The sequence below is a fragment of the Rhinolophus ferrumequinum genome, chromosome X, assembly GCF_004115265.2.
Source record: "Rhinolophus ferrumequinum isolate MPI-CBG mRhiFer1 chromosome X, mRhiFer1_v1.p, whole genome shotgun sequence".
Classification (NCBI taxonomy): domain Eukaryota; kingdom Metazoa; phylum Chordata; class Mammalia; order Chiroptera; family Rhinolophidae; genus Rhinolophus; species Rhinolophus ferrumequinum.
Window position 1 is genome coordinate 123748057 of NC_046284.1, and position 72089 is coordinate 123820145.

The following is a 72089-nucleotide window of genomic DNA, read 5'->3' on the forward strand; positions in this document are numbered from 1 at the left end:
TCATTAGTGCATCGTCAATGCCAGGATTTGAATGCTATCCTAAGTAGATCAGCCCAGCTGTGCAGAGTCACACACAGGACTTTGTAAAGGCTGCCCCCCTGCAAACAGCAGCTGGATCAGGACACCATTGGACACTTTTGAGGACAGGAGCTGAACCAGACTTCTCCCCCGAGGCGTGTCTCGGTTCCCCTGACATGCTGACCTGCATGGACATTGCACACATTCGCTTTCAAAGCAGACGGACACACACGCAGCCCGGCTTTTCCAGTGGGGGCGGGAGAGAAAAATGAAGCGCTGAAGGGAAAAGCAGGGCTCTCAGCCCAGATGAATCGGTGTTTCATGACCGCCCGAACCACCCAGCTGAGGGGAAGAGGGGCCGGCCGAGGTGAAATTTGAAATAATTATTAACTGCTCTGCCCTCGCCAAGACCCGCTCTGCGTCCGGGGTAGAAATACACCGCCGCAGCTTTCAAGCTCGACCTGATTTTGAAAAAGGCTTCCTTTTGTTGTTGCAGTTTGCTTCCGTTCCACGAAAAAGGCAAAAATGGATGAACGTACGTTGGGAGCATTTTATGTAACTACCAAACTTTTTACATCTTCCATTTGAAATCTCTCCGGAGAAAAACTATGGCCTGGTGACAGAGTCCAAAAGTTGTCCTATTTTCACAGTTTTTTTTCCACCCCTTAAGGTTCTGTGATTGTGTGTAATTTATCCAAACACACGCATAGATTAACCCTTATGTGCTACCTGCTCCAAAGCGGCAGGAAAGAATAAAAAGTCACAATTTGCAAAAGGCTTTGAACCCCTCTGATAAATGATGTAAGTGTCCAAGAAAATTAAACATGTACATAGCGGTTGAGAGTTTGAAAATCCCCACGAAAGCTGAACTGAGGCCAAAGCCACATAAAAGGAGACATGAATCTGGATGGTTTGTGCTTTTTTTTCTGACACCTAGAAATGTGTGTATATTAGATGGTGTAAGTTGCATTTCTTACCAGTGGAGAAAACATGGATTACTCAGTAGATGGTTTGGGAAGAACGGGCTTTGCCCATGAGGGAGGACTGTATACAGAAGTTCTTCCTTATTCGTTACAGAAAAACGCACTCCTGGGAATCAAATATTTTAATGTTAAAAAAAAAAAAGGCATAAAAGTGCTCGAAGAAAGTATGAGTTCAAAAAAATAAGTGGCAGTATGGCCGGTGCTTTTCTAAGTATGGCAGAAGTCCCAGACATCCCTAACTAATTTCGCTACCTAAAAATAATAGAAAATCGAATAGGGACTCCACCACTGCAAGCGCCAACGGATAAAGGATAAAGTGGGAACGACTATTTGCTACTTCACAGTCAAATGGTACTACCTTTCATATGGAAAGAGTTCCTGTAAATCAACAAGGAAAAGACCGAGGACACAGATAAAAAATAGTCAGGTGGCTCCCCCAGAAAAGACATGCAGGTGGATTTTGCACAGTCTCCATCTCACTCGTGATCAGAGAAACGCAAGGTAAAATAGTTGATCAGATATTGATTCTCAATAAACAGAGCGGCAGTGATAAGAAAGATTGCAGGGCTGTGAGGAAACACGTCTGAGGCATGGCAGACTCATACAACCACTCTAGGGGATGTCGGGGTGGCGTCCATGCAAATCAAAGATGCACAGACCCGTCTGTCTAACAAACACAATCCCGGGCATTTATGGGACACACACACACACCCCCACAACTGCATGGGTCCACAATAATGTACTTCCAAAGATACTCATTGCAGCATTTTTTTGATAGCAAAAAACTTAACCGCAGCTTAAGTTGGTCGGTTAAATACATTACAACCTAGACTCGTCACAAATCCCTACTGTGTGACTGTCTGCCATCCGCCCTCAAAGAAATGTTTTTTCCTGATTTCAAAACCCTTTGGGCTGTGTTTTCATTGTATTAATTTCCAAAAATGACAAAAGAAAGCAATTTTTTTTGGGCCAAAGTATTTAATGATGCAACGAATCACCTCATTGAAAATCGATTACCCAAAAGGTCCACTTTTGATAAAGTCATATGTATTTCTTTTATGTAAAGGGAAATTAAAAATGAGTCTAGAAACATAAACACACCCCGTCCATAAAAAATAAGCCTACCTCACATATGTCTTAAATGGAGATTTAGGAATGAGTCATAATTTCATATACTTTAAAAAAAAAACCCACTCTTTCACTATTCACTTCTTTATATTAATGAGACCTGCATGCTTATAGTGTAGTTGGGTTGCTTAGAAAAATGCCAGTGTTATTCAGAGAGCAACAAAAGATTCTTATGCGTTTTTAAATCATTATAAAGCAAATCCGTGTGCAGAGTCCTTTGACTGGCGTGGAAGATGGATATTCTCTGCTATCTTTACAGTCCCAGCATCCCTTGCTTGTTAGGGACTCAGGCTTACTGGCGAAACGCAGACAACTGGTCAACCCTGTCGCTTAATGGATGAGAGAAGACGTGTGTGACGTGTCTGTTACATCCACTAGAATCCAGAACGTCATGTCCACTGCTGTACACACCTGGGCCACTCCGTAGGTATTTGGTCTCAGTCATTGTTTTACCCTGTTTCGTATACTCAAAAGCTATCCTAGCGTCGGAGACACAAAAATAACTCAGAGGCAGAAAAAAGAGCCAGACGTCAGTCCCCACTGATATCTTGACAGTGAAGCTCTGAAAGCTGTTAAGACAAGCAAGGGGAGAAGGGACCAGTGAAAGGGTGGGGGACACCACAGATGCCCGCCCACCCCCCAAAATACTGGCAGTGTCTACAAGTTTCAAAGTGCGAAAGACCCAGAAGCAATGGCTGCCACCTCTATCCTCGCCCTCTCCCCAAATCTGGCGATTTGGGATGGCAGCCCACACAGTCTCTCAGCAGGGAGAGACCGGAGTGAAATCTGGCTTTGGTGACAAGCAGTGGCTCTTTTCACTCTTGGTAGTGACACGATTATGTAGTCTCATGAAATCGGCATTGTCTGGCGAAGGGTTCTAAGAGTTTTATGTTAGCATGTCAGTACCGATGGAAGCATATGAAGATATCGTACGTTTTCGGTGGAGGAAGACATCTGGATGGATGAGGTCCACCCCATCTAGACTGTCAGGGCCCTTACATTTTATGAGAAAAACACAAACCTCTACACAAAGGTCTTTCCAAGCTGTTACATAAAAGCATGCAGGTTGGCAGCCTGGCAGTGTGTGAGTTGCCCTAAATGGGGAAATTTTTCCAAATATAGAAAAGCCATCATTTATTGCAAGGAGGAAGGGATACTTTCAGTTCATTCCAAGCTGTTAGAAATTAGTTAAGGGGACTCTGTGCCACAGAGCAGTTTCACCCCTACGTTGCATTGAGCTCTGACATGACAGCAGTTAAAAGATGTTGGAAAGAATGGTGCAAAAAGTTAACAAATTTGTGGTCTTCACCCCCACGGGAGAATAAAGGGGAGTAGCTGAATGCTGACAAGTCCTGTCCCAAAGGTGACGAGACAAGTGAAAGGACAGGGTCAAAGCATGAAAACCTCAGAATTACAAGCAAGCACTTAGATTCACCACTTGTCATACAGCCCCAGAAAAGGGACCACAGGATACGTCCCACCAGTCTCCAGATCCTTCTTTAAAAGTCATTCCATAGCAAAACATCTAACTAAAAAATACATACTTTCTAATTTCTTTTTATTAGTCTGGTGTAAAAATATCCTAACAGACGGAAGGAATTTTGAGGAAACTAATTGCAGGCTTACCTCACTTTGTAAAACTGTCAATGCTAGAGAACTTGACGTGTGATTTGCGAAGGGCCCAAGGTTTCTGAAATTTGAACTTTGTGATGGTGTGAGTTTCACATCACCTGGGAACGCCTACAGCCCTGGCTTGGAGAGAGATGAGTGTAATTACCCCTCTGGATGCAAAACTCATTGTTAGTCAACATCGTCGACCTGGCACGAGAACAAGCAAACCACATCTCAGGATGAAAACGCAGAGTCCAACTGGCACGAAGGCAGAACAAGACAGAGCTGGTCCCGGCGGGGCGGGCTCTGCCTGTGCAGGCATTCTTTGGAGGCAGGCCGGCAAGTCTTATAGTCCTGCTGGGAGTGGCAGGCTGTTCCTGCTGCCAATGTCCTCTACTTCTCCAGAAGAGTCCGTTGAACTGCCGAGGACAGAGAGACAAGAAAAGAGTCCACAAGGCGTTCCCCACTCCTCCCGCCACGCACGTGAATGTCTGCTTCTTCAAAGTTTCAGAAGCGGTGACTCTATTTCTGTATAAATGGGCTCGGAACACCTCAGCGCCAGAAAGCCAAAGCTAAACCTCATCTGCTAGAAAAAAATCATGGTGTGATGCAGCCGTAGCTACTTCAGGAAAAACAGGTACTTCAGGGGAGGTAGAAAGAAAATGAGAGAAGGTATTTCCTACCAGCAATTTTTCTGAGACAGTTAAAAAAAAAAAAAAAGAAAAGAAAGAAAACAAAAAAAAACCCACCTCTATAATCTACAGAATCAACAATTATCTAATGAGGGTCCTTGGTTTGCATTCATTTATAATGATTTGGGGCTAAGATTTTCTGATCAGTTCTCTTACGTTCCAGAAGTCTAGTTTGCATCTTTGGTGCTTGAAGACAATAGCTCATTTTGCGTATGTTTTCCCGATTTGAAATAGCAGCAGACTAGATGCTGACTTCCTAAAGTGTGTAGTTTTAGAATCGAAAATACTTTAAAATGTCATTAAAAACGTATTCAACAGGTGTCCGAGTCAAATAAATGTTGCCTGTTGTGGGCAGACGGGTAAGGGTCAACATATTCATACATAAACACACACCTATGTCTACCCGTACATTTTTTTTTTCATGCCATTTTCTAAAGTGGTCCTCATCGCAAAACACCTGGCTTTAGCCGGGAGAACTTTCCATAATTTAAACAACTTCCTCTCGACCCAATTCTGCCCCTGGACAAGGAGGGTTTTGTCAAAGTGACCCCAGAATGTGACAAAAGGTGGTGTCTCCCAAGACGCCCTTGGATCTTTGCTGGATCCTGCTGACGTTCTGCCATGTGTCAGGCGGCGCCTCTTGGAAAAGGACCGTAACCGGTATTTTAAAGGGAGTCTGCGGCATACGCAGCTCCCATGGGAAGCCTCAAGCTTCCAGAAACTATAAATGTCCTCTCCAGAAGGAGTGCCCTTGCAAGCAACGGACTCATAAGGGATTCCACCCAATAACACCCGTGCACCGAGCTGGAACGGGGGCAGGAGAGCGGGGACCCCACTGTGGTTGGAGGATGCAACGTGGGAACGCGGGGCGGGCGGCGTCTCTTCTTACCGGGCGGCTCCGCGTTGATGTTTTGATGGTTTTCCATGTTGATGTCAGCTTGGTCGGCTGAAAGCAAACACACACCCCCCCCAGGGGTGAATACAAAGAAAGCATCCTGCTGCCACTGTCAGGCTGCCTGAGGCCCCTGCCGTCCTGCCAAACCACCCCCCTCTCCCCATTCGCCCACCCCCACCATCCCCACCTGCCCCACCCCCACCCGGCCCCCACCCACCCCTGCAAAGTGAGTGACAGGACGCAGACAGCAGGCCTGGCTGCCCTGGCTGTCACCACGGGAATCCAGACCTGAGGGGACCTCGTCAGGTCCTGTTTGCTTGCTCCTGTGTTTTCCTTTTCAGTCTTTTTTTTTTTTTAATTTTTTTTTAAATTTTAATTTAAAATTAATTTTAATTTTTTAAATTTTTTTTTAAACTTCTGCAAACATGCATCAAGCCCCCCCCCCCACCCCATGACCACGCTCCCAAACGTTCTCCAAGGCGTGCGATAGATACAACCCAACACGTGCAAGAGAAGCACGGACCAAACATATTTATTTGTTTTCTGCATCGCTGCTGATCACCACACACGCTGGGCGGGCACTTTCCACACGGAAAGGACCCTGGCCACGCGCGTCAGCCCCGTGACAATCCGTTCCCGTCAGCAGAACTTGAATCTGCTTTCCATCTCCCCACAACGGCGGCGGCGTCTGGGGTCGGCCAACCTCCGCCAAGAGACGCGCCCACGCCACGCAACCTTTCACCCACGTCGCGGAGAAATGCATCCCACTCTGTACGAAACGGATTCCGTGATTGCAACCCCCTCTCTCCCACACCACGGAATGAGACCCCCCCTAGAGATCCAACTTCTAAAATCAAAACAAGCAAGAGAAACGGCCGAGGAGGAGAGAGTTGGAAGAGATCCGTGAGACAGGTGTATGGTGGTGCCCACGGGGGGGGGGGGGGGGGGGGGGGGGGTGCCGGTTGTTTTGCTAGCGGCTCAGGAAGTGGCTTATCAGCACCGGGCACATTTTAGAACAAACAGCTACGGCCTGAAAATCCTAAATTTGCTTTACTTTCACAGCAGACATAATGTCCCCCTATTATAAAAAAAAAAAAAAAAAAAAAACCAGCCCGGCATGGTTAACCTCAGCACGAGATCAAAACAAGAAAAGTCATTTTTATGCCCAAGAAGGAGACGGCCGAATGTGAAAAGTGGAGAAAAGCCCAGCGATGATTCTGTGCTTACAGGGGACACGCCAGGACGCAGGAATCCTCTGGGGCCGACAAGTTCCCACTCCCCCCACCCCCACTTTTCTCCTGGCCTTCAAACTACAAAATCATGAGAATTCCAAGTTATTCCTAAACGTGTGGATTTTTTCCCCTGAGAACTGAGGAGATCGCCTATTTGTAAAAACTGATGAGAGAGAGACAGAGACAGAGACAGAGAGAGAGAGAAGAGGGAGAGAGAGAGAATAAGAGAGAAAGAGAGAGGAAGTGTTTCAGGAAAAGTGGAGTGATACATGCACCATGACACAATCTAAAGGCCATGAAATCGGGGGTTCAAGTCCCATCAGTGGTGTGGAAGGTCAGACCCTAAGACATGGGTCGGCTTGGTGGCAGGACACTGCAGGGAGGACAGTGGCCGCCCCCTGCCCTCCAGCCGGGTCCACTGGCAATACCAGTGGTATTGATGACTGACGTGGAAGCCACCCACCCTGTCTCTTTCTGTTGCACTGAACTTTGAAAGGAAACATCGGCATTTCTCTTCCTTTTCGGAAGCTACCAGAGCATGATTACAATACGCTAAGCGTCCGTGCATGCAGAAGGTAGAACACACTCAGAAGTCAAGGTATGGTATGGCAGGGGAGCTGTCATCACTGAGACGGCTTCCTAGCACGAGAGGGGTCCCATGCCAGCTGTGCCTTGGCTCTGCATCTCAGGAGGCAAACACTGATCAGACAGGATGACCTGGAGGCCCACAACCCGCACAGCATTTCCTGCTCGTCCCTAGATCTTCAGTTCATCTGACACGGAAGATGGAGAAAGAGAGAGAAGAGAAGTAAACTTGTGAGAGGACTGCCCCACCTCTGTGCCAGGGGCCCCGGCAGCATCTGCGAGCTGTTAGGAAGACAATCCTGGCTCAGAAGTAAAGCGGTAGACGTTCGAAGACCAAAGAACAACAGGAAGCGGGAGTCAGAGTGGAAGGAAGCCGAGATGGAGGAGGGCAGGTAGCACGGTTTACACCCACTGACAGCAGCCAGACGCCGCCATCCATCAGAGCGGGTTGCTCTCTCTCCGCATCACGCACTGTTTAAACCAGCTGTTCGAAGCCAACACACCAAAGCACAGAGACACACACCAACCATGAACCCAACGTGAAAACTACACTAAACTCTCAGGCAGGAGTCGGATTCAAATCCTTAACAATAAAGGACGGATCTATCAAACTTCGCTCGCTGTGGGTATCGTTTTCATGCGTTAGCTCAAACATCATATTGGAAGACTCTTAAACCGACGTACAGCAAGACTCATAGTGTCTGCTTGATGTATCTGTGTCTGCACTGGGAGAACAGATCTGCTCACCCCGACTTGCTCCAGACGGATCTTCATGCAAATCAGACGCTACAAAATTCAGCGCAAAGACAAGGTCCGAGAAAATCGTGCTCTCTAGAAACGGCCACTCTTGTAGAATAATGATGTCCTGTCAACCATGGTTTCTTCAAGGACGGGGACACGCAGTGGCCACCTCATGCTTTAGGACATCTCTAAGCTCATAATGACATAGAGGTGTGTAGTTCTTCGAGAGACCATCTCAGAAACAAAAACCCATCAAACAGACCTGTGTAGACCCCGAAAGTTCCGGGATAATTCCGGGCCCAACTCCTGGATTCAACACTTCAGCTCTCCGTTCGTAAGAACGTGTAACCGACGACACACTAAATCCACTGTATAATACAGATCTGAAAACCAAAGTGTCTATCCACATCGAGTCAGGAAAGACACTCTTCTGCGTGAGAAAGTCTTCTTGGGGTTTCTATGACAATAGCATATAATTTCCTGTGTGTCAATGCTGCGCATTTTATGGCTGGAGACAAAAGTGCCTCCTTATTGAACTCAGAGGCACCAGCTCCCTTCCTCGTTAACGGTTTGCCGTTTGCTTCGTGCGTCTTATATAAGCTCGAGCTCAGGCACCCCATGAAAGCTAGAAAGAGAGCCAACGTTTGAAGTCGCACTTACTGTTCATTTCACCTGAGAAGAACAGAAGACTGTAGACGACTTTCTAGGGAAATGAATTTAGCCGGTGTCTTGGTAGCCTAAGTTGACCCCTGAACGTCCCTAAGCCGATTCTTCAGAAAGGATGCTTTTGTTTTTTTGAAAGTCCTAAGTTCGACCATTTCTACCGGGGAGCTGTCCGTTTTGAAGCCCACCTCCACCCGTTGCGAAGGACAGATGCTTCAACCAAAGACCAAGACCCTGGGATGGCGTAGGGTGGGACGGGCAACAGTGACTTTTCCCAATTCCCAAATCCCATTCCCAAATATTGGACCATGACAAGTCTATGCAGACTCGTGGGTGCTTCCCCAAAGCCCTGACAGCACACGGACACCCCCCGAGAGCACCACAACACTGCAGAAATCCGTAATCCCACACTCGAGGTAACAAAAATGCGCTGCTACTCCAGATTCCAACGGGGCTTCACCTAAAGATTTCTGAAAATGTCAAGCCAGGTTTCCTTCCCTACTGAGCACACCTGAGTCCTCTCCTGGATGGGCATCCTGGGCTGAGGTGAGCACCTTCCGAGAAGGACAAAATTGTCATTGGAAAGGAAACACAAAGTCAGGGCCACGGAATCTCTTCTCATCTAACCTCCTCGTTTCTAGGAGAAACGAGAATATATATCTATATATATAAAATGTGTTTTCTTTTTTTTTCCCCCTCTGAGTTCTAACCGTGGGTCTTGACGAGGCATCGCCTCACACTTGGTCACGTGTCCTTGCAGGAACTCCTAAATGCTCGCCATTCAGTCAAGCGGCCACGGTTTCCTGAGCACGCGCCCCCCACCCCGGGCCAAGGAAGACTCCCAGTCACAAGTGGGAAGTGAGATGAAATCGGGCACCCTCCCCGTACCCCCGCAAGAGCAGCGATAGAAAAAACAGCACCTTACTTTAGGTCTCTGAATGCAAAAGCTGTGTAGGACTTTCAGTGTCGGGCTATAAATAGTGTTGGTGGGCCTAAAAGTCAGGAATGGTGGAAGAAGGGTAAAAATCCATCGCTATGGTCCAAGGTTGTCTCCATCAGCATCTATTCAAAGGTTCCGGAAATTTCCCCAGAGCCCCCAGGAAGTGGTCTGTTAGGCAGATGAGGTCAATGAATAAGGACCGATGAATAAGGACTTAAGATCCCAGGCAGGACAAGACGTTCAGACGCCAGAAAGCCCCACCATGTACGAGGGGCATCTCATCCATGGGACCCCCTCCCACAAACCACAGCACAGCCCAGCTCTCGTTAGTCATGCAAGAGTGAAGGCACGACCTAGACACAGCGGTCCAAAAATGCACGGACATCAGCTGTGTTCAAAAGGGTAAAACTTACTGATGTCAGGGCAACTCCTAAGTAACGTTGGGATGTTTGTGGACAAGGATCCCCAAATGCCGAATAATGGATTTCCCATCATTGTCTAAGCAGCGTACCAAGCTCCACATCCCTCTATAGATTGTTTATCCTGCCCCACAGCCTTCCTGGGCACCTTGTGGTCCTGGGTTCTACCAGAAAGGAAATCATTTGCTCTGTGTTTCGATTTTCATTCCACTGGGCAGAGAAAACAATGTGGCGGCCTCCCAGCCGTCCTTGATGTCCCAACCGTGATGAGAGTGACGGCCAATTGATTGTAAATGAAGATGAATTAATCATAAGACCGATCACATCCTCAACTCTCGCTCTCTGCCAGGCAACCTGTCAAGACTATCGCACACGATCTACAGATCCTCACAGAAACTCTGTGGCGTACAGATTGTCACCTCCCCGCTTTATACACGTAATGACCAAGGTCTCGAGTAGTAACACAACGCAATGCAGGGCCACACCGGAGCCGAAGGTAAATCCGATTCCAGCAACGTCACGATTTCATGGACCATCTTACAGGTGTTTAGCACCAACCTGAGTTCTGCTTTTAAAATTGTTTTGTTGTTAAAACAAGCACAGTTTTAAGTTAGCAAGGCACGCGGGCAAGGCAGCAGAGGTGGAAACCTTACCGTTTTGTTTGAAGCACAACTTCTTCTTCTGGTAGGCAATAAAGCTAGAAATTGCTCCAGCCACGGCCATCACGACAGCCCCAATGATGCCGGGGACCACCCCCGGGGAGTCAGCTGTGGGAAGGAAACAAGGCAGCAAGGTTGGGGGACACTCACGGAGAGACAACGGGGCAGGTGGCTGGCGGTTGTGCCCAGAGGAAGAAGGCGGGGCTGCATTAGGGTGACCGTGGAGGGAACCCCAACTCGTGAGCCTCACCCGGTTCCCAAATGCAGCCTCAAATCCTGCTGCATGACACCAAGGGCCAGCCACATGGCTGTTCCCAGAGGGGTACCCCCTTTGTGAACCCCAAAAGCCACATCTAGAATTGCACTTAGTGTCTCTACATGTACTGGCTGCAATCTAGTAATCCATGTGCAGTGGAATGACAACCCCCGTCCCTCCCCTTCCTGTCACCAGCACAGGATCCTACCATCTCCATGAAGAAGCTCTTGGCAAGGACACCTTCCACAGTGCACAGGGCAGGTTGGGGTGGGTCTGGCTGCACCATTCAGGGACCCCATGGCCACATGCAACCTGACTCCCGGCTCCTCGTGCCCTTTCTAAAGATCCCAAATCCCAGACATCAACAAACAGGCGTACGTACCCTGTTCCTCTCCATCGTGCCTCGGATTTCCTCCACCACCGCCTCCCGCTGCAAGAGACCAACAAGCCGGGTTGACCCGTTTAACCATTTGCATGGGGAAGGTTTTCAATGAAGAAAAAGTCCTATCCAGCACCAGCTCCTGTGAGCTTGGGCTGTGAAGGAAGCCTCACAGAAGAGACCATGGCACTGGCGTGGCCATTTCCTATCAGGAAGTCTTTTCCTGTTGTTGAATGGATGGCCCTCATCTGCTGAAGGTATCGTCGGTCTCACTCCCATTTACTGAAATCCTAACTCCAACCATCCTTGCATGGCGGGCGATCCAGGAGACCCGCCATGCAGTGAGTCCTAAAGGTACCTCAGGGATTCTGTCCCCTCTCACTGGACTCAGGGACAATCCAGACCAGGGTACTTGAACCCACCTGAGACCCTTTCTACAGCGATCAGGAGATCCAAGGCACATTTCTGTTGACTCCCATGATACATAAAATAGATTAAGACAGACCATCTGTACATAGAGTAAATAAATATAAATATCCTAATTATTATAAACATATGTTGTTATATTTATTTATTGTATTTAAATACCGTTTTGGATCCTCCTCTGACCTAAGATTTCAAAGACAGAGACAGAAAAATCTTTTGTAATTGTAAGGCTGCCAACTCCATTCTTGGGGCCTGGATGTCAACATTCGTTAGTTATATGAAAGAGCATATGCCATCAGTAATGCGAGATGGTCACAGAAAACACAGGTGGAAGGGGATGTCTGAGACATCCAAGGGAAGGTGGGGAGCTTCCTGAATTGTCAACAGAGCACGCCAGCCTTTAGAGGGCAGGCATCACGGGCCACGTCCTTGAGGCTCCTGCAAATAGCAGAGCTATGTGTCGGAAAGACAGGACCAAACGGCCAACTACTTGATTCCCCGAGAGCTGAGACTTAGATCCCACCGTGATCCTGCAGAGCAGGTGGGTAACAGGTGATGGATGGAGAAAACGGACAGAACAAAGAGGAACTCTACCTGTATTCCCATCAAGGAGATCGGCATCTGAAAATCCACCTAGGAAGGAAAAATAAGAGTGTTATCTGCCATACTGGAACTGTCGGGAAGGAGGGTCTCAGGGTCTTGGAACAAAGAGAACCACCATTAGAATGGAGGACCCCACAAAGGTACTACTTTATGGGAGAAAACTTTCCAAGATGCAATTGCAGTTGAATCCCGTTCCTATTGCAAAACTCCTAACATTAGTCTTGCCAAAAATTCTGCCACTAAACCCAAATAGAAGGTGACAACAAAAGAAATGGAGCGTGCACGCCAATCTTTTGGATGGATATAAATATACCAGTCTCAAAGGGTTCTGTCCTGTTTGGGTTCAGTGCACTGATGGCCGTCACTTTTCACTCTCGCTGTTGGGATGGAATATTCTGCCCACCTGTCTTCCCACCTCTAGACTCAGCCAGCTGCCTTACTGTGGGCCTCAACATGTTAGCAAGATGGGAGACAAACCAATAGTTTTTAAACAGCGTCTTTTGGGGTTGGGGCTTCTGCCCCATAGGCATGAGCTCACACAAGGCTGATGTGAAGCTGTGAGAAACACGTGACAAAGAGCCCTGCCATCCCCATAGAAGCCACCCTGACCAGTCAACCGCAGACACATGACAGCAAGCCCAGGGTCAGCCGAGCCCTGCCCAGACTCCTTAGACATCACAAAGTGAAAAATTTTAAGCTTCTGGGTCGGGGGTCGGTTTGTTAGGCAGCAAGTACATCAGATGTGATCCACCAGTTTAATCAAACCTATCCTGACTGACTGAAGTTTATTCCATGAATGCAAAGATATGTTTTCTATAAAGACACCTTCAATACAACTCGTCCTATTCATGGGTTAAAAGGGAAAAAAAATGACCACCTGCACCGACGACCACGTACATGTACCTGATAAAATGTAATATTTATCCCTGTCGAGGGAAAGAAAGTGAACTAGAGTGGAAAGGCACTTCCTGAAATGAAAATCTATCATCTTTTTCTTTTTCTTAAAGGCAATTTCTTTCACATAAACTCAGGCATGACAAACGTCTGCTCTCTCCTCTCATATTTTAAAGTTGTCTTGGGTTTTCTAGCCAAGCAAAATGATACAAACAGAAATCAGTTGCAAACAGAAAGTAGAAACATACAAAGGGGAACATTTAAAAACAAAATCATTTCCAAGTAATATGAGTCACCTTAGAAAAGCTAAGACACGAAGAGACACTATCAAAAGTTAATAAAGGCTCATCGTTAAGTGACTAGCCAGGAAAAATCTACAAAGTGATTTCTCTACCACAGAAATAAACAGAAAAATAATGGACAGAAAAATGTATCCCCAGAAACAAATAATAATGGGGAAAAACAATTCAGAAATACATTTAAGGAAATAATACGAAAGACATTCACATAATTGAATGCCAAGGAAAACGCTCCATGTTGCAAATGGGTCAGCATTCTAAATCCATTTACAGTTGTGAAGAATTCAAATGAAACTAAAAAGGGGGTGGGGATACTTTTCCCAAGGGGGGAGGGGCAATAACAAAATGACACAAAATCCTTCTGAAGGTCAAAGGAAGAAAATAAACAGCCACAAAAAAGCTGAAGAAATTACATAAGCATAAAAGACTCCCTGAGGAAAAAAACTAAAGTCTTTCTTGTCAAAAAACAGTGTTAATGGGTGAAATAGCTAACTATTGCATTGTTTTGTATGCCTAATAAAAAAAAAAAACTAATAAAAAAACTAATAAAAAATTTTTTCAAAAATAGTGTTAAAAATGCTCAAAGGTGAAAATAAATGGGAAAGTATTTTCAGAATAAATGATTGAAAATGATTAATATCTGTAACTACAAACAGTTGCTTTATAAATCAGTAAGACTGGAAATCCTAAAATATAAGTGAGAAAAAAATGACAGAAGAAACCAATAGCAAAACAAAAACGATATATGGCCGAAGTGACAAGCTGAATTTTTTTTTTTTTAAATTTCAGAAATAAAGACATGAAACTAGGACAAGAGCAGTGTAACATTTTTCCCAATCTATTTGACAAATGTTTTCTGGTGATAATAACCATTATTGGAGAAGTTGTGAAGAAACGGACATTTGCACACACAGTTGGAGGGCATGTAAACTGGTAGAATTCTGAGGGCAATTTTTTTTTTTTTTAATTGTCAAAAACTTTAGGGGTAACACACATACATTGACCTAAATAATTCGACTTCTGGAATCTCTTTTCAGGAATTAAAAACAAAAAAAAAGTGCTTAAATTTGCTTTGTAAATTATATAATTCTACAAAATCAGGAGAACTATAACATTTTCAAAATTAGAGATTAGTTATGAGAGTATATAACTGCCACTAAAAGTTATATGATTAAAAACTATTAAATGACATGGGAAAATGTTTATGGACTATTAATAAGCAAAAATAATATTATGATACAATATGAACAAAATATTGACATTTTTACTTAAAATTTGTTTCACCCAAATTGATATATAAAATATAGACAGAATAGCCATCAAAATGTAAACAATGGTAGAAGATAGACAATATTTGTATTTTTTGGGTTAAACATTAAACAAATATATAAAAGAAACACACTCAAAATCTGCAGTTTCAATAAGCATGCAATTCAGAAAGCTGGTACTGGTCTCGGGACTCTGAGCATACTGTGATGTGTCAGAAAAGGTGCAAAGGTTTTGGAAAAAACAAGCTGATAACTTTTCTCCACGTCGATTCCCTATGTTGAAAATCTTGCATTCAATCCTTTAGAAGGCCCATAAAACCTTGTAAGTAAAATCGGGACACTGCCCAGCAAACATCAAATCCAGGTCAGAAATACCTTTTTGAAAAGTGTCTTCCACTACTGAAAATTTCGAATTACCCTGCCCAAAGAGACCACAGATGACACATGTTAATCTGTCATTTCTCCTCTGTCAGCTGACACGGAAATCACCATTCCCTGAAAAATACACACAGCGGACCCTCAAATCTCTAGGATCTTACCATCAGATCCCGGCTGGTTGGGCTTTGGGTTAGGTTTTGGGTTAGGTTTTGGCTTCGGTGGACCGGGTGTCACGGGGTCATCTGTTCGTAAAAGAAGAGAGGTGCAATTATGAGCGCTCGGCAGTGAAGAAAACAAAACACCCATTAACATATAGACAGTTTACTAAACAGTTAGAAACTGGAGCTTATCCTTTGTCATGGAGGGGACATCCGTATACGCAACCAGCCACCTGCCAATTTCTTCCCTCATCTTCCAGCTGCAATACTTAACTTCACGTATTTCTACTAGAAATAAACTAAAAGTGGTGTCTGAACCAACTATACAATATATGGGGGTCCCAGCGCAAAAGGAAAACGTGGGGTTCCTGGTTCCGTCTGTAAGAAGAATTCCAATGTGTCCACAACAGAGAGTCAACGGAGTGACTGCCCCACAGGTCACCGTGTCGTGAAGCCAGCCCTGGCAAGGTGGTCCATTTTTTTTCCCTCCCACCCCCCCACCGCCCCCAAAGACTGTCAGAGTTTTAACAATAAAAGGAAGCCCACAGATAAAAAGCAAAGTCAGCAACAACAAACAGCACCACACCCATTCCCTCCCTTTTCCGGGTAAAAACCAGCTCCACTTATCACGTCCAAGAGACAAGGCTCTTGGAAACGATAATAATTTGTTGACAAAGAAGCGACTCAGCCCCTTAGGAGATCGTAAAGAGGAACTCACGGTGTCCTCCGCCACCCAGAGCATCTTCTAAACTCAGGTCATCATCGCCTGATGGAGAGAAATGGGTCGTTAATAAAGTTCTGGGTGAAACGCCAAGGAACGGACGGAGGAAACACTGCACCCCACACCCTCAAATCCTTCTCTGAATAACAGTCTGACGAGGATCCCAGGAGGAAAAGTGAATTCCCTACCACGCTCACAGCACCATTCCCTCAGAGAAAAAGAGTAGGAAACAGAACAGGAAGGAAAGCCGTTTATAAATCAATTATGCCACGTGGACCGAGCCGGAATTCCAAACCCGCCTGCAGAAAATCCTCTCCTGTTCATTTCCCATTGCACCATCATCTCCTAGCAAGTGGCCAATACGTCTGCAAGGGCGGGACACTAAGAGGGGGGGACAGGGCCGTGTGACCAGATTCGGGTGGGAAGGCAACCTGAGAAGTGGTTCTCCTGACTCAGCTGTGCCCGACGAACCGAGGTAACGATTCCCGGCAGTGACTGCGAAAGCCACCTTCTCTGGTTTAAGATCGACTTTCAAATGCCACCGATGTCTAAGGGACACGTGTGTGCCCACCCAACACAATGTGCTGAGGTGTGACGAATCGTGGGTGGGGATCCACAGTCTCTGCCACCCGGAGCTCCTGATCCTACCAAGTCAGGGACTCGACAATTATTTATTCAGCGTCCTCTGTGTGCCTGCACAAGGCAAGGACCTGGGTCTAGATGAGGACACACTATCTGTTCACTTGTGAGATGACCTACAAGGGAGCCCATCATGAACAAGAGCTACTGTTACTGAAAACAAACAAACAAACAAACAAACAAACCCAGTGATCAAAACTCATAACTCTGGGCCTCAATGTCACTGCGACCGCCTAACCCACAATGCAGGTGAGCCTGACTGCATTGTCCCTGACTGCTGACGGGTATTTGTAAGGATCAGTGACAACACATGCATGGATGGCCTCATGGCTGAAATCTGAGCTCGCTCAGGGGTTATGGGGAAGGAGGTGTGTGTGTCTGTGTCTCAGCCCCTAAAATGATTTCTCCCTAAAAATGAATATCCCCAAACAGTAATGGACACTCAGAGTAAAGGACAGTCCAGAAATACTGTCCAAAGGACACAACGGCGTCTCGCGGAAGTGTCCACATCCATTCTGAGAGCAATGATGGGACTCGGCAATCTCAAGGTCGCAATGCCATTGAACTAGGAAGCAAACTGAATCCAAACACCCTGAGCTACACAGTCTTTATACTTCTGTACGTCTCGCCCAGCTCTCGGGAAACTGAGGCGCAAGCTGTTGACGTCTCCTGAGAACATGTGCTTCTTACCAAGGCCGGGCTTTTTGGGGGCTGGAGTGTGTCTCACGTCATCGTCTGAAGAGAAAAGACATTTCAGTCAGTAAAACCGGCAGCTGGTAAACACCATTGACTCTCAAGGATGTTCCATTTAAAAACAAAAAAAAAAACAGTCCACGCATCAGTTTGAAGCATCACTTTTCCTGACACCGCAGGCGCTGGCCAAAAACTGGGGGACAACTCGTGAGTTCCCCTGGATCCACATCAACAGGCACATACATAGGTTGATGGTGGCCATGGTTGTCATGGAAACCAAGAGCCCCCTCCCACCTAGTGATGCTGAACGGTGCTGTGAGTGAAAGAGGAAGCTCGGAGAAGGGGACTTCAGCACAGATACTTAGGGTAGCCCCAGGTCTGTGCTGGGAAGGACAGGACACCCCGGTTACACTCGTGCTCACGTTTCTTATGTGCAACACACGCCTGGCTCCCTGAGACCCCCAACCGTCACCCAGGCCATGCCTCTGGGAGCCAAGGAGAGCAGGCTGAGGTCACAAGAACCAAAGGCCGCCTCCAACCACTTCCTTTCCCAGGAGCCAAGAAGCATTCCATCCATCACTAGGAGTGAGACTGGCCCGTCATTCTGGGCAACACGGCCACCTTCATCGTTCTGACTCCAGGACTGCAGGAGTTAAAAAGGCGTCCCGGGTGGACCCCCACCCTTAGAATGTGATTTGTTTGTAAACACCGTCCTGGCAGATGGCATGGGTCACATAAAGACGAGGTTGTCACAGAGCTTACCATCGGTGAGCACGGGTCCCTGTCTGACGAGCGCCCCAATAACAAGAAGTAAATTTGGCTACAGAGGCAACTGGGGAAGTGGCCACAGATGTTGGAGGCAGAGGTCCCAGGGATGTCGGCAAAAGCCAAGGGAGAGTGGTCCTCGCTCCTTCACATCTCAAGAGTGTCCAGCAAGACAGTACCTGCCCCAGGGTCCGGCCAACGCCGTTCAGCTTTTGTGACCAGCATGGGGCATAGACATTGTCCCACTAGGGATGGTTTATTTATCCCGATGGGGGCACCTGGATTTTCCTCACCTTACCTGCCTCTCTCCATCACAGCCCAACACATTTAAATATACTAACTGCATCACGATACAACATTCACTATCTTTAAAAAAAAAAAAAAGAAAGAAATGCAATTCCTAATACTCACCGTCAAGGGCTTGCGATAAATCAAAATCTTGAGCTGAGAGAAAGAGAGTCCAGTTAGAAACAAGTGGAATCAAAGTAAACTTGGAAATTAAGACACCAACAAAGAAGTGCTATTTTGCTGCATTTTGGGATGCGTGTGTGGGGTGTGTAGAAGCTTCCAGAAATGCACAACATGTTGTGGACTTTACTTCTCATCCTACGTATTCACGTTCATGCTAAAAGTGAGGCTATGTCCGTCTATATTCGAAATAACGGATGATCGTACAGTTTAGTACACATTCAGAGAGTGGACAAACGTGACCATTTTTGACGGGCATTAATTAGTGCACAAAAATCAGATATGGACGAGCAGAAATTTCCAAAGCAAAAGGCAGGGACATGAAGGTCCTGTCTTTCATTGGCAACGGATCTGCAATTCCACACCCCAAACATCCCTCTTGTGGAAACACACAACCCCGGAAAACACATAGAAGAGTGTCTTTTATCTCCCGGGGTCCCAGAAAAGGGTGAAACTGCCATTAGGCCACCGGGCCTCCATAAGGTGATTTCTATGTGGCCGTTTCTGATGGGCAGAGGGAAAAAAGCAGCAACTAGGAAGTTTTGGAAAAGTCTGCCTGGACTGGTGGGTCGGCTGAAATGACAGAAACAGCAGGTCAGGCGACACTTGTGCGAGTCCACAACCAAAGGGGACACCCGTCACATCTCAGGAAGGGCTGGACGTTTAATGCCCGTTGGGACATCCCCTAGGAGCCCCCTGCCTGTGCAGAGTGTCTCAAACAGGTGAGAGTCCATCATTCTCGTGTGCGTGTGCAAATGTGTGCATATGTGTGCACGGGCATGTTCGCGTGTGTGTGGTGTGTGTGTGTGTCTGGTTTGTGTGTATGTGTAGGGCTTTGTGTGTGCATATGTGTAGGTACGTGTGTGGTTTGTAGGTGTGATTGTGCAGGTGTATGGACATGGTTTGTGTGGGTGCATGTGTGCAGCTGTGTGTGTTTACGTAGTTTGGGTGTGTGTTGTGCGTGGGTGTGCACGTTTCTCTGTGTGTGAGCACGGCTGCGTGTCTGTGTGTTTCCGTGCACGTTCTAACGGCAGCAGGCAGCAGAAGCCGCTCTCGGGAACAGCGTGTGTGGGACCCGCACCCGCACCCGCACCCGCACCCGCACCCCGGGCCTGGGTTCACGCTCTCCGAGACCGGAAATGACGTTTCTCCACCCGCCCAGCGCGGGACAAAAGCAACACGCCTCTTCCTGCAGCACCTGACAGGTACCCAGGGGGGAGCAGGCAGGGGCTTTATGGGTCCCGAAGACGCCACCGGGCACATGCATGTGCACGCACGGATACACATACTCACGCACACACACCTTTACGTAGAAACCCACACCTGCCCCCCCCCCGCGCCCCAACTCTCTCGCCACCTGAAATAATTGGCTCTGAGCTTTCTCAGATGTTCACCTGGCAGGACTTCTGCATCTCAGGGGCTCGCCCTGGACGAAGTCAGGGCCCGCCGCCGGTCCAAGGGGGTTCCGAGAGCAGCCGATGTAACATTTGGGGGGGGGGGTGGGACTGAGCCAGAAGCAGCAGAGCGGGGGGGGGGAGTTGGGGGGTCTTCGGAATTCTAAAACCCAATGGCAACAGACCCAAGCGGAATATCCACGTTTCTCCGCGTCCCTCTCCTAACCCGTGTGATTTCAGCCTCGGAAAGAGAGGACGGTCACGGTACAAGCACCAGGGAAACAAAGCAGAACGACCTCTCCCTCTGGACTCGCGTGTGGATGCGTGAGCATGTGCGCGTGTGCACGTGTGTGTCCGTGTGGGGGGGGGCCTGGCACCTCCCCAGCGCAGCTCCCCCCTCCCGTTCTCCCCGTCAGTGCCCCCTCTCCTGCGGGCCTGCACCCTGGGGACATCACAGCCGCTGACCGGAACTCTGTCCAGGACAACGCTGCCTCCCCACCCCTCCCAACGCCCCTCCCAGAGGCCTCACCCGCTCAGAGGTCAGGCTCACCTCCAGGCCCTCCCTGCCCCCCACATGTCCCTTACACAAACCCAGTGACAGCAGGCCCGATGGGGGTGGGGCCAGACCCTCCAACCATGGCAGCAGCCTCTGTCTCCTCTCGTGCCCGTTTCCCCATCCCGTCCCCAAACAAACCCCGAGCCCAGTGCTCCCGCGACCTGGAGGCCGGCCAAGAGCGCCCAGGGCATGTGCGAGAGTGGGCAGGAAAAGGAGCACCCTGCCCCGTCCTGGGAGAATCCCCCCACCTTGGTTCATCTCTGGGCTGGCCACACTCCAGATCACCGTGGGACCAGACCATACGAGACACCCCCAGCTTTCAGCTGGGGTGATTTCCCCTCAGAGTACACGTCTCAGGGCTCTCCCTGCCTCTTCTTGCCCCGTGGACACCAACCCTCACCATTTGCTTCTCAGGTGACTACAAAAGCCAGGGGCATACCACGTGGGAGTGCTTCCCAAACACAACCCCACAGAAATTGGGGGACAAGGAAGGCGGCCAGCTGTGTTTCCTGCAGGGAAGGGTACCCTAGACTCCATCCAACATAAGCCTTTAATGTCTTCCTGTACTGCAGACACCTGGAGGCCGGTTTGCCCAGCTGTGCAAACCTGGGTGCAAAGGGATGCATGCACACAGTGCCTCCGGCTGAAAGCCCCATGGGGACCATCAGGAAACCCAACGATTCGACAACTTGGAGATTGGCAGGACGTGACCCTTCCTATCTATTCCCAATCAACTAATCTAATCGACTCGGCTACTACAACTGGTCTACCCGGTCCAAGCCAGGGGCGTGACTTTCCGGAGGCCATGCGGAGAGGGCTCGGGCAGAAACCCCGTACACGCACTGCTCCGAGACTGGGGGTGGGGGCCGAGGGAATCTGGAGGCATGAGCGTCTTAGTGGGCTTGCGAGCCTTCGCTCCATCAGAGGAAGCGTGCACGGTCTGTGGTTTCCAGCTGGCCCTGCAAAGCTCCAGAAGTTATAAGGAACACGCAGTGACTCACGCAGGCCAACACCACCGCCCTGCCCGGTGGTGCATGAGTCACCCTGACAGCACACGCCCTTCTGACAGCCGTCTGAGTCCAGCAATGTTCTTTTCTGCTTGGGCCAGGCATCCTGACACACACACACACACACACACACAGGGCAAGCCGGGTGAATCCCCAAGACCACCCTGGGTATTCAGATGGCTTCCTGCAACAGTCATACCCAAACCGTGACACACGCACCACAGGAGGCCAGAACAGGGTTCTCTTAAAGTCTATCCTGATGGCACACGGGTGTAGGAATACAAGTTGCATGGAAATACTCACACTAATAAAGTGTAAACATCATCAAGTATGTACTTTGTACGTGGAACTTGGACAAATCAATAAACACAAATAAAATATAAATTATAGAAATAAAAACCGGATCGAAATAAAACAGAAATGTTTAAAATAATAAATGCTACAAATTATAAATTATATAATTTGTACAGGGACCTGACAAATTATATAAATAAATATATAAAAATGAAAGTAGAAATAAATAATAGAAATAAAATTATAATAGAAAAAATATAGTTACAATAACAAATCATAGAAATTTCAAATTATATAATTTACACATGGGGTGTATACTTTATATAAATATGTAAAACTAAAGTAGAAATAAAAGCAGAAGTGAAATATCTGTATAATAATAAATTATAGAAGTGCAAAATATAGAATTTATACATAGAATTTATAAATTATATAAATAGAAATAAAATAGATCTAAAAAGGACATACAGATGGCAAACAGACATATGAAGAAATGCTCAACCTCACTAACCATCAGAGAAATGCAAATAAAAACCACAATGAGATACCACCTCACCCCAGTCAAAATGGCTATCATCAATAAATCAACAAACAACAAGTGCTGGTGCAGATGTGGAGAAAAGGGAACGCTTGTGCACTGTTGGTGGGATTGCAGATTGGTGCAGCTGCTATGGAAAACAGTATGGAGGTATCTCAAAAATCTGAAAATGGACCTACCCTATGATCCAGTAATTCCACTACTAGGTATCTATCCAGAGAAATCCAAAACTGCAATTCTAAAATCTTTATGCACTCCTATGTTTATTGCAGCACTATACACAATAGCTATGACATGGAAACAACTGAAATGCTCATTGGTAGACGACTGGATTAAGAAACTGTGGTACATTTATACAATGGAGTATTACGCAGCCATAAAGAAGAAAGAAATCTTACCATTTGCAACAACATGGATGGACCTAGAGAACATTATGTTAAGTGAAATAAGTCAGACAGAGAAAGATAAGTACCATATGATCTCACTTATATGCGGAATCTAAAGAAAAGAATAAGTGAATGAACTAATCAGGAACAGTTTTGGAGACAGAGAGGAAAAACTGAGGGTTGCTAGATGGGAGGGGGATTAGGGGTAAGGGGGGAGGTGAGGGGATTAGAAAGCACAGTTGGTAACCACAAGATGCCCACGGGGTTTGAAAATTAATCTGGGGAATGTAATCAATAATATTATAAAGATTTTGTCGGGCATCTGATGGACACTTGTCTCATTAGGGAGACCACCTCAGGGATGATGTAGATGCCTGATCACTGCACTGTAACCTGAAGCTGAAGCTGCACAATAATGGATGCCAACTACAAGTTTATATATACATATGTATATATATATATATATATATACATATGTATATAGTTACAAGAAGTGGAGTACAGCATGAGGAATAGAGACAGTGGAAATGTAATGGCTGTGTGCGATGTCAGAGGGATAGTGGATGGGGGGAGGGGGGTTCACATAGTGTGAGGGATACAAATGATAAACGTCTAAGTATTACTTTGTCTTGTGCACCTGAAACTAATAAAAAAAGAGAGGAAAAATAAGTAAAAATAAAAAATAAAATAGAAATAACATGAATATTTATAATTATAGAAATTACATAACTAATAATTATAAATTTTATAATTTATACACAGAACTTGTAAATTCTATAAATATATACTTCAAAAGAAATGAATTATAGAAATAAAATTAGTATAGAAGTAAATGACATATTTATAATTATAAAAATTATAAATTATGTAATTTATACACAGAACCTATACGTTATACAAATAAACATATGTAGGAATATAAATAAATTATAGAAATAAAATCAGAATAGATACAAAATCAGGCAGTTGGAGGGTCCCTTGGAAAATCCTTCAGATTTTCTCTTTAACTAGAATATAATAATTCCACAGTAATAATGAAAGTAGGCAGGGATGAATTTTCTGAGTATCTTCTATGTTCCCAGTGTGGATGGGTGGGTGGGTGGGTGGGTGGATGATGGATGAGTGGATGGATGGATGATGGGCCAATGGATAGCTGAGTGGGTGGATGAACAGATAGATGGATGGTGAAAACCATAAGGAATTGGAGAGGGCTTGGTGATAAGTCTTAGACAAATTCACCACCAGGATTCAGAAAGTTCCCTTCCTTCTTGAGTTGAGTTTTGCTGAATAGGGCATATCCTTCTCCCCTGTGAAGCCTCATCACTGGTAGAGACAGCTGTACCTCCAGGGTCCACACCACCACACCCGGCGAGGTCAGTGTTATCTCCCCATGCAGCTGTCAATGCCTCAGCCTAGTGGCCCCAACGCCCAGGTCTTGCCATCAACAGAACTTACTTCCACTTGCCTGTCTCCATGCTGGCCACATGATTTTCAGCAATCTACTGAACTCTCTAACCTCAGAGTCTTCATGTACAAAAGGGCCGCAGTAAATATCTTAAGCGCTCGGTGATGACGAAATAACAGAGTGAACACCCTTGGGAACATGTAATGCACCCCACAGTTGTAAGTGTTCAAGAGAACATTCCGGCAGTCAAGAAACCCATGCAACACGGGCTCACGGGAAGGCTGGTTCAACATGGAACCAGCATGGAAACAAAAGTTCAGTGCTTTTCCATCACACACACACACACACACACTACAGCCTTCTGACTTTGTAAAAACCCTGATGCAGACCCAACCCCCGAGCAATATCAGTCAGATGACACAGGTAGGCTCCCTGGGGACCCTGCTGTAGGGTCAGGGCTGAGACCCTCAGAGCGGGGCCTCCAGAACACACTGAAGGGTTAGTGTACAGGTCTTCACCTTAAACCATCATGCAGGCATCAGGAGAGAGAATGGAGGAGGAAGGAAGGAAGAAGTATGAACGCTGCTGAGACCGCCATCTTCTTCATCGGGGCAATGGACAGTGGGTTTGATGTCACTGGTTTCCTTTGCAATCCCATGTATTTTACCTCATGCATTATACTCATATATACCCTTCTGAGAGGGAGCCCCAGGACTCCTCAAAGTACCCGAACTGTCCAAGGATGAAACTAGTCCAGGGCTCTTACATTTGCCCAGGAAGGATCTCAGGGGAAGGAATGTGGGTCTCAAAAGAGCAAGCAGACACGGAGAAAGGAGAAAGATGTGCGTGGAGAAAGATTAAGGAGACGATAGCAACTGGATTTGCTAACAGATTGCCTGTGAGACGAGGGAACTGGCAGGCGTGAAGGGTGACTCTTCAGTGTGAGAGTCTGGGCAAATGGCTGTATCAACAAAGATAGGAATGAAGGAGGAGACGTAGGACGGTGAGAACACAATGAGAAAGCTGCAGACACCATGCACTGGAGGCATCACAGGTGCAACCACATGAATCTGACCTCTCAGTAGGTACCTACGTAAGCCTAACCTGGAGAGAGATTTGGGGTGGGTCCTCGGAGGGGTGTCTAGTATAGCAACTCCTTACTCAACTCCACGTCACTGCCTTATCTTCTCACAATACAGAGATTACTTGTGGTTTCAGAGCAATAAGGTAATGCATACCCTTACCTGGAAACCACTTGAGATAGGTTATCGCAGCTACCTCTCAATAGATAGATAGATGATAGATAGATAGATAGATATAGAGATGAAGTTAGCTATCATCTATCTATCTATTTACCTATGTATCTATCACCTATCATGTCCATGTATCCATTCATTAATCGACTGCTATGTCCATCTATCCACCCATCAATAATCTATCATATGCATCCATCCATCCATCATCCATCCATCCATCCATCATCCATCCACCATCCATCCATCCATCTATCTATCCACCATCCATACATCCACCCATCATCTATCCATCCATCCATCCATCCATCCATCCATCCATCCACCATCCATCCATCCATCCATCCATCCATCCATCCACCATCCATCCATCCATCATCCATCCACCATCCATCCATCCATCCATCATCCATCCATCCATCCATCCATCCATCCATCCATCCATCCATCATCCATCCACCATCCATCCATCCATCCATCCATCCACCATCCATCCATCCATCCATCCATCCATCCACCATCCATCCATCCATCTATCCACCATCCATACATCCATCCATCATCCATCCATCATCCATCCATCCATCCATCCATCCATCCACCATCCATCCATCTATCCACCATCCACCATTCATCCATCCTAAAATTTCCTTCTGTATTAGTCATAGTAGTTAGAACTCCCCAAAGAGAGAAAACTAATAGGAGACCTATCTATCATCTATCTATCATCTATCTTTCTATGTATCTATCATCAGTCTTATCCACCTATCCATCCATCCCACCAACCATTCATCCATCCATCCATCCATCCTCCATCCACCCATCATCTATCCATCCATCCACTCTCCATCCACCCACCCATCCATCCACCCGGGAGTCCGTGGCAACGCAGAAACAGACAGTAAGCAGGAATGCTGGTTACATTGTGTCAGGATGTGTAATGCTCGTCTCCCAGGCACCTCAGTGTGACAGCGATTCACTCAACAAATTAAAATGAGGACTTTTTTTCAAAAGCACCGTTGGGGCAATCACTTTGCTCTTTGCACTGCAATGTGAAGGACCCTTCTCAAAAACAGAAGCAGTCTATCCAAAACATCCAAGTCCAGAAAGCAACATGATTGAAAGGGGTGCCCATTTGCAACGGCTCTCCAACTCCCTGAACGGCTGTCACACGGCAACAAATATGTTTATATCAGGACCCCGTCCCCCTGACAGCGGGAACAGGAACAGGAGCCTGGCCAATGCTTCCTGAGGAAGCCAGTGTGGAACACGCTGGCCAAGCACTATCAGTGGGTCTCAGCCTACCATGACAAAAACGTGGGTTTTATGGATTGCCTGTAACTCGGAGGGTGGGGGGAAGAAAAAGGAAACTCCTGATTTCCTGTTTAGGGGGCTTTTTAAAACAATACAGCTCTCGAGACAACAGATGGTGGCAACACTGAGTCATTCTAAGCCAAAGCTGAAGCACACCCAGATGGTACTTACCCAAAACTGATATGAGAAGAACCAGGCAAAGAATAAGAACAGGAAATTCAAGAAAGGGAAGTCCCCTGCAGGGCTAAGTAGAGATGTGAAAGATACTAGTCATTAAGTAAATACAAAGAGGACTTTCGGCTAGTTAGCATCTTTCACCCAAAAGATTGACAAAAAATAAAATAAAAAAATCCAGTAAGTATTAGACGGTCTACGCGACAATAAGACCACACTCAGAACCAATATGGTGGCATCGAGTGGGACCCACCACTTGTCTATCCTGCAGAATCTCACCGTCCTCCCAGCAGGCGACTAGAACAAAATGAACTACGGTGGAAACGTGTGTGTTTGTTACAGGGCTCCTTGGAGTGTAAGGTTCAAGGGCGAGTAGAAATGAACAAGAACACTCCCTGTTGAAAATGAGAAGCCAATTTTCCCTCCCTCCCTTTCCTTCCAGAATTTCTTTCTCTGTTCGTTTCAAATACACAGCAATCGTTTGAGTGGCCATCCGAGCCGCTCATACAACGTGTGGGTGACGGGTTGGACCCACTTGTCTGTGTACAAGCGTGAGGTCTCTTTCTGCCCTAGCAGTCTCAGCCGACTGCCTGCGACGCACGCAACATTCTGTGCAGGTCATGCTCTGGGGCTCGGAAAACCGCCCTGTGCCCGCCCGGAGGAAATATGTCCCAAACCACTGCACTTCCCCTCAATCCTGTGTGTCTAAGTCACAATAACACGTGACCCTTTTTCCCTAAAACAGCTCATCCCGATTGGGAAAATCGCATCAGGAGTGGATGCCAGGAACTCCACGTGGGTATTAGTCTATCTCCCTTGAGGAAAACCTCAGCTGGAAATAGGAAGAAAAAAAAAAGTACCCAGATTATCATCCATGAAATCCTGGCATGACTGCTTATGTTGAATCGGTTCGAGTGACTCTGTACGCTGCCTTCTTTCCTAAGTGACAGCGTGCAACGAGCACACGAGGAGGACTTGACAACTCAAGCCCACACCAAAGCCCACACGTGTTTTGGTGGGACCGGCGGTGCCGTGGGAACCCAGAGAGACCTGGTTCTGGCCAGGAGACATCGGCTCAGGTGGGCGTTGGAGCTTTCAAAGAGCGTCCACAGAAGTGCCTGTGCGACAAGGACATGTGGGATGGGACATCCAGCATCACCCGGACCCATTTCACACCCATCATCACTGAGGTCGCCCCAATGACCAGCGCTGTTAGAGCCTGGATGCGAACACGTGTTCTGAGTCAGGAAGAATATGGAATATCTACACCCAGCTAGCCACAACCATCCACTGTCGCACAAACACCCGGTTTTCACCCTTGGCACTAATGCCTTCGCGGCTGTCACTGGTGGGGACGTCCCCTCACTGTAGGGCACTGAGCAGCACCCTGGGTCTCCAACCACAAGACACCGGAAGCACCCCCTCCCCAGGTTATGACAACCAAAACTGTCTGCAGACATTTCTAACTGTCCCCTGGTGGGGGAAGCCCAGCCCTACCTACAATTTAAGTCACCTCTTTTCTTCTCCCGTCTCCCTTCTTCCCGCCCCTCACTGTCCCACAGGAATTTCCGAATAAACCCGGGAGCACAGGTCCCTGGGTCCCAAGGACTCTGAAATCAGGCCACTGCTGGTAGCAGCAAACTGGCGCTCTGTCCCCTGGCTTCAAGAACTTCTGTAGCCAGACTAGAAGCCAAGCCCAACGCGTATTTCCATAGGAAAGCGTGTTCTGAGCTCCGCCAACCAGAAAGCAAACTTTCCTGATAAAACCCCATTTGTGTCTTTGGAAGAGTGTCCCTGTCCCTCATCCCAGGGGGCCCAGGTGAGGAAGCTGGAAGGGCCCTGGAGGAGGTGGACGCCCAGGAAAACTCAGTCTTCTCTGCTCCTTTGGGGACCAGGCTGGCTCCCCTGGCCTTCCTGTGCCCCTGCTCTGTGTCTCCATGTGTCCCCAAGCCCAGCCCACTGGCACCAAAGCCTCAACACCAGCTTCCTGAAAGCACCAGCCCTCTTCGCATTGTCTGCACAGAAATCAGGCAATTCCGGGCTATCAGCAAGCACTGTGGGTCTTCGTTCTTGTTTTGTTTCTTCTAAACATTACAAAATAATCACAAGGATGCTATAAAGCACAGCACAGGAAACATAGTCAGTAATATGGTGACAACTGTGTGTGGTGCCAGGTGGGGACTTGACTTATTGGGGGGGAATCACTTCATACGTGACATAAATGTCTAAGCACCATGCTGCACACCGGAAACTAATACAAAATAGGATTGGATGTCAATGGTCCCTGACAAAAAAGTTTTTCTAAACCCTGCAGGACAGACATGTTCCCCCTGCCCCACCCCCACTCCCACCCCCTCACACACGTAATCCCAGATCAGCCAGCAGAAGGGCTAACCGGAGACAAGCTTCAAAACCCAGGCCCCCACCTTTCTCTGCAGTATTTACCTACCCTCTCGCTCCTCTGAGTTGTTGGAATGTTGCAACTCTCACCCAGCGGGTGGCCCTTGGGTCCCATCGGCCTGTTTGCCTAGTTCTCTTCCCCGAGAAGAGACAGCACATGCTTGGGCGACCAGAGCCACTGGTGACCCACTTCCCTGGAGCCCCCCACACAGCAGGCGCTCAGGGAAAAATGAATGCCCGAGGAATGAATACACGAGAAACTGTGGGGAAGCCCCGTCTCATCAGAATAAACGGAGCGCGCGCGCGCACACACACACACACACACACACACACAAGAAACCCTATGAAGAAGCAACTTCAGTTGTGGGCCAACCAGGTGGGACGGGGGGGGGGGGGGGGGACACTTAGGGAGGAATGAGAAGCAGGAAAGCCACCTCAGGCCCCCGCCCCCCCAGCACGCTGTTCCAAGATGTCCCCCAGGGATCACGCCCAATTTTCTCCAACGTCACCGCCTAGGCCTTCTCCCCCGGCCCGTCTCTCTCTCCGATTTCTCACGCCCAAAATCTGTCCAAAATCTGTCCGCCACCCATCAGACCAGGCGTGAAACTGTACCCTCATCCCCGGCGGCCCAAGGGACTTCAAGGTAGGGCCTTATAAACAAGGAGAAATAACGCACCGCTAAGTGGAGACAGCTACAAAACGCCACGCCCACCAGATCCCAACTTTCCTTTTAGGAGAAGGGCGGAGGGAGGGATGAAGAGCGAGACACACCCCAACTTCCATTTTAAAAGGAGAAAGACAAAAACACAGGCCAGGAAAACGCCGGGCTGCCCGCGGGGAGTGGGGGAGGGGTGGCCCACAGCGGGGGTTTTTCTCTTCTTGCTACTTCACCTGTGTGTCCCTCCCAAATTATCTCCTGGAACACACGGACACTAAGTAAACTAATAATAGTTTCTAGTCCCGGCCCGCGCCTGTCCCCAGGGCCGGGCGCCCAGCGAGCGCCGATGTCCCCGTGTCCCCGTGGAGACACAGCGAGTTTTCCAACGTTTTCAGGGCTCGGAGTTTTCTCTAACTTTTCCCTCCCCGCACCCCGCCTCCCCGCCTCGTCAGGATCCCGCGCTGCGTCCAAATTTAGGCCCAGGGCACAGGGCGTGGCTGGAAGTGACCAGCGGAGGAGTGCTGTGGGGGGCCCCAGAGGGGGCGCAAACGCGGGCCGGGGACAGAGGATTGTCCCAGAGTGGACACGGAATGTGACCGCTCCCCTGGGTCCCCGCAACGTTCAGAGTGGGTGATTTTGGAAACCAACGCTGACGGCTCGCTTCTAGCGTGCGTCCAAACCCGCCCAGGAAGAAAGTTGGAGGAGAGGCAGTGAGTGCGGCCGCGTCCTCGGGGCGTTGGCCACCCGTGGGCGCCGAGCTCCTGCCGGGGAGGGTCCGGGTGTCCCTGGTCTGCAGCCTCCAAGCGCCCCTCCCACACCGCGCGCCCGCGGCCCTCCCGGGGGTCCCGGCCCGACCCCGTGGGTCCCCAGCGGCCCCGCCGCGCGCTCACCCCGGACGGTCGTCAGAGTGCCCAGAAGGCCGAAGAACAGCACCACGAGGGCGGCCCGGCGCGCCATGCTGCGCCCGGCGCCGCACAGCCACAATCCCCGGAGTGGCTCGAGCGGGTGCCAACGGCGGGAGTGAAACCCCCACGGGGCGGAGCCCGCGGCAGGGGTGCGGCGCTGTAACTTCGCGCTGGTCTGCGCTCTCGCCCCGCCTGCGGCCACCCCCACCCAGAGGCCCGGGATGTGGGCGCGTGGGGCTGGGTGGGGACGGGCCCGGTCCCCTGGGCGGCCTCGATGTCGAAATACAACCCCCACCCTCCTCGGGAAAGGGTAACCCTCTGCTGGAGAAAGCGTGAGGCTGGACCCCGCCGCGTCTTCCCCCTTCCACCTCCGGTTAACTGGGACCCCCCAGCACGGCCTCTCTCGGTGCATAGCGACACCTCCTCCCTTCTCTGGAAAGTGAGGCCCCTCCGTGTCTCTGCACCCCGCCCCCGACCCTAACGGGAACACCCCCTTCCCAGTAGCTCGCTTAGAAGAGCAAAGTGGGAAAGGGGGGGCCCACTGCCTGCCCACGTAGCAGCCCCCCAAAGCCCAGCCTGCACTCACAGAGCTTTGGGGTGCAGTGCAGGAGCCCCTACTCCCCAGCCTGAGCAGGGACTTCCCTTGCAGAGGCCCCCAGTCCCTGGGCTTCTCGCCCACACCAGGGGTGGGGGGCGGGGAGGGACTGGACATGTCTCCCCTCTCCCATCTGAGGCAGCTGACACCCTGGTCGGGGTCTCTGGGGACATTCGCAGGCCACCCCTGCCCTGTGGCTGTCCTTCCAGGTCCCAGGCGCGCGCGCGCTCTCTCTCTCTCTCTCTCTCTCTCTCTCTCTATATATATATATATATATAGTTGTTGTTGTTGTTGTTTTTAATTAAGAGATTAGCTTAAAATTCAGCCCCTATTCCTGCAGGGTCTGGAACACCACCTCAGACGGAGAAATAACCCTGAGTCACATGCCTGCATTCCACCCTCCAAACTTTGCGGCAGCTCCTTTGAGCCCAGCCGTCCCCTCCTCCCAGGGTGAGTCAGCGCCCCTCCCCCTGGCCGTGCTCACAGCTGCCCAGCTGCCACTCACGCTGGACACGTGGGTCGCTGGGTCGGACACACACCTGGCCCGAGGCGGCTGGACCTACATCCGGTGTCTGCGTGAATCCTCACGTTTCGGAGGCAGCAACCTCACCCCCCCACGTCTGCACCCGGCCGTTTTTTCTTATCTCCGGCCATAAAAAAGCAAAGACAGCGATTGGCAATTCAGAGGCAGGGAGATCGCGCAATCACTTTTCAGGGATGTTTAAAACACAACAACTGCCTAGGAAGTGTTACTTCTGGTCCTAAACCGGGCTGGACCGCTTATCCAGAGCCCCCCCACCCCGCGCCCCCTCTGCGTCTTTTTCTACCCCTCCCCCATGCAGCCTGGACTCTGTTAATTAGCTCTTTCCCTTTTCCAGGCCCCAGTGTGGGGACCAATGGAAGTCGGGGACCCCAGGCCGCGAGCAACTGGTACGGGAGAGTGGGCTCTTCTCTGCCTGGTGTCCAGGTGCTTGGCGTCTGAAGCAAAGAATTGAATGAGACACAGAAATAAACAGGAGCGGGCCCAGCAGCAGCTCAAGAGCCCCCCCCCACTAAGGGAGGCCTTGGTGGTTTTTATCTTTTTCTCTCAAATGGGCAGCTCCTTGGGGGGGGGGGTGGGACCACTTGACTGACACCTGTGATTGACAGGAGGCTATTACCTCATCCATTTAGACTGCGCATGTTCCTTCCCAGAATTCAGTCTGTTATAATATATTAATGAACTTCGGGCATATGCATGATATTATAATGATAGTATAATGAGGCCCAGGTGAAACGAAGGTCGTTGTGGCCTTTACAGCACAGGTGTGAGTGGCCGGTTTAATCTAGGTGGGTATTTTGTACCCATTGGTTCCTCAGAGGGGTAAATAATTACAATGAAAAGGGGACGTCTTGGGTGGAGAGGGGAGGTCTTTTGGGAGGTCACATCCTGCGGGTGGTGCAGGAATGCAGAGACCCGATGCCTGTCTCTAACTGCCTGCCTTGTTTTCCCCTTGAGAGACGTGATCCCCGTAAAATCTCTATGGGACATTGAGGGACAGGAGGTCTTTCCTTCTGTATCTGCTTCCTGCTGGACAGGGGCGTAGAGCTGTCCCTACCTATTGGGGGATTCATGGAACTCTTGTCCTGTCTGATCTTAGATGAGAGGAAAGGGTCTCGAGATCCTCCTGAAGACGCATTGTACTGCCAATCTTGTTGGGGTATCTGTATCCCCAAGGGCCCTGAACAAGGAAAAATAGATTTTAATTAATAAATCCGTTAGCTCTATGGAGCCTGGGGCCATTCAACCAGTCGTTCAGATGTCATTAATTGTCCAGGAGTTAGGCCCGGAACGGGTAGGAGAGAACATCAGGCTTCAGTGATTACAATCAGCAAGTGTGAATCACAAGTTTTCAGGTAATTATCTAGAGCAGGGCTAGGAGGTTTCTATGCTTCAGGTTAAAAACAATCTATTATGGATGATTACGAAACTAATGGAGTTAAAACACTAAAGAAAGAAAACTTAGAGTTTCTGTAGTGAGAAGCCCTTTCATTTGGCCTGTGTCACAACAGTGTGGGATGTGAACACTCGGCGGCTTATTGTCCAGGACCAAGGGAAGCTGGAGCTGCTGCAGCCATTTTGGCACCTTGAGGTAAATACGCCTGAGAAGGAAGCATAGATGACAGAAACCACATGCTACCTGCAAACACCAACGGTTCCTTCCTGGGGACCTTTCCAGTTCACTCCTGGTGCCTTCAAAAGAAAGCTATTCTTGGCCAATCTCCAACCTCAGGCCGTCGGCGGCACTTCCCCTCCTTTCACTACCCTTAATGTTCCAGAAGATTCTGGAGACAGCATACATCTTATCACTGAGAGCTGAGCTCCCCATCGTAGGCCAGAACAGATATGCATTGTCACTCTCTGAATTGCCAGGGATTGAGGCTTTTTACTGAAGGTGGTACCGAGAGGCATTTGGAAGGCTTCACTCTCTGATTCATTAACATGTCCTTTTGGCTTTTCAAAAAAAGTGCTAGGTAGCTTCCTTGGCTCAAAATAAAAGTGTCCAATAACATCCTGCAGACACGTTGGTGACAAGAAGCTTTAACTTCCAGAGCGAAAATTAAATGAATTGCAACAGCCTCTTGGGTTGGATCCAAACTCCAAGGGAAGCACCTTGAAGGAAGACCATAAGCTAGACTGAGAGACGGACGGGGCTGCATCCTCGGGCAGGCATCTGCTTCCATGCTCTGGAAATCCTGTGACATCACTTCTACCGCACGTCTTCCGCCAAGCAGCACACCATGTGCAATTTCGAGAGACGGGGAAATTCAATGTCCCTCTTGCTGGGAAAGGTGACATTCCAGAAAGTAGGGGGGGCAGACCTGTCGCGGTGCCCGTTCACGGAAAACGTCCCGTGTGGCCCCCATGCCGTGTGCACCCTGGCTGCAGCGTGCTCTGACACCCTCACCTGATACCGTGCACACCTGACATTCGTGCATTCAGCACCGGTGTACCTAGCACGCAGTGTGTTTGCGGTCTAATTATACGTACGGAGCATGAAAAGGTGAACAAGGCATCTTCTGTCCTCAGAACAGCCCGTCTAGCTCTATGGAGGGATATTCAAAACCCGACCTCTCCCCCGCACTGCAATGCACTCTACAAATGGTGACGGGAGGGAGATGGGAGGGGAAGGAGTTGGAGCCCACCCCGTTCGTGGGTTCAGGAGCATGGCCCTGACAAGATGCCCTGAAGCTGGGCGGAGGAGAACGTTCGTTTTCTAGACCCAGAATGGTTAGGGCTGAATCCCAGAGGGGTACCTGCAGGGTCGCTGCGGGAAAACATCCACCCACGCCCCGTTTGAGTAGGGAAAGGGGTGAGAGGTGAGGGTGGGGGGCTCACCTGGGACCCATGGGGACCGCTGTTGCCTGCCTTACGAAGGGGAATGGGGAACCCCAGGAGCAGTTTAAGATGGGAATTGGTGTAGAATGGCAGGCTGGAAATTGGTACCAAATGGCCCGAATGAAGTGTGACTTCTTGAGACGGGAGAGGAAGAGGGACCCACTTGTGTCTGTGCAGAGAGAGACGCTGAGAGCCTTGACTGGAGGTGTGGTGAGCAAGCTGGCAAGAAGGAAGTCCTTTGCAGAAACTGCCGGAAGGGAGGGAATTTATGATATTTTTCTTGTTGTTGTTGTTGTTGAGGGTTATTTATGAGCAAAGTAAAGCATGTGAGAATGCAAAACCCACATGGGTTCTTTCCCCCACCTTTGCAGCTCTTTAGAACGTCCTCGCCCAGAAAGCACAATCCCCACTTCTTACTGCCAGTTCCTCTGCTTTTTCCGGGACTCACTGAAGCAGTCTGCCTGGGCAGGACGCAGGACGCTTGTTGGTTCGTGGTCCTTCCACACCACAGAGTGGTCATGAATCACGTCCCACTGTGTGGTTTCCCGGGATACATTTTGTTTGTGGGCAGAAACGGCTTGACATGAATCTGCAGGAAACACAGCCCCTCTCTTTTCATCACCGTTGTTCTCTAAGGTCTTCCTGGCTGCAGGAGTACCGAGTCCACACTACCCTCTGTGGTCACAGCCCCTGGGCCACAACTGAAGGCTCTGGGACCTTGTCCCTTCACACCTGTGTGTCCCTGTCCCTCAAGGTCTCCTGGATTCACGATTACCTTGATTCACCATCAAATTCATTACAACAAAGCTTCAGTTGGAGAAGTCTCTTAGTCCGTTCGGGCTGCTATACCAAAATACCACAGGCTGGGTGGCTTGTGAACAACAGACATTGACTTCTCACAGGTGCTAGAGCGGGGAGCCCAAGGTCAAGGTGTCGGCAGATTCTGTGCCTGACGAGGACCATCTTCCTGGTTCAGAGATGGCATCTTCTCCCTTTGTCTTCACATGAAGGAAGGGAGCTCTCTGGGGTCTTGAACAAGGTTACTAATCCCATACATCAACCTTATGTCTGTGCACAAGTCTGGTGCCGACCCCCAGAGACTGGACGCCATTCGGAAGTGAACAGAGACAGAAGGAGTGCAAAGGGAAGTTCATTTTGCACCTGGGGTGAGCTGCCAGGTGGCCGTCCCCTTGTCCATCTACATCTTCTCAGGCTCAGTTGTACGTTATAAGATGGCTCACACACGTGGGCACGATGAATTGCCACCTTGTGTCCGCTTTTTTTTTTTGGCAGGGTGACTTGGTGGCTTCCCCCAGTGACAGGTGGAGTCCATGGGTTCACCCCTTCTGTCTGCAGCAGTGCTGGCTCTTGTTTTGGCCAATGGAATGTCCCAGAAGTAACGTACATTTCTGAGCTTCAGAGCACTTCATCTTGGAAACCTGCCTGTGTCCCCATGTGCACGAGCCTGAGCTGTCCCGGCTGACAGAGCAGGTGCCGCCAGGACGAGCTGTCTCAGCCAAGCCACAAAGCCACCTGTGCTCGTCCACTCCACGGCTGACCGCTGACATGTAAGTGCAACTGACACCAGAGGAACCGCCCGGCTGACCCCAACCCCAATAGCCCAGCCACAGAATAATGAGTGAAACCAGTGGTTATCGTTTTAGGACACCTGGTTATGGAGTGGTTTGTCCTACTGGGAGAGCCGCACACAGTAGGAGCTGCACACAGTAGGAGCTGCTCGGGCGTCACACCTCTCCCTCCACCTCTGGCCTTACTGAGAGTCTACCGAGACCTTGGCATTCTGCTAGGGACTCTGGGGGAGGAGGGGACTCAAAATCAAATCATCCTCACACTGTTTGCAATCCCTTTGGGTTTGAAGGAAGGAGAGGTACACAGTTCACCCTTGTGAGCTGTCTGTCTGCCTTTCATTTCCACATGCAGTCACCTCCTGGAGGTCGACAGCCAACGGTCTGGTGTGTGGTTCCCAGGTTCTTCCCAGGTGTTAGGAATATCCCCTTGTTTCCATCTTGGCCCTGTGTGTGCAGAAAAAGATGCATGCAAGAGAATGCAGTAAGAGTGGCTTGGAATACAAGCACCTCACACTCGATGGTAACGAGCGAGAACACTTTTTTACACCCTCTTGGATCCTTGCAGGAAATTATCAACTTCCTTGTAATCAAAACAAGGAAATGAACGGTAGGTAGTGGGGCTGCTAACTTGACAGTGAGAGAGCTCATTTTGGAAGCCATATCTTCCCTACGAGGGCCAGGTAAAGACACCTAGACATTGTCCTTGCGTGTTCTGATCTGTAAATAAACAGCTGGCAATTCTGTCGATGTGTTCCAGTGTGTGTGTGTGTGTGTGTGTGTGTGTGTGTGTGTACACACACATCCATTACTTTCTTGTCATCTCTTCATGGATTCGAGGAAATGGTCAACCCTTGCTTCAAAGAAATCCAGACATTCACTGCTCAACACAATAGAATTGCCTCTCCTTTACACACGATGCTGCTAAATCAACTTCCAACACAAATATGGGATAGTCTTCAACTGCACAGACACCTTATGTCAAGATTCCAAAGAGGGGGCGGCCGGATGGCTCGGTTGGTTATAGTGTGAGCTCTTAACAACAAGGTTGCCGGTTCAATTCCCACATGGGACGGTGGGCTGTATCCCCTGCAACTAAAGATTGAAAACGGTGACTGGACTTGGAGCTGAGCTGCGCCCTCCACAACTAGATTAAAGGACAATGACTTGGAGCTGATGGGCCCTGGAGAAACACACTGCTCCCCAATATTCCCCAATAAAAAGTAAAAAAGAAAAAAAGATTCCAAAGGGGATTTTGATCTTGAACGAGGCCAGGAAATGGAACTGTTTCCAGAGTGATTTTCACAAACTGAAATTTAAAAAAAAAAAAAAAAAAAAAGTTTTTATTTTGAAATAAGTATAGACTTGCAGAAAGTTGCAAGGAGGCAAGGCCAGTCCCTAACCTGTCCTGGGAAGCGTCCCCAGAATAGCTGCAGGACAGTGGGGAACCCAGGACGTCAACAGTGGTCCATTCCTGTCTGGGACACCACGGACCTCATTTCCGTGACAGCTTTCACCAATGCAATCAAGGTGAAATCCACACATTTCCCTAACGTGGTCCCCTCACCCTGCCCGGACGTACACAAAACATTGCAGAGTGTTTGTCATTTATCGGCCAAGCGGAAAATGTCTACGGAAAACCACCTCTCCAGGAGAAATAGTCAAGAAGTGTCTCCTCTGTTTATGGCACCAAATACTTCCTGTCTCTGAATGAACAGCGGGGTGGCGATCCTTGGGCCGTGCTTCCGGGAAAAATTGAGTGACGACAAGGGATTTCCTTGTTTTGAGTCCCTTTGGGCCGCTTCGTTTAGACCTATGGCCACGAAAGAGCAGTGGCTGTGAAGACCTTAAATTGGCCCCATCCAAACCATCCCAAATCTGGGAATGTATGCGGCAAGAGCCCAGGGGAAACAGGGGACCAGGCCAGATGGCTGGGAGGGCCATCGTCTTCTGGGTGTGATCAAGAGATGGAGGGAACATAGCACATACCCCCAGGGAAGTCCACCCAAGGATGGGGACCCAGGGATGGGCGCCTGCTGGGCTGGTTCCTGCAGCTGTAGACAGCTGAGCTGGACTGGCTGCAAGGACCTGAACTCAGGACGGGACTGGCCCCTGGGAGGAGGGGTAGGGGCAGCCTGAGGACCCCAGGAAGGGAGCAGGGAGGATGTATGTGTTTCCTACATCTGCCATAACAAGTGACCTCCACCTGGGTCTCATCTTCCCGCTTCTGGTTGCTTTGCTCACTGGACCTGTGACTACCTCTGGAGGCTGGTCTTCGGGGACCAGTCAGGCCCCTTCAGCAGCAAGCTGGACGTGCCTGGGATCTTGGGACCTGTTCTTAGGATGACCCTAAGCCTGTGGCTGGTGGGACCACGGCAGGCGTGTGTGTGTGTGTGTGTGTGTGTGTGTGTGACGAGTTTCTGCTGAGCTGTGACTCATCCTCCCCAATTTCAAATCCTGTTTTCCTGTCCCCTCTCTTGTGGCCTCCCAGTTGCATAATTCTTAAAACACAAAAGCCCACTTTCACCTCAGAAACCCAGCGACTGCTTCTCAGGGGCACCCCCAGCTCTTACTTTTTCTCTGCAAACACGGTGATAAAATAACATGGGTTTATTGGTGCGAAATAACATTTATTTATTGGTACGGAGGGAGCACCCTCTTAGAGTGACTACATGAGGCCAACTCTGCCCTGCGTTGTTTCTTGGCTTCAGCACCAACTGGAAAACAAACCGGTGGGGCAATGAATGTACAGTGGAAGCAGGAAAAAAATAAAAATGCCCCAGAATGTCTTCCCTGGGGGAGAAGGGGAGCCCTCTGCCACCGGCTGTGTGGCTAGTGGCTGGGCTCACCGGTTTTCACCGGCAGTCGCGTCTGTTTTGTTTTGCCGTCTCCATGGAGATCTGCTGATATCTAAAGCTGGCTTCTTGAACCTCAAAGAATGAGGGGCAGGAAATCCCTAAGGTCTGCCGTGTTTGGAGGTTGAAAAACAAACAAAACAAAATCAATGACGGAACCGAAAGTTTTAGGTCTGGCAGCGAATTTATATTTTGAAAGCTGTTTGCCATCGCAATGGGCAATGGGCATTTTTAAAGACACAACACAGAGACAGAGATAAAAGTAACTGGGGGGAAGAAAACAGAATGTGTGTGTCTGCCTGTAAAGGCCACAACGTTGGAGACCATTTGAACACACACACACCCTCCATGTCACTCACACCCCGTGTGCATTTTAAAGCACCCACCAACATGTTTCAAGTTGTCAACGAAAGTACACTTATGGTTAACACGAGCTGGAGAATACGGGATATCTTACAACATGAAATAGAGAGAATGACTGCAACGTGAACACGAATATCCTAATAGGCTTTTCTTAAAAGGATCTTAAGGACCTTATTGAAGACAGCATGCCACATGTGGTAAAAGGAAAAAAAAAAAAAAGACATGTCCTACTTTCATTCATGGATTTCATCCAGCGCATCTGGAAAGCGTGGGCCCCATATTGTCAGTCCTCTGAAAACTCCAGCGTGCTGGCCTCCAGTGTTTTGATGGGTGAGTTTGCAGACAGAGCACCCCAACTGTCAGGACACCCCGTTTCTCAAGCCTGGGTGTGTGTCATCAGAAAAACGTGTCAAGCCCCAGGGGCTTTAGGGGGATCCAAGAACCTCCAGAAAGGTGGTGAAATGCCCACAATGACGACACAGCTTTCTGGTTTGACAGAGGGCACTCAGTCCCTTCCAGCTGTGCATTAGATAGCCATTAAATTAAGGGCTCTGGAGGCAGGGCTACTGATGTTGTCATTGCTCGCTTGCTCGCTCGCCCGCGGGGCCGTGAAAGCATTCACGAGTCAGGTAGAAATATAGGAGGAAGGTTTATCAAAGTCAAAGGAGAGTCAGCTGGGCGGTCTGCTGGAAACTACGGCACTTAGTCTTTCATGGGTCTCCTATTATATTTTCTAACCAGGATGGAAATTGCTTTGGGGCTGGGAGAAGGCTCGGTTAGGCTGGCTATCACAACCTTTGCATACGTTATGCAGATTTAAGTTGGAGCTAGGAGAGTGGATCCCATACAGATGCAAAAACCCTCCCAAGTCACTGGGCTAGCACTGGGCCCCACTGAACAGAACCATTGAAACTGCACAGTAAATGTACAGGAAGCAGAATCATTAAGAGACAAAGAAAAGAGAGCTTTCAAAAAGTCCCAAGCTAAAATGACACCTGTTCAATCAAATTATACCAGAGACCCAAATCTCAAAATAGAAGATGAGTGCCACCATTACAAGCCGGCTGTCCTAACAGTGACCATAACGGATAGGTTAGGATTCCTGCAACTCCAGTACAGTGACATGAAAATCCTTGTGCTGGCCACGGGTGAAAATTCCACAGGCAACACTCCTGTGGTTGATCACCTGTGTCCGTAAGGGAAAGCTTGAAAACTTCCGTTCCAAGCCAGTGAAAATACAGCTGCACATTTTTGTCCCTCCCGTGTTTACAGACCCCCCTGAATTTTACTCCCAGACCCTTTGGGGTGTCCAAACACACCAGTGCAATGAGCAAGGCCTCCCAAGCCCGGTAAGAGAAAGAGAGAAGTGCTGTGAGATGCAGTCTGACCCACCGGTCAGACCCTGAGTGACAGCAGAGGTGAGGAACGTGAAATTGCAAGGGACAGTCCTCTCCCATCTTTCTGTCGGGATTAATCCCTGCGTTGAGGGCAGACCTTGTCATGTCTGGGGACATGAGGTTGGCAGGGATGCACCTGGAGAACAGCTCAGACAATGGGTGCATTTCGGACCTTCCTGCCCTGAGCCCGGTGTGGAATGACTGTCATTTTACGCCTCAGAGACAGAAGCAGAGCTGGAAGAGAGTCGCAGACCCGGACAGCCATCGTCACCAGGGCTCACATGGTCTTTCTGCAGGAAGTGCTTTGTGCCCACGGGTGGTGAGACGTGGGCACAATCCCCAGCTGAATTTTGCTCCTGCTAGAGAGCTCTTGTGTGCACCCCAAAGGGCAGATGGACACGCAATGGATGACAGGGCGCAGACGAGTGGGGGAGGGCCATCTCCAGCCTCCAGTTGCATCAGAAACACAAACGACTCCAGGGAAGCCACGCGGAAGGAACATCTGTGGATTGTTCTCTGCTGAAAACGATCTGAGGAACATTTGCCAATGAAATGCACACGCATTCCTTCGGTATTTGCATAACGGCTTTGTTATCACCCAGGCAATAGCCCAGACGGACGTGTGCACAAGAGCCAAGCAGCACCCAAACGTGTAGGGGAGCCATCATCTGTGATACCGCTGAACTTGTGACTCAGGCTTTGACCGTGTACACAGCTCTGTCACCACGACTGGCCCTCTGTGTGTCCCCCAGACTGTGGTCCCCTCGGGCCAGGGTTATCCCCACCTGGCCACTTTGGGCCTTTGTGAATAGTGCTGCCGTAAACCTTCAGAGATAAGTTTTTGTTTGAAAACCTGTTTTCAATTCCTTTGAGTACACCGCCTCCGAGCCGGAGTACGGGATTACAGGGGAATTCTGTGTTCCCCCACGGCGAGGCCACCTTCCCTTCCTACCCACGATGCAGGAGAGGTTTAATTTCCCCATCTCTTCCCCATCTCCTTCCCTTTAAAAAGACTGTAACCATCTCTGGGGTATGTCGGGCCCTAAAAGTTTCTCAGCCCGCTGGTCCTGTGGATCTGAGGGTGTAGAAAGCCAAATACAGTTTTTCTTTCTGGGTTTTGTTTTTGTTTTTGTTTTTTGTCATAGGATGAGAACTCAAAACATTGGGCGGCCGATGGTCAAATTGATGTTTCTTGCTGGTTGCACAGATTTTGCTAATCTGAAACCCAGACTACTGGAAGGGCCGTTTTCTAACGTAACAAGGGAGACCCCACAGCTGGCATTTGATGTTGTATCCCTTTTCTACAATCAGGTCAACAAAGGGTGCACCCACCCCGGCTGAAGTCACAAGGCAGAAAAGTACACAAATCCGATAGTGAGAACACCACGTCTGCAACCATCTCTACAGGAACCTGCTTTCCACCATCGATCTCACTGCTCTCATTCCGCTACTTTCCACTGTGGGTGCCGTGGGGGTGAACACGTGCCCTGCCTTAAAACAGCTGAGTCGTCTGTTCCATGTTCTCTTCTGACGTGGGCATGGTGGGGTGACACCCCAGACACAAATGCACCCTATTGCTCACCAGGGAAGACAGCTGCAACACTCCAGGACGTGGAAATGCAATCTACTGGGGCAGGAAAAGGGGTCTCCAGCCCCCCAACTCTCCCAGTGCTTCAATAATTGGTTGCCAGCTCAGCTTCCCCACCGGCCACTCCAGAAATCAGCTGTTCGTGGTGCTGAGTGCCAAACGCCCAGCTTCTAAGAGATACGAAAGACCCAGACCTCTCCTTTGTGGGGGTCATGTCTCGGGCCACCCCGTGAGAAGCAAAGAGAGCCCCCCCACGTCTGGCAGTGAAAGGGCAACAAGACCTGTGCCCCCAGATGACCTTGGGTCCTTCTGTTGGGACCGTCTGTAGGCGCTCCCACCCCACAAATGCCTTCCGTCACCCATTCCAGCCTCTCCGCCCTGCCGGCAGCTGCCACTTGCGACACTAGGACCCTTGTTCAGCAATGCCGAGGAGGCGCCCTCCTCTGAGTGGGAGCCCGGCCCCGCACAGCTGACTGCAGGACATTTTTTCAAAAGTCATTCAAATGCTTGGTCTTTCACACGGTCCTCCCCGCTGGGCACATGCCTTCTCCCCACGCGTCTGTGTCGGTGCTTTCCAATTCTCGTTCCACTCGTGTCCGCGTGGCTAGCATCCTTCCCTGGAACGTTTGAGTGCAGAGTTCACGTTCCCATCGTGCAGCTAGTCTGTGCTCATTACAGACAACTGGGGGGAAAAAAAAACGAAAAAAACAAAAAAACAAAAAACGAAAAAAAGAAAAAAAAAAACACGAAAGAACTCAGTAAAAGGAGAAAACACACTCAGATTTGCGAGGACCCCAGGGAGGTTGCTACCCGTCTCCTTGAGGTTTCATTTCTCCATTAGGGTGAACTGCTTAGACGTGGTCCTAGCGCAGACAAGCCGGGTAGCTTTCCCTTTGTATGTAGCTGGCGCCCTCTCTCGGTTGGAGGCTAGCAGTGCCCCTCCCCCAAATCTCTCCACGGACCCCTGGTGCCAACACCACCTTCCTGCACCACCTGTTTCAGCAGCTTCATTCGTGTGGACCCAGACCTACAGGGCACAGCGTCTTGGCCAAGTTCTGGATCCCATCAACTGTTCAGACCCCATGTGGTGGTCTAAAGAGTGGTCCCCAAAGCTGCCCACGTCTGCATCCCTGCAGCCTACGAAGGTGTTACCTCCCATGACGACAAAGGGGGAATTTGCAGACGGGATTCAGTTAAGCATGTTGAGATGGGGAGACTGGACTTGGAGCTGAGCTGCGCCCTCCACAACCAGATTGAAGGACAACGACTTGGAGCTGATGGGCCCTGGAGAAGCACACTGTTCCCCAACACAATTAAAAAAAAAGTTATCTCTTTAAAAAAAAAAAATTTAAATTAGGGGCCTCGCCCATAATAAACGTTATCACCAGAAATAACATTTTTGACCTATCACTGCAGCAGGGGATGCTTCTAATTACCGACCACCTGCTTTTTTTTTTTTTTATCATCCTGAAATGGCCTTACTCCTCTTTAGCTCAGGATGTCATATCTACCACACTTTCCCTTTACGTCTCTGGACCTCTCCTGTCTGTGGGGTGTTTGACTCTCGCGTGGACGTGGCGTTCCCATACGTATGTATGCAATTCAATTTGGTGGTTTTCCTCTTCTTGCTCTGTCTCCTGTCGGTTTGATGACTAGACCAGCCAGAAGAACCCAGCAGGGGAAAGGTTCTTCCTACCCCACAATGATAAAGGGGGGACTTTGCAGATAGGATGAAGTTAAGGATCTTGAAACGGGGACACGAGTCTGGATTTTTTCATGCACTCGCGAACAAATCACAAGGGTCCTTTGAAAAGGGAGACCACAGCAAAAGGATACATGCCGAATGAAGCATTTTGAAGATGGAGGAAGGGACTACGAGCCAACAGATGCGGGCGGCTTCTGGAAGGTGGAAAAGGCATGGATTGGATTCTTCTCCAGCAATTCTGCAGACAGCGCGGCCCTGCCGACACCGTGATTCTAAGCTAGGGAACCCCATTTCAGACTTTGGACCTCCAGAAATGTCCAGGTAATGCATGTCTTCAGTGTTGGCTATTGTTACAGCAGTGACAGGAAAGCAACCCCTCACTTCCTCCTTTCCCCTGTCTTCCCCTCCCCACTGTCTGCCAAGGCTCCCTCCACTTTCAAGGATGTTTGTCCATGACACCCGACCAGTGTGCATACAGGCTCCTTGCCAGCTTAATAATGAAACAAGATTCGTCTGGACCCTGTCATTAACCAGTATGGAGTCGTTATGGTCTTGCGTGGCAATTCAGCCCAGACGCCAGTTGGCACAGGGCACTGATTATACTCAGAGTCTCATCCCCAAAGTTGACACGTCCCACCCCTGAGGATGAAGACGCTGCCCCAATTACATCAGAATCTCAGAGCAGGGGGACGACCCAGCTTTGGTGTTTTTCAAGCTCCCAGGGGGATTCCATCCAGCATGCAGAGCTGGGAGTCACCACAGCCACCTCGTTGAGGTGAGTCTGCAAAATCACTCTCAGATTTGCAAGAATCATTCAAGCAGCAGAGCCTACCTCCGACCTGGGAGCTAACGTGAGCCCTGCCCGGCCATCACCCCAGCTGTTCTGTGGCTGGCTGCTCCTCTTGTTTCTCATAAAAGCACAGAACTCCTGGGCGTGGGGCACCTGGGGCATTCTGGTTACATTAGCTGCCAACTGTCACTTCTGATGTGTCTCCCTTTGAGCTCAGGAGCCCCAAGGTCTTTGCAGAAGCAGCTGGGAGGGAGTGTGGTTCCTTCACAGCGGGGTTTGGTGTTTGGTTTCATGTCACATAGCAAAAGGATGCACAACAGACTTTGCATAGCCTTCCCTGATTCCACAAGGGGATGTGGGTTTCTGAAAAAGTGCAAAGAAAAAAAAAAATCCTTAAATACGTGAAAAAGGTAAGACAAAGGGAGAATGACATCACAAATCAAGGTGGAGTTAGGATGAGGTTAGCATCTTCCACGATTGACTGGGGCCCCTGCACCTTACTCATGCAAACCTAGCAGCCAAAGCAGCAAGGGCGTGTTTCTCACAGTTCACTGTGGTTATGAGGCAAACGCAGGCTGAGGTTTGGGAAACGCATCCCATCCGCCGGCCGGCCGGCCGTGGGATCTCTTCCTTCCAGAATGTGAGATGTTTGACTCATCCCCCTTCCGAAATGCGATTATTTGCTCTACGTGTTTATAAATGAATAAAATCGGAGGGGTCCCATTTCAGCCACAGGATACTATGAAAAAGAATTCCTTCTTCAGCGGATTAAAAAAAAAAAAGACTTACAATAAAACGATTTTGTGGTCAATTGTCAACACAATTAGCGGCACATGGGGACAGTGACTTATTAATGCCCCCTCTCTTCTGGACATCAGCCACAGACGTGATCCCTGCCCGAGTCACAGGAGCCACCACGTTGGGCAGTGATGACATTGAACCCAATGTCAAACCTCACAATGACACGCCAGTTAGAACAACCTTAGCCAGGAACACACACACACACACACACACACACACACACACACACACACAGGAACACAGAATGAGTCCTGCCATTTGCATCTAATATAAAGCACTTTTTTCTCCTTTTAGAACGGACCCCAAAGTACTAGCAGGTACATATCATTAAAGGGATTCGGATGGAGAATCGTGAAGAAGAAAGAAAAAACACTCATGTCTGTGGACACGTGTATCCACATTGACCTCTGCCCTCCAGAGTGACCCCAGATCCCAGGCAGACAATCCAGCTCCAAGGTGCAAACGAGAGGACGTGCGTCACCCATCCATGTGGGGGTCCAGGACGTCTCGCTTTATATCTGCTTGAATTCCGATAGGGTGGCCACACCACACCAGTCTGTTATCATCATTCTAGCATGTGTTTCCCCCAGGATACCTGGTTCTCCATATTAATATTTCTATACTGCTATAACGTCTATGTCCCTGTAAACAATGCCATAAAGGTAGCCCCTCGAAAGGAAGCAGGGCAAGGAATGTGTTTGTGGCCATCTCATCGCATTCACGTGGGATTCAATGCCACCGTCTACGTAAAACCCTGGTACTCAAGGTTCCTTGTGAGTGGCACGTACCATCCTTCTTCTCTGAGCACGATGTAGGAGCCCGGTGAGTCGTAAGGGACAGTGGGAGCCCTCCCCACGCGAGGCGGTGGTCCAGCTCTTGAGTCTTGGACAACTGGCCTTTGGGTCTGGGGTCTCACTTGGGGGAATGCTGCTTCCTTCCTCCCGGTGTGTCCCCAAAGGGGTGTTCCGCCGAGGTCCACCACCTTCTCCTCAGGCTGCATCCTGGTTTAACTCCGGGCACACACACCGCAGAAATCAACATCTTCACTGACTTGTTTGCAGAATGTCACAGAAATCACAGAATTCTGAAGCGTGTTGGTCATTGCAATAGTCTTGAGTGGGACATGAGAAATATATATGTTTTCAACACCTGCTTTTTCTTACGGTGAGGTTTTAGCCCAGTCATTTGAATTTTTAAACATGTACAACCAAAAAGCATCTTCTCAAGGATTTCCATTTAATTCCACTGGCACCTGAGATCCACAGTTTCTTTCAGTTTTACCCACTTTTTATCTACATACTTATGTATCATCCATCTATGTATCCATCCATCCATCCATCCATCCATCCATCCATCCATCCATCTCTATATCTATCATCTATCTATCCATATCTATCTATCTATCTATCTATCTATCTATCTATCTATCTAACCATCTATCTCTATTTATTAATTTGTTGACCACAAGTAACAGACATGATATTAATACACACATTTTCTGGGAGCAAATCTCAAGTTGTTCCCACCAGAAGGCTATCAGAAAAGGAAAAAAGTTCTGAAGACCCAATGGGGAAGGACTTGTCTCCTTTGATGAAAGACCAGCAGACTTGTTTACAGGGCAAAGTGTCTCAGAGAAAAAGGACCAGAGGGAAGAAGAATACTCTTGTGGTTGAGATGGGAGAGAGCAAGAACACCTGCTTACAAGGAGATTTTTAGATCGCTTAAGTGAGTGGGTGCCCTTTTGTCCAATGTCTGCATACGTCTTTATCTCTGAAGATTCAAAGCCAACAATTAAGTCTACGGTGATAGAATGAAGTCCTGTGAGGTCACCCCTGGAGGGGTGTCCTATTGCATCCTTCACTGGTAGAGAAGACTGAGCCAGCTGCAACACTCAAGTGTCCTGAACTTGACACTGAATATGAATTTTACATTTTGGTTCATAATTTAGTTGAATAATTTAAAAACAAAATGTAATCGATAGCCAGGCATCCTGGCCGGAGGCAAGCTAACCCTCCGTCCCCCTCTCCGCTCCCCAGCCAGTGCCTCTCAAAAGTGGGCATTTGTCATAGAATGGAAATCACCACAATATTTTTAGGGGCTAATGAGAAGTCAAGAGTTTATGTGTTTGCTTGTTTTTCTTAATATAAAAGAGAACATCTCTTGCCCCTGGGGAAATGCTTACGAGAAGCGTAACTGCATGACGGAGTAGCTTTCCTTTTTTATGTTATTTCCGAGGAGAAAATTCTGTCCGTCTTTGGGAGCACTGATTAATTACATATTCAAAGCCGTGGCCATGCGGAGATTTACCTTCTGAACACGTTTCGATACACTGGGGAAAGGGGAGGGCAGCTCACTCACTACCTGCTACAGCCGTGCAATAAGGACGGCTGCTGGGAAGAGACATGCTTGGCGTGTGGCCGACTACCTTTGGATGGAAACGTTACTGAGAAAATGACCGACTCTGAAGGTTTGTAGTTGACAACTCCAGCGTTTTTGGCTGGCTTCCATTAGCATTGTCAAAAAAAAAATAAAAATAAATAACAACAGTAAATGGAGGCTCTTTAGCGTGGAGCTGGAGCTGCGGTCCCAGAGGGAGTGCCTTGCTCATCTGAATGGAGCAGACACGATAAAATGTGAGCTTCCCCGTAACCCCCATCCTAGGGGACACTTGGTTAATCCTGCTTGCGGTGGCTGAGCCTCTTAATTCTGTCTAAACCCATCGACAGGATGGATTTGTAGGAGGTTGGACACACACACACACACACACTCACACACACAGAGATGCACTGACCTCTGCCCCAGCTCACCTGCCTGACATTTTAAGCCTTCTGAGCCCAGCTGAAGACAAAGAGTTCAAAAAAAATCAGCCACCCAAATAAATGCTATCTGTGGTCCGTCCTGATGACAGCCAAGAAATGCAGCAAAGAGACGAAAGGGTGTGAGGAAAGGTGGGTGTATAACCGACAGGGGATGTTGTGTGCTCACTGGCATCACTGTTGGTGCTTTCTACCAAAGAATATTCCAGAACGACTGATACCACACACCAGAGGGAAACCCTCGTGACACGGACACCATTTTCCTCACCAGTGACGGAGGCGAGAGGCTAAGCTGCTGTTGGGAGGTGACAAAGAACAAGCTCTGGGAATCACTGGTCCTTTGCCCAACGTCAGCACGGAGCGTTGAAAAATGCAGGTGTTATGCTACGTGGTGTGCAAGCAGATGCAGACCCTGGACGAGCCACTTGGCTTTCCTGGTCTTCAGGGTTCTCACCGGCACGGTCAGGATGAACTGGAAGGATTCAGAGCTTCTTCCATGTCTCCAGGACCAGATGGACTTTAACTCCATCCTCTTAGCCTGTCCCACCAGTACAGGGTGCACGGTGTCCTCTGGGCCATGTCGTCAACCGTGTGTCACCTGAAAGGCGAGGAAGTCTCAGCAGCCATGAAGGTGCCCGCAAATGAGGTCCATTGTGTGCCCCTGGGAACATGGTTCTTTTTCATACAGTGCAATGGGGGCTGGTGTATCATCAAAAGAACACACACAGACCTGGACGCGTGACTCGGTTTAGACAAAGTCTAGCAAAACCAAGACTAATCATAGAATCTTACGAAAGATGCTTATAACCCAAGCCACAGGCGAACCCTCTTAGTATGGCCATTGGATGGTGTCCACCCTCAATGGAGTATGCCTCAGCTTTAAAAGAGAAGGAAACCCTGCCCTTTGTGACAACCTGAAGAGAAGGGAAACAAAACTCCCAAACGAATAGCTTCCTTCACTGTCACGTATTAGGAACGTATTAGGAGCCCTTGTGTGTGTAAAATGCCACCTGGACCCCAGGCCCTGGGACTGACCCCTTATCACACTTCCCGTTCATAGCGGGCATGCAGGTACCCAACACAGCTGGGTACACAGGGACGGTCACAGCTCTGCAATGTTTGTAAACAGCTTTATAGCGACACATGCGAAGACCATGATGTGTGCGCATTTTAAGCGTATCATTCAATGGTGTTTAGTGTATTTACAGACTTGTACCACCATCACCACAATTACAGAGAAACCCTGCACCCAGGAAGCCATGCCTCCCCATTTCCCTTCTGCCCCGCTGTCCCTGACAACCACTAATCCACATTCCCTGCCTGTTCTGGACGTTGCAGATAAATGGACTCATGTAGTATGTGGTTTTTTTGTGCCTGGCTTTTGTCACTGAGTATCGTGTCCTTCAGGTCCGTGCACGTTGTTGTGGTGAGTGTTCGAACCTCCCTCCTTTTCGTGGCTGCGTGATAATCCACGTGTGTGGACGGACCACCGTTTGCTTATCTGTTTGTCTGCCCATGGACATTTGGGGTGCTTCCACTTTGGGGCGGCTGTGAACATTGCGTACACACGTTTGTGAGTGGACACGTGTTTTCATTTCTCTGGGGCACACACCTGGGCGTGGAACGGCTGGGTCATACAGTCCGTCCACGGTTTATGTTTGGAGGAACTCCCAGACTCTTACCTACCGGTACCATTTTTTATTTCAGTGGAAGCACAGCAACCTGATTGCTGGTGTCTACACCACTAGGAAACGTCGTCTTGGCTCTTGTGGTTCCGTCCCCAGAGTCCCATAACAATCTGGGTCGTGCTCCATTTTTCAGGGAACTTGCAAAATGGTCCACCACAGTCTGCACACAGAGCTTCATTCTCTTCCCTACCCCCTGCCTCCACCCCGTCCACAGGCTACCAGCCTCCCAAGATGTCCTGGGGATGTAGGAATACCTGTCCCCACTGGGGACCCAGGAACCTGGGGCCCCGCCTCCCTGGCCGTGGACGGCACAGCCAGCGGACTGTGCAAAACCATGCCTGCTGCCTTTTCCTGGTGCCACGACGTCCGCACTGGGAGCTGGCTGCCCCCCTCCCTGTCTCTTTACCCGACCCTTCCTTCCCTTTAAGAATCCAGCACATTATCGCAAAGTTTACTTCTAAAAGCCTGAACCCACCGGAACAAGGTGGATACGTCCTTTTGCGCACCCTTCTCAGAACGAGGGACGACGGGTGGCCCCTGTGCAAAGCCTCCCATGTGCAGGGTAGGCAGGGGTGCCCCACTTGGGGGGGGAGTGGGGGTGAAAACCTACCGAGCAGGTGGCGCTGCGCCCTTGGGGCCGGTAGGGGGCGCGCTCAGACAACGGAAACCCGGCTCAACGCGGCCGCCCGCGACCTGGACGCTCCCATCCTGGCTGCGACCTGCTGGGGGAAGAACCCTAACGGGCAGCGTCGTCAGGTGCAAACACACGCGTGACAGTCCTGCAGGAGCATCTTCCCAGGGCCTTTCCCACCCCGGAGGAAACCACGCTGTCCGGCCAGACGAAAACTGCGCGAGGTGGACATCGCGCAAATATGGGGATGATTCAAGAATTAAACTTGGATGGTGTGCATCATGGAGATTAAAAAACCCCAAAACTTTGGAATAACGAGTTTTCTGGTGCCTCGCGTGACCACCCAAATCCACCTTTATACTTGGAAATGCAGATTTTTGTGTTGAAGACAGGGGAGGTTTCAAAAATCACACTTCTGTCAGACCCATATCTTCCACCCTTTTAGAAACAGAACATAATTCTGTTCACAATTAATTGTCCGCCAGATAATTTCGGGGTTCAAACCCCACTTTGTCTCACTGCCCCCAGCTGGCTCACTTGAAAAGGGGACACCATAATACCTCCCTCAAAGGGGGAGTAAAATATTTTAATACTTGAAACGGCATGAAAGGGTAATGGACTAATCCATATTGTCTGTACCACACCCCCAAATCCCCAGGCCCCATATTCTCTCCTACGGGGACACTCCCACCTTACCTTACATTCAGCCTGGGGTTCACTGACGTTGATCCCATGGGCATTCCTTCATCAAGGAATAGGATTCCCATATCTTATAGTTAGTTGTGTCACCAACCCATAGTTGCTGGAATAAAGTAGAAGAAAAACGGGTTAAAGTCTGAACTCCGAATTTGCCTGTTAAATATCGAGTAACCCAGGGCTTCCTCTTTGTTCATCGGGATCTCCCGTCTCTTTGGAAGGGCATAGCGGGTAGTGAGCTTGTCACAAAGTGGGCACCTTTCACTTCCCGTTTACAACTCAGCATTTGGACACAAGCTGTCCCAGGGCCAGTGTGTCACCGTGTTCTAATTTTGCAGGGCACCCCCTGATTTCCAGTATGTTGCAGAACCACCCGACATAGTCATTGTAGAAAGTAACACGATTCCCTCCTAGACTAATCTATCTCCTCTCCTGTCTCCTTCTGACTCAGAAACAGACCATCAGTTTTTAAAGCACCCACCTGTATGCCAAGGGCAATGCCCTGAACTATGAATGCAAGTGAGTTCTTGACCTCTCATCATGGAGGAGCGTTTCAAATGTCAGTGGAGAAGCTACAGACCTGACTGCAAATTCTAACGGATTGTACGTCACGTGAAGGGTGTTCTGATGAACAAAATACGATGCCTTATTACAGATACCTTACAACAATTGTTTTAGAAAGCGTGACTTCTAAGAGTCGGCGTCTACTGGAGGCTCTGATGACTAAGTCAAATGACAACAGCACGTCTTACGGTTTTAGTCAAATTGTCCAACGTGTTTTCTAGATTCCAAATGTGGGGTAGAGAAATTGGTGATACTCCATCCTTCACAGTGTGAAAAGGAGGCGTGCGTTTAAAGAACCTGCTACTTCCAAACCACCGCTCATGGCCCTGAATTGAACGTTGAAAGGGATGTCAACTTAATTTCAAATTTTAAAAATCTTAAACTAGAATGCATGGTCCACATGGTTCATTTGCCCCAGCGTTTTTGATGTCTGGATTTGCCATACTCCTACCCCATGCACCAAATGAAAACAAAATTTAAAATAAAGACAAAGCCATGTAGACCATCTAGAATATAGAATAACTGTCCCAGGGCCACTGTGACAGAAGCGACGCCATGAGAGTTTGCCCACATCTGGGTATGTTCGTAAACCTGAAGCCACGGTGGATGGACTCCCCCTGTCTGGTACTTTACAAGAAAAATGTTCCCTTTTCTGTATTTTCAATAGTTGTGTCACTAACCCACAGTGGAAGGAATAAACTAGAAGAAAAACTGGCGGAAGTCGGAGTGTGTCATGGGCCCTGCTGACTCATCTGTACCTTTCCAGTTCACCGAGTTTAAGGCACCTCTCTTCTGGAACACACTGGTTGCCTCAAGAATTTGAGGGATGTTTTCTTGTAAAAACGATCCCATTTTAAAAGGCACCTGGAATATATCTGCTCCCCTTTATGTGCAATTCTCTCCAGACTCAATGTTTCAATTCACAGATGAAAATGTGGTAAATCTGAAATATGAGTTTAAATGTATTAAGAACATATACATAAAACCTTAGCTCTTTTCCACTGGACTGCCCCATATCAACTTTGATGTCAACAAATAACAAAAGGGCATATCCTCAAGGTAACACAGCTGAGAGACTAAAAAAAGCAGGAACCATGAGCCAAAAGGTCAAAATGCTCTCTGAACCTCAAGGTGACATCCTGCTATTATGAAAGCATCCATTTTTAGTCCATTAGCTTCTTTTGGCTTTATCACTTCCTTTATTTTTTGCCTAAATTGGCAAGTCTGTTTCCACTTAAGTCAACATGTAGACTTAACCTAACTAATCATCACAACCACTGTCATCTTCTTCATCACCACCATCACCACCATCATCGTCATCATCACCACCATCACCACCATCACCATCATCACCATCACCACCATCACCACCATCACCATCACCACCATCACCATCATCACCATCACCACCATCATCATCATCACCATCATCACCACCATAACCACCATCACCACCATCATCATCACCATCACCACCATCATCACCATCACCACCATCATCACCATCACCACCATCATCACCACCCACCACCATCACCACCATCATCACCATCACCACCATCACCATCACCACCATCATCACCATCACCACCATCATCATCACCACCATCATCACCATCACCATCATCACCATCATCATCATCACCATCATCACCATCACCACCATCACCATCACCACCATCATCACCACCATCAGTATCATCACCACCATCATCATCACCATCACCACCATCATCACCATCACCACCATCATCACCATCACCACCATCATCACCACCCACCACCATCACCACCATCACCACCACCATCACCATCACCACCATCATCACCATCACCACCATCATCACCATCACCACCATCATCACCATCACCATCATCACCATCATCATCATCACCATCACCACCATCATCACCACCCACCACCATCACCACCATCACCACCACCATCACCATCATCACCATCATCACCATCACCACCACCATCACCATTATCACCACCATCACCATCATCACCACCATCACCACCATCACCACCATCATCACCATCTCAGAAAAATCCATCAGGAAGGGAAAATAACCATAGTTTCAGGACTGCAACACACATGCACACTTAAATACATACTAACCAGTCATAGATTCTGAGAGCAAATGGACAGTTAACAAATGGAGTTATATGAAAATGAATTGTGGAATCCTGGAACCGGAACAGCTGACCAAGTCTCAGCGAGCTTTATGTCAGGTGACACATCATGGAGGTCCCGGGGATGAGGCAGCAAGATGCACCTCACTCCATAGGAGCTTGACCTTGTATATGTATATGTATTTACACACACACACACACACACACACTCACACTCACACACACACACACACACATATATTTTGCATTCAAAGTGAAGCAGAGGCACAAACAATTATTATTGGATTACATTAGGCAACCAAGTCAAGCCAGAGAAAGACAATGTCCAAAATCTGTCCAGAAAGAGGTTCAATCTTCTGTATAAAATGCTGGACCTATCCCAACTTTCTCTAAAGACGTGTAGTGCATTCAGGAAAAGACACACATTTCTTCAATAAACCAACCTAGAGACAGCAGTTCACCTGGGGTCCACACCAATCTCTGTTTCGGCCCACGGCCAACGCTTGCTCAGACAGAGAATCAGAAATGAGGCAATCTTTTTCCCGCTTCTCTTAGTCACACAGGACACTTTGGTCATTGGGGAACCCCACCCCCAATCTTGTCTGCCTGCCCCACCCAAGCCCACACATCTCCTTGTCCATGAGTTTCTAAATGCTACTGGGAGCTAAAATGAAAACCAACCAACTCAGCTCAGCAGGCATCTTCTGTCACTGAAAGACATCTTTTGATCACTTTGCTTGATCAAGAAATTTATCCTTTCCTTTCCATCCAAACTATGGGGAGTGGGCTGGCTCTCCCCGGCCCCTTAATGTCTGCACCCATCAGTGGTTCGGCTTCACAGTCTGTTCTTCCAACCCTGCTGACATAATGTGTACACCCCCGTGAGCATGTACGTGTGTGTGTGCACATACATTCAACGCAACTAAAGCTCCTTCACGCAATCCGTAGCCCTGTGGCATGCAGCACCTGCTGGTGTTGTAACACACACTGGATTTTTAGAAATGCTCATTGCCGCCTGCCAGCCGATTTCATGATCTCCTGAAGGGTCGTGACCTGTTGTTTGGCAAAAGAGTGCCAAAACGAAATGATGGCACTGCCATGTACCTACACTGATTTTCTAAAATTCCAAGGACCCGCGGGGTCTGACCTGGATTTTCAGGTTGCTTTACACACTTCAAAAGGAAAGAAGGCTTCGGTCAAAGGTACACGGGTTAAAAAGGGGAAGCCCTTATCACTCAGAGACGATCCACCGGTTCGCACCCTTGTCCCGAAGCCTGCGGCTCACGGACTCCCAAGGTCGAGGCACCCATAGAAAGAGAAATCTTTAATAAGGAGCTTGCATGTCTTGATTTAGAAACCGGTTGTTTACCTGATTCTGAAGTAATTCCCTCCAGGGACAGCGGTGTTTTCCTCCTGCGGGACTGGGGAGCGGAAGGAAGTGAATGGAGCATGCGTTCCCAACCGCAGGGTTTCACAGTAGGGCCAAGGATAACCAAACTTCTGCAGAGTGGGCCTCCAGGTGAGAGAGTGTTTCAGGTGCACTTGAACCTGAAGTTGTCACGGTAACCACATCCAGGCCTGGGCACTGAGTTTTAAGCAGGGGACAGTGGCTAAGGTTAACTGTAGTCCCTCCTACCAATTGCATTCAATTACTTAACTGCCCCCGCCCCATGCCCTGTTCTGTCCATCACATTCTCCTTCATCCCAAGGCAACTCCGGGCATTCCACCGAATTAAACACTCACCCAGCACGTTCACCGACGGCGACCCTCCAGAGCGCACCAGAGCTGACCACGGCGCTCTAGGAAATGGTCTGTGCACGGAGCTCGTCTTCGGGCATTAAAAATCCGGTTCTGTCTGGTGAGCAGGGAACTACGGGGCCTTCTGTCTGACGCCTGCCTGGACCTTCACACCTGGATGCTGCTCTTTCTCGCTCTGAGGTCCATTGCGGGGCTCTGATGGATGTGGAGGGCACAATTCCTTTTAACGAACAATGTCAGAGACTCTGGCCGCCCTCCTTGGCATACCCCGGAGAAATGGAAACTGTGTGTGTGTGTGTGTGTGTGTGTGTGTGTGTGTGTGTGTACTTGGTGTCCGCCCCCGCCCCCTAGTGGCACTGCAAAGCCCCCGGAGGGCACGTCCTGTCCTGTCTGTCCCACTCGCTGGGCTGGGTCATCACACCTGCAAGGATCTTCCTTCAGACCCCGGAACTAACCACAACCTCTACCCCTTTCACAGACAAGAGACTCATAGAGCAGCATGGCAGCTGCCCGCCTGCCTGCTGGGAGCTCCTGAAGTGCAGGCCCCTCTTTGCCCCCACCCCACCCCGTGGGAAGGCAGTACCCTCCCTCCAGCCTATGCTATGGAGGGTGGCAGAGCAGTGGCTGGGATGGGGCAGCCGGGTGGCCAGTGGCTGTGCTGACTGATTGCCTCTCCCCTTCCCGATCAGGGACCAGGCTGGCCCTGGGACCTTCCTGCATCGTCACTGCGCTGTGGTCTGAGGGGACGCTGTTTCCACCTGGGTCAGGCCCTGGCTGCTCCTGCCTCCTGAGGCGCTGGGGAATCAGGCGTGGGGTCTCCCACGGTGCTCACATGACAACTTCCGTCAGTCAAGCCTGGTGGACCTCCCGGCTCACTGGTCTTGGAGACAACCAGCACAGCAGGCTGGGCCTGACCTCGGGGTATGTGGAGGTGAGGTCGTTCGGTTTCTCTCATGTCCCCCAGCTCACTCCTTCCTGGGTACTGTATCTCAGCTGGTGCACACCACCCCTTCCCCCAGGTCCAGGGCACAAGCTTTTGGGGATTCCTTCCGCCTTCTCTGTTTTCCTGGAGGTCCTGCTAGAGTCCCATCAGCCGTCAGCCCTAAACAGGGCCCAGCCCAAAGGAAAGGTGTGTGTGGGCGGAAGGGGGCTGCAAATCCATCCCCTCATCCACATGGCCCTGCCAGGGAGGGTGGGAGACACGTGTGTGTGTGTGTGGGGGGGGCTTCCTGTAATGCGGGGCAGAGCCGGGGTCCCTATTCCGGGGGTGCACCCCTCTGGGCTCTCCATCTGTTGATCACAGAACTGTGCCCCCGTCCCCGTACGTAAGCCCTGACTCTGGGCACTCTGTGCCTGCACCTTCCCTGGCCTTGGCCGCGTTCCCCTCGCACCCACTTTCGGCCGGGTATGTGGGGGGGATGCATTGCGCAGCACCCTCCCCAGTTCAACTGCACCCAGGAAAGACGAGGAAGGACCTGCCTCTCTCCATCACCCCCCGTCCTCTGCATTCCTGTCATTAAAGGGCAGATCACCATTGGGGGTGGGGGGTGGGGTTTGGGGGTGGGGGTGGGGGCCCGAAACACTGAAGAAAGGGGACGCCTAACACTGGGCGGTAGGTGGGGAAGAGGGCATTCGAGAGAGAGACGAGCAGACATCCAAAGCGGGGATGGCGCGTGGGGCCAGGAGAGCAGACAGGCGGGAGGGGTCACGCGGGGGACGCAGGGGGCGCGCCGTCCCCCCTCTGCTCCCTCCCCCGCCCAGTCTGCGGAGGGAGTCCCCTCCGCTCCCCACCCCGCGGCTCCGAAGCCCCTCCCGCGCCCCGCGCCCCCCGTCGCCCGCGGACGGCTGCGCGCTGCGCCCCGCGGGGCCGGGCTTCCACCTGTCACCGCGCGCCCGCCGTGTCGCCGCCGCCCAAGTTTGCGGGGACTTGCCGGGCGCGCCGCCTGCTCGCTGCCCGCCCGCGCCCGCGTCCTCGCCCATGGCCGGCGCCCCCGCCCGCCCGCCGCCCGCGCCCCCCGCGCCGCGCGCCAAGCCCCGCGGCCGCAGGGCCCGGTGAGCGCAGGCCGAGCGCGGGCGCCCGTCCCCGGCACGGAGCACTGCGGATGCGGCGCGGGGCCGGCGCGGGGTTCCGGGCGCGCTCGGGGGTCGTGAGCGCCGCGCCCCGCGCCCCCGCGCGCCCCCCGCCCGCCCGCGCGCCCCGGGGCCATGCAGTCGCTCATCTCGCCGGTGACCAAGGCCATCCTCGTGGCTCTCTTCATCTTCGCCATCCTGCTCATCCTGTACGTGATTCTCTGGTACATCTGCCGCGATGTGGATTGCGACCATGGCATCTGAGCGCCGCGAGCCCCGGGGGCCGCCGCGCTGAGGGCGCCCCCGCGCCGGGCATGGGGGCTGCGCGACCCGCCGGCGCCCCCCGCCCCGGGCCCCGCCGCGCGCCCGCCGCCGCCACCTGGCCGTGACCTTCAGGGACGGACGGGAGAGCCGGTGAGTGCGCTCCTGAGGCCGCCCTGCGGGGTGAGGGTGCGGAGTCACAACTTCGCGGAGGGCGCAGGATCCGGGCACTGGACCGTCCCCGGGGTGGGCGCTGCGCCCTGGGCTCCCCCACGAGGGCGCAGGACGTGGCGGGCGGCGGCAGGTGGGTGTGCAGAGGGCTGGGAGCCGGCCTGCTGGGCCGCTCCCCGCCAGTCCCGCCAGGCGCCTTGGGTACCAGGGCGCCAGGCGCTCCCGCCTTGGGTCACCACCTGCGCAGCGGCCCGAGGTCGGGTGGGAACAAGCTCCCGGGTGCCTGAGGCGCGATGCCCAGTCCCCAGGTCCTTGCCTGCGGGCGCGGGGACCCGTCGTGGAGGTACCCCCCTCCTGCAACCCCTGCAAGGCTTTGCAAGTGAGTGCCATCCACCCCAAAGGGACAGCTTTGCGAGCAATTGAAAACAGGTCTGAAGGCTGGTGCAACCTCCTCGGTCTGACTCGCAGACGCCCCAAGAGGTGCAAAAGCTCAGGGGAAGGGGCTTCCTCCCAGGTCCCCTGGCCCCTACCCCAGAGGAGAGGGACCCATGCGACCAGAAGCAAGCTTTGCTTTCTACCAAGTGTGCCAAGCAAGTTTGTGACTTAGATAGAATCGTGCTAGCAAGAAAAATGCCTCCGTCTGAGCATCCCCATGCAAAGAACCTGTGTGGAAAAACACCCAGTTTAAATAGGCTGCCAAGGTGTGTGTCTGCAGACAGCTGGAATGCCCTCTTTCTCTAATCAGGGCAGGCGGGGATGTTTGGGTCCCGGCTCTCCTGCCTCTGTTCACGCCAGGCTCTGCTTTGTGCAGTTCACATCCCTTCATTCCTCTCCCCCCCCTTTTTTTTTTCCATCTCCAGCCATTTGAGGGTTAAGGAAAACTGAAAAAGCAAGACTCCTTGTCCCTGGGAATCATGAAGAATTCACGGGGGTAAGGCTGTATGATTTGGGGTTGATTAGGGTTGGCGTGCTTGGCGTGCGTGTGTGGTTTGTTTGTTTGTGTTTTTTTTTTTTTTTTTTTTTTGCTCCTCTGGTTAAAATTAGGGGTGAGACAAGTGATCTGGCAGCACGTCTCCAGGATCCAGTGTGTGAGGAAGAGGACGATGAGGAGGGGACACTCGGTTTTAAGACAGTGGGCACTGTTTGAGAGCATTAAGGGACATTTGTGGAACCGTCCCTTCATCTTCCTAATGGAAATGTATTCTTGGGGCGTTCTTGGAGTGGCAGGTAAATGCTTTCCCAAGATGTAGTATGCGTCATCTGTGAAGGCCCTGCCCCAGCCCTGCCCCCCCTCAGCCCACCCTCCCCCAGGACCAAAAGCCTAAGTCTTGCCCAGCTTAGTCCTAAAAGAAACAAACCCTCTGACAACCAGAACAGGCAGATATTTCTGCTCCATTTCCAAAGCGCCGAGCTCCAGGCCCCCGGTGAGGTCAGCTGGGCAGACACAGGTTGAAAGCGTGCTGATCAGGTTCCGGAAACACGCTGCTTTCCACAGTATTCTGACCCAGGAGACAAGGCCCCTTGGCACGTCCGCATCCCACACACACCGAAACGGCACGTGCATCGGGACCCCAATGATGCCAAACACATTTCCTGTGGGCTAGTCAGGGAGGAAAAGCTAGGCCCTGATTCCTGAGGGAACGCTGGGGAGGAAGTGGTGACATCGGCTCGGTCACCCAGGGGGGACATGTCGGGGAACAACAGGAGAGGACAGGAAAATAGGCGAGGGTGACATAACTGACGCGCCATCCGTGACACGTCCCTGTGGCCGCTGGTTGGTCCGCATGGCACGTTACGCCGACTGTCCACGCAGGTGTTGACATCCCCTTGCAATGGGGTGGTGTCTTATATTTGTACCTTCTCTGCGTCCCTCTGATGTGTTTGTCTCACACACCATGTCGGTGGCCGCAGAGAGGTGTTTATTCAGTTCCCCAGAGCACACCTTGCTATCCGTCCCTTAGAAACCAGCCACATGCCGACTGGGGCTAGAAACAATGACAGAAACTGGCCCTACCGCACAGCCGTTACTTCCACATCTGCCGGAAGGTTCCTCACCAAAGCAGAACAAAACCTAGGGGCCCAGGATCCACAGGACAAGGCAGGTAGGAACTTGGCAGTCAATTAACGCGTTTCCTGTGAGGGCAGGGATCCTCATGACACACAGGCACCCAAATAACCGGGGGTAGAACCAGAGCCCTGTAGACAAAAGGAAATGACAGCCCTCATGTTCCCAAAGTCCTCTGGGACCTACAAGACACCAAGGTGCTCTCCTCCTTGCTCCCTGCTATCCTGGGAAGAAGTCAGGACATCTTTACACCCCCATTTCAGGCACCGAAACCAAGGCCGGGAGAGATGGCTTCTGGGCCAAGGTCAGAGAAAAGGTTCGTGCAGAGTTGTCCCTGCTAAATGGCAGAGTGACGCTCGGACCTCCTGGCTGCAGACGGGGCACATTTCTCTTACACGTGAGACCTTTCTTTGCTTCTGTGAAATGACAGCCAGGTTCCCCTTTCACACCGTTCCGTGCACGCTCAGGTCCGTCTGCTTTCCAAGGGAGCCAGCCGTTAGGTCATGGTGGCTCTGTGGGCATTTCGTAGCTCAAGACAAGGGAGCGTTCGTCAGCACCCAAACAGTGTCAGCCACTAAGACACAGCGTCTGCAGTCTAGTCAGATGTGCCCTGGGGCCAGCTATAAGGGAAATCTGAAAAAGCTGCAAAAAAGTGTGACAAGACAGAAATACCTGTCCTATCACCTCGGTGTTTTACGGGCAAGCCACAGATACCAGAGTAGACCGGGTTACTGCCCAAAGAACCCTGGTTTCCTAGGAATGACTATTGTGTCTAACATTTGCAGAAGGTGCTACTGAGTGACAGACATAGAGTTAAAATGATTTTCTTTATGTTGCACTGGATCCAGCTGACAGCAACAGGAATATAATTATTGCCCCAATTATACAGAACAGAAAAACGAGGCTGAGACAGGAAGGTTACGTAACTGTCCCCAGATCGCAAGGAAATCAATAGTCCCCGAGCTCTTACCCCTGCACACATGTGAGGTAGGTGTGTCCGTATGTATCTGTGTGTGTGTGACGTCACATCTCACATCTCTTGCATTTTCATTCAAAAAAGTTTTAAATTGTATTTCTGTTATTGGCTCTCCATTAAGGTTCAGGAATAGCATTTTTCTGAAATACTAAGCAAGTTTTTAGAATACATTTTTATATGTTTAATATTAAATAAGTTTTTTTATGGATTACAAAGCAACTGCCATAGACACACACACACACACACACACACACACACACAGGTTTCAATTGAAAAAAAAAATTGGATCTCTTTATTAATATTGGCCCTCATCCGTGCAAATAGAAAACAAAAATTAATGCAGGTGTTTTCCTGTGGTTTGGAAATTCTCCTCTATTTCCAGTGTAAGGAAAACAATTACCTTAGTACGGCGTCGTAATATACTTTGTATCTCTGGAACTGACAGTGTGTTTATGGGCCCAGAATGGAAGGTGCTTTGGCTCCTCTGCTGGATGAAGACCCTTCTAAACACACCCTCGTGTGGCTCTGCCATGGTCCCAAACAGAGGGTGTGCAAAGAGGCAAAGGTGACCTCTTGGGGACCTCAGCTTCCGTTGAAGTGTTGTGGGCACCTGTGAGTAAGTGTGACGTGTGCAGAAACCTCTGAGGAGGAGAAGTAGCATGTCTGGAACGCAGGACCAGGGGACACAGATACACTCAGGAGGTGGCTGGCTGTCAATCAAAGCAGACAGAAAATACTAGAAGTTATAATTAAGCAAGGCAGGAACAGCCTGCCCCAGAAGTGGCTGGTGTGTGCGTTTGCTCGCTGGGCGCTTTGGTTTTGCTCAGGAGAGATGGTGTAGGCTGGGGGGGCGGTGGACAAAGAAGCAAGTGGGGGTCACTGAGCTTCAGACTCAGGGGTGAGCTAGTCTACCGAGCTCCCCAACCTTACATCCCTGAAAAACCACATTCTTTGGCAGAAGCAAACATTTTAAAATTCAGGATAAGTGACACCGGGGGAAAAAAGAATCAGGTTGGTCTTATTCTTGCTTCTAAAGCTGTTTCCAGTTAAAAATAAAAAGGAGGCAGAGAACGTGACCCAGAGTCTCAGCCATTCGTTCGGTAACGCCAGAAAGAAAGGGGACACGGCTGTGGGTTTGGGCCGAGCCGGAGCTGGGGCTGTTGGGCTGTGACACAGGCGAGATGGAGGGCGCGACAGGAAGAGGGACCTGCTGGCTTGTGTGTCCCCGTGTCCCCACGTCCCCGTGTCTGTACCAGGATGGAGCATAAAACAGTGCCTCCCCAGAGGAAAATAATTCCGTGAAACGAGCTAAACACCTTCTGTGCCGTCTGAGTCATTCCATTTCTAAAAAGATCATGTTTCCGTAAGTTATTCCGCCCCCACAGATTGGGTCTAGCAACATGCAACGTGTAAATAAAAGGGAACAGGAATGGAGTAGTGTGTGGCCTTATGCTCCAGGGGGACTCCTTCCAGATGGGACTTCCAGGAGGGGGGGGCATTGCCTATGGGAATGTCACCCACGTCCCTTGTCTGACGGATGTGTGAGGCTCCCCTCAGAGCCGGTGGCATTGTCTTTCAAGTAATACCAGTCCCACTGGGGACTCCTGGTACCTTCCAGGTGGAGACCGGGACTTTTGCAGCCACGCTGGGGAATGGCTTTAGGAGCCCATGGAATAAATGTGGCTTGTAACTCTCGTGAGGTCTTCACAGGCACCACAAGGCAGTTCCAGGAGAGTTCCAGAAACAGCGAGGCGCCAACGTTACCCCGATGTGCTCATCTTTTCACGTTTCGAGAACGGAGGGGGCAGGTCCCATGAGCGTGACAGCACGGAGCGTGCCCGCTGGATGTCCCACGTTGTCAGCAAAAAAAAGTTCCCAGACCACGAAAGACAAAAAGACAGTCCGAGCGAAGAGGACGGTAGAGACAGAGAGGCCGAGATTCGGGAACGAGTGTTTCCCAAAATAGACGCTTCACACAGGGTGTGGGCCGCCGATTTCTCTTCTCCGTGCGAAAACCTGTTGGAGCAAAGAAATGCTTTCACAGGTCGCGCAGGAAGAGAAATCATACTAGGGGTCCCTGGGCGTCACAGTTCTGCTGTGATGCTTATCTCGAAAACATGGATTTGTTTCAACCCAGTGGGTGGAAGGGGTAGTTTGAGCGTAGTGCCGCGTGTGTGTGTTTGCCGGTGTGTGGTGTCATCTGCGAGAAATAATGCATGAACCCAGCCAAGTGCTAACTCTACCCAGCGATCGGAGCCCTGGACGACCCAAGACACACATGCACAGCCCTCAGAGATGTGCCACCCACCCCCACACCCCCAGGTTGCATGTCCTGTAAACGAGACCTACTCACATATCGGCTTTTTGTTTACTTGTTTATCTGTCAGTTACAGTTGCCATTCACTATTATTTCATATTAGTTTCAGGGGTACAGCACAGTGCTTAGGCATGACTATAACTTACAAAGCGATTCACCCCTATGCGTCTAGTCCCCAGCTGGCACCATCCCTAGTTATGACAATATTATTGACTGTGTTCCCTGTGCTGTACTTTACGTCCCCGTGACTGTTTTGTAACTGCCAGTTTGTAGTTCTCAATCCCTTCACCTTTCTCACCCAGCCCCCAACCCACCCTCCCCTCTGGCAACCATCGGTTTGTTCTCTGTATCTATGAGTCTGTTTCTGTTTTCTGTTTTTGTTTTTTGTTCTCAGATTCCACACAGAAGTGAGATCATATGGCATTTGTCTCTCTCTGTCTGACTTCTCTCACTGAGCATAACACCCTCTAGGTCCATCCAGGTTGTCCCAAATGGTCAGATTTCATTCTTTTTTACGTGTGAACCTTTGAATCTTTGCAAATCTGTGCTGGCACCTTCGTTACGCTCATGTCTCTTCTTTCAATGTGTCTGTCGGTGACCAAGTTCCTAGGGCACCGGGAACCCCCACGCTCGTTCCCCCATAACCTCTGCTTTTTATATGGATTTCCACGACTTCGAGAAATGCCTGCCTTACCTTACTACAGAACTGACTGTAATTTCACACTTGCCTTGCTCTTATTTAGTTTTGAATTTTCTGCATTTTCTTCAGGCCGGTTGGAAACGGGCTGGGGGAGAAACACCACATGGAAACTATAAATCTCACAGTGAGGAAAAGGAATTAGGAAGCTGAGGTTTGACTCGGTTGACGGTTTCTTTTTCTTCTTTCCCATCTTTAAAAAAATTTTTTCTGTTCAAGTGTTTCCAGGGTGCAGAGCCCTGGGGAGGGGCTGTCTTTTACGAAAGGAGTTCTATTTAGGAAGTAATTATTCTTCTCCTGGAATAATAATAAAAAAAGAGTCCTCTAGGCCTTTTCTTCAGCACTCAGGCTTTTATTTAGTCCAGTTACTATAAAGAGAGGCTGCCTCGTCTCACAGACGGGTGACCTCTTTCTGGGCCTGTGTGTCCCCAGATTTCCAGGGCATCCCAGTGGAAAAACCATCACTGTGCTATTTTTCCAGCCACTCGCGTCTCTGTTTGGGAACAAGACAAAAACAAGGGAGGCCCAGAGGTGACCCTTGAAATCATCCGGGATGTCACCTTCACTCGTTAGTCACATTCCAGAACGATGACTGTTGGGCAGTCCCAGGACACACGTCCTGGGTTATACGTTTTGACGAGAGATTTCTGTGGCCTCACGGAGTGAGTAAGACCGGTGAGGCCAATTTCTGACAAAAGCGTGGTAATCTGGGGGAAGACGGATCACTCCCCACCGGCCACCTCCCGCCCTGGGGTTGTTGTGTCCCCCTGAGCTTGCAGATGTGAAGACAGTAATTACAAACGGAAAAACAATACGACACAGAAACCATGTACGTCACAGGTAGGGGTTTGATTGTAAACGGTCTCATCGGGTTTTGTTGAGTAGTTACCCAAAAATTAACTGTCTGCAGACACGCACTGGGGTATTTTATAAAACAAACAAACAAACAGACACCTATTTTGGAGGAAATGGCAGGCCTGCAAATGAGGAAGGAACCAGTGTCTTCCACCAGTGTTGGGGGCCCAGTGACGTCACCCCATTTTACCCCTATGGTCCGGGGGTTCAAGATCTGATCAGCTGGCACCCAGGGGCATCGTGGGTCTTATCAGCGGGAGGCTGTCACCCCAGTTGGGAAGGCTGGGTGGGCCCGGTTGCTACAACCAAGTGACACAGAGCGTGCGGCTGTGAAACCTACAAAGGAATTGCAAAAAGTGGCCTGCCCCCGAATTTGGTGGTTCCGTCAGCCCTGGCGAGGGCACCTGCACCCATTTCCTGGGGCTGCCGTGACATGGGACTGCAAAGGTGGTGGCCTGCCCCACACAGGTGTCCGCTTACCGTTGTGCAGGCTCAGCCACAAGTGCCAAGGGACCCTTATGGGGGTGAAGTCCACGTGCTGCCTGCCTTGGTCCCTCAGGAAATTCCTAGGACACAGTCTTTCCTTGCTTCTCCCGGCTGCTAGAGAAGGCCATACCCCGTGGCTGTCGGCCACTGTCATTCTCATCTCTGCCTCCATGACCCTTCAGCGTCCTCTTTCTCTGACCCTGCCACCTCCCTCGTCTGGGGACCCTTTTGATGACATCAAGACCCCCCGGCTTCTCCAGGGGCATGTCCCCAGCTCAAGGTCCTTCACGTCATCGCATCTGCGGGGTCCCTTGTGCCATGTGATGTCACAAATCCGGGCCTGACGTCGTTGGGGGCCAGTGTTCGGCCAAGCACGTCGTCCACACCCCAACGTCTCATTTTCACACCCGAAAACTGACACCCGTGGAATGTTTCCAACAGAGTTTATGCATCGGCCCAGGTGGGGGTTCCATCCAGGGCGTCCTTCAATGGGGACACTTTTGACAGAGTGGCAGGTTCCAGATAGTCAAGTGTCGGAAGACTCAACCCTTGAACGGAAAAGATTCAGGGGACCCACGTGAAAGGGTAAACAAGGAAGGAATAACCCAAATAGCGTCTAGAAAAACAGAGCAGGTGGTCAGCCCTGACTAGGGAGTCCCACCCCACAGGTGTCAGAAAGACAGAGGGCTGCTGTGCCAGAGGGGGTGGCTGGCTCACGGACGGTGACTCCACAGACACCTCTCTCTTTTGCCTCTTTCACAGCCAAGCTGCCGGCCGCATGTCCCTACGGAAACAGTCCCAACAGAGATGAGACAAACACCGTTTCAGGATGGCTGTACCATCCAAGAGCCTCCCTCTGGGGACCTCAGACTTCGTATACGTGTCTGTGTGAATCTTAGAGCTATAGAAATAAATACGTAATTGGATAAATGACATTTTAAAATCACAGAAGTACGCGCACGTGTCTGCAATTGTCCTAAGGGAGACCCTGGACTCTCCACCATGCGACCCAGAACCTCTTCTCAGGTTTCAGACACCCCACGTGGCCGGGTCTCGCAACCCCCTTGGTTCAGCCCTACGCAGCACAGAAATAACCCATGAATGGAGAAAACTGTAGTGGTGCAGGCACATTTCTCAAGCTGACAGCACCTCGTACCACCTCCCTCCTTTTTTTTTTTTAAAGCCTAACTCCATGCGTTATTTGGATTTCCCTCGTTCTTCCCTAATATCCCTTTTCTGCCCCAGGACCCAGGGTGGACCCAGCCCACGACATGTATTCATCCTGAGTTCTCAAATTCCTCTGGGCTGTGACAGTTTGTCGGGGTTTCCTTGGGTTTGATGACCTTGACAGCCCCTAAGGGGTGCTGGTCGGGCATCTGTAGGATGATTAGATTGGGATGACTGGTTTGGGCGAGGAAGACCCCAGAGACGAAATGCCCTCCTCAAAGCTACAGATGGTCCCCATGGCTTATCACGGCGGGTGTTGCTCTTGGTCTCCTGGCTAAGGTGCTGTTTGCTCAGAGTTCTCCGTCATAAACTGCCTTTTCTCCTCTGTCCGTACTCTGCGGAAGGGAGTCACGAGGGACAGTCTACACTTACAGAGCGGAATGTGAAATTCCCGCTTCCTGAGGGCGCGGCCAGTGTCTGCCTCAATTATTTGGAATTTTTCTCCGCGGGGAGGGGGTGTGTTTCTCCGCCCCCGTTTACCGATGTACTCAAGCCTGCGTTTTCCCACCAGTGGGGACTCGTGGATAGTTACCTTATGTTTGGGGTTGGAATCCAGGAGTGGTTTTCCTTGCGAAATGGGTTGGCCGTTGGGACCACTGCCAGTTTGGCTGCCCCATGCCACAGACATGCCCCCACCGTTCTGTGAGTGGGGTCTTTCCTTCCTTCCGGATGCTATCGGATGCTCCCGGCTTACACTTTCGTTTTCTTTCCTTCTCTTTATACCTGTGTAGGACTCCTGAAGGGACAGAGAGGTGCAGTGGCTGTGGCACCATGGTCACCTGTCCACCAGGCGCAAGCCCAGAAGTGGTGAGACTATCCCCGTCGTGACCCACCACCGGCCAGCAGTCCAACGTGAAGGGTCAGATGCCTGGACGTCCCCGCTCAGCCACTGTCTGGAGACTTCTACCGACCAGCATGCCATCCCATCCACACGGGGGTGAACAGTGGGGTGAGCTCCAAGGAGGAGTAAGGCCACCCCCTGTCACTCACCTTGCCAAGCCATCAGCAGGCGGTGCGGACTCCTGAGCAGTGTCACCTCGGGGGCCATGCTGGCATCTGTAACCTCCATCCACCCTTGTGGTCCCCTCCGGCCATCCCTGCCCGCCCACCTGGCCCTGTCTGTTGTGATGTTTCCATGAGCTTCCCCTTGTGCGCGGCCGTCATTCACAGGGGTTCGGACGCCCCGGGGCAGGGGTGCAGGTGCCTTCGTGGCCACCGCAGTCCAGACGACAACCAGCTTCAGATGACGCCATCGTTGCCATGCCGATAGGTGCGCGTGGGACCTGACCCACTTAACTTCAGACGCAGCCCACGCCCTGAAACTCACACAAGCCACGCCCACCGCTTCCTGGCTCCCTCCTGTGTCCCCCCTGGGAAGAGATGCAAAGGGACCTTCTTGCCTGTGGCCACCTCCCCCCAGACATGGGAATGAGTCCGTTGCAAGAAGACACCGAGATCTGGAAGCCACGAATACCCCCCACGACATGCAGACGGGAGACTTTGGCCGTGGGATGGGAGAGTTCCGGAAAGTTCTAGAACCCAGGCGAGCACGCGTTTGGGGGAACGCCAAGCAATGCGTCAGGCGCGTTGCAAATCGCATCCTGGGTGATTGCACTGCCTCGTCTGGCAGCCATGGAGGACTCGTGCTGTTTTTGTCTGTCTTCTGCGTTGTGTAAAAGCTGAGGGGGACGAGAGGGAAATTCAGGGGGGCGCGGCGGTGTGGGGCGCGCCCGAATCGGTGACCATGCTGGGCGCTGTGCACCCCTGCGGGCGCCCACCCCTGTCCTGCCCATGTGCGCCCTGGTTACCATTTTATACACCGTCCCAAACACGGCCATCGTTGTGTTTCACAGGTGTGACGTGTGGCGCCTGTGTCGTCCTGTCATAGCTTCTGCCTCTCCGCGTGGGGACAGGCCACCACGAGCTGAGACATTATGGCTATTCCAGAAAATAAAATATTTTTGAAACCGCACGGCCCCGGGTGCAGCTCTTTGTCTCAGGGTCGGTGGGGGTACGACCCCGACGCGGACGCCGCGAGCGAGCTCCGTAGCACGTGACAGACACAGGAGGCTGGCGTTCTGCAGAATGGCACGGTCACTGGTCTCAGATGTCCTGGCCACGTGCCCATGGCAGCGGTCCCACTAGGCAGACGCACCTACCCTGAGACGCAGACGAGTCTGGTGGGCGAGCCCAGAATGGGGTCGAGGGACTAAGGAACAGAGGGGTGGCAAGGTGTGTGTAAGAAGTGCACTTTTCATTGGCTCACAGAACAAAGTAACTCGTGTGCAGAGAATACAGTGATTTTAATAGACATCCAAAGAAGGAACACAGGGGAAAAGCTGGGCGAAGAGAAAGTCTCGGTTCGGACACTCCCAGTGAAAGGATTGGATGCTTCAAGCGGCTGGCCTGGGGCCATGTTCCCCTGGGGAAGGGGCTTTGGAATCCTGGGGTGGAGGTGGCCCATCTAACGGACCAGGGGGACATAGACCAGAAGGGACTGCATTGGTGGTGACATAGGGTCAGGGGTGGAGGGCCCCTAGCATAGGTGGGAACGGACCCCTGAGGCAGCCAGCCCCTCCCCTGTTATGGGGGTGCATTGCATGACACACCTGGGTGGCACTGAGCGTGTACCCTACATATCATTACCTTTATGCACACCGGATGGCCCTTCTCCCGTGGGTCTGGGAGAAGACGGGCAGCCCCCTCTGTGGAGGGGTCACGGCCTGTCCAGCCGAGAAGCCCGGCTCAGAACGAGGTCTCAGCCACACCACCGTGAGGAAGGTAAGGCATTTGGCCCAGCTTAGCACAACCAAGGAGGTGGCGTGATTGCAACTCCTGGTGTCGCATGCTGGGACCCACACTGTGGCCCCTGTGACACTGGCACTTGCTTTTGGGATAGTTTTTTTCATTTCCCTGAGCAGGGACAGCTCATGGTGCTTCCTGTGTTTTAAACTGTGGTATTCATCCTCTCTGTTTCGGTTGACACATCTACGTTTGTGTGACACTTCTCATCCCAGACAACGGTGGAACTCAGTTTCTCATTTTGGAAGAGATGTACATTTAAAACTGGGGTCATTTAGCCTAAAACAATAAGTTACTTTATAGAGTTTTCCGTTGGAAAATGACTGACCTTGTTTTTGAGCCACTCGAGTCGTGTCCTCAAGTATGTGTGAGGGGACACGTTTAATGATCACTCCCTCAACAGTGGAATCAAGTAGTGAGCTCTCAGTATGCCACCCAGACCCGATTTTCTCCCCAAATCCTCGGGACAGTCTTGTGAGGTAGCCACAATGGGTATCTCTGCTTTAAAGATACAACAGAAGAGGAGTACAAAGGTTGAGTGGCATACTGAAGGTGACACAGTTACTACCTGGGACAACAGCATACCTGTACATAATCTCTATGTGGGACCACCCATTCTGTCCCTCTGGGACCAGCAAATGGCCCGAAAGATGGAATGGGGTAGGTAGTGAGCCAAGAAGTTGAGAATCTTCCATCCATCCATCCATCCATCCTCCATCCATCATCCATCCATTTATCCATTCATCCATCATCCGTCCTTCATCCATCCATCCATCCATCCATCCATCCATCCATCATCCATCCATTTATCCATCTTTCTTTCCTTCCATCCATCCATCATCCATCCATCCATCCATCCTCCATCCATCCATCCTCCATCCATCCATCCATCCATCCATCCATCCTCCATCCATCCATTCATCCATCCATCCATCCATCCTCCTTCCATCCATCCATCATCCATCCATTTATCCATCTTTCCTTCCTTCCATCCATCCATCCATCCATCCATTTAGCCACCCATCCATCCATCCATCCATTGTTTCACTCACTCATCTTTTTGCTTATCATTCACACATGCATCCACGCACCTGTTCATGCATTACCCATCTATTTATCCATCCATCCCTCTATTGCTTTCTGAGATCAAATGTTTATATCCATGTATTATACGTGCAGACCTACCTCAATTACATGCACAGCCTAGGCAATCAGTTGTCCTTGAAAGAAGGCACAGACTCATGAACGAATGAATTGACTTAGGATCATTCTGCAGGTATCTTGAAGGGCTGTGCTTAGTTTTACCAAGGACCAAATGCAAGGGAGAAAAACAATTCCACTTCAGAGTTTCCATGACTTTATACAGAAGAGATTAAATGCTGGCCACGTTGAACTGTAATATTGATTCAAAAGCTGTAATTCATAAATAGCAGTAAACAGAGGGATTGTATTCTCCTGCTGGTTTGAGAATTGGAAATGGTGGGCTGCGAGACTGAATGTTACTTGCAGAGGTATCTCAGTCTGGTTCCGACAATTGCAACACATTCCATCTAGAAATCTGGAAAATAGAGGAGCAACACTTGTCGTTCCTTGCTGATGAACGTTTGAACAAGGCTGAGACATTTTATATTTTAAACACAACTCATTCCATAATCCCTGGAAGATACTGTGTCTGTCTTCCTTCCTTCTTTCCTTCCTTCCTTCCCTCTCCTTCTTCTCCTTCTTCTTCTTCTTCTTCTTCTTCTTCTTCTTCTTCTTCTTCTTCTTCTTCTTCTTCTTCTTCTTCTTCTTCTTCTTCTTCTTTTTCGACTTTGTCTTCATCTTCTTCTTCTTCATGAAAGACATCCTTGTATCATTACAGCTGTTTTTGGAGTCTCCCCCGAATGCATCTTGGACCAGGGCTAGTTAGATAAGTTTAAACAGCCAATTATCCTGAATCGAATGAATCATTTCACTGAGGCAGACAGATAGAGCTAGAAAGGCAGGGAAAGTGGCCTTTTAACATCTAGACG

At 50.1% G+C, this 72089-nt stretch overlaps 1 protein-coding gene and 1 long non-coding RNA gene across 2 annotated transcripts; both read right to left on the reverse strand.

The window, feature by feature from the left end:
• Positions 1-3286: 3286 nt before the first annotated feature.
• Positions 3287-31053, reverse strand: CD99 (CD99 molecule (Xg blood group)). Its single transcript, XM_033104501.1, has 10 exons — positions 30783-31053; positions 18457-18489; positions 17278-17322; positions 15946-15993; positions 15231-15311; positions 12222-12260; positions 11205-11252; positions 10561-10674; positions 5322-5378; positions 3287-4159 (listed from the first exon to the last, which is right to left on the reverse strand). Exons 1-10 carry the CDS (start codon positions 30847-30849, stop codon positions 4134-4136), a joined length of 558 nt encoding a protein of 185 aa, XP_032960392.1. The 5' UTR covers positions 30850-31053; the 3' UTR covers positions 3287-4133.
• Positions 31054-49215: 18162 nt separating this feature from the next.
• Positions 49216-56344, reverse strand: LOC117025394 (uncharacterized). The gene is made up of 5 exons (XR_004423627.1): positions 56136-56344; positions 55761-55976; positions 51688-51793; positions 50971-51096; positions 49216-49270 (listed from the first exon to the last, which is right to left on the reverse strand). It is a non-coding gene; the product is annotated as an uncharacterized LOC117025394 (long non-coding RNA).
• Between the last annotated feature and the right edge of the window lie 15745 nt (positions 56345-72089).

Coding starts and splice junctions, on each gene's coding strand:
- CD99 (XM_033104501.1), bottom strand. CDS start 30,849: ATGGCGCGCCGGGCCGCCCTCGTGGTGCTGTTCTTCGGCCTTCTGGGC. Junction 18,490..30,782: donor CACTCTGACGACCGTCCGGG/GTGAGCGCGCGG, acceptor TCTTTCTCTCAG/CTCAAGATTTTGATTTATCG. Junction 15,312..15,945: donor TCTGGGTGGCGGAGGACACC/GTGAGTTCCTCT, acceptor TTTTACGAACAG/ATGACCCCGTGACACCCGGT.